This window comes from Carassius auratus, unplaced genomic scaffold (assembly GCF_003368295.1).
Source record: "Carassius auratus strain Wakin unplaced genomic scaffold, ASM336829v1 scaf_tig00011994, whole genome shotgun sequence".
In the NCBI taxonomy this organism is placed as follows: Eukaryota; Metazoa; Chordata; class Actinopteri; order Cypriniformes; family Cyprinidae; genus Carassius; species Carassius auratus.
This window is the reverse complement of record NW_020524254.1, coordinates 256,774-327,941: the sequence shown is the minus strand read 5'-3', so window position 1 is coordinate 327,941 and position 71,168 is coordinate 256,774. Positions and strand designations below refer to the sequence as shown.

General features: G+C 38.3%; 2 protein-coding genes across 4 annotated transcripts in view; one reads left to right on the top strand and one right to left on the bottom strand.

The window, feature by feature from the left end:
* Nucleotides 1-6,997, bottom strand: part of LOC113073336 (oxysterol-binding protein-related protein 2-like) — a 12,148-nt gene extending 5,151 nt beyond the window's left edge. The window contains exons 1-6 of one of the 2 annotated variants that reach the window (XM_026246251.1): nucleotides 6,893-6,997; nucleotides 2,068-2,209; nucleotides 909-1,032; nucleotides 646-721; nucleotides 122-256; nucleotides 1-3 (exon numbers count right to left, since the gene is read on the bottom strand). The exon at nucleotides 1-3 is cut by the window's left edge and continues 95 nt beyond it. In XM_026246251.1, coding sequence (XP_026102036.1) covers nucleotides 1-3; nucleotides 122-256; nucleotides 646-721; nucleotides 909-1,032; nucleotides 2,068-2,104 — 375 coding nt within the window. In that variant the 5' untranslated portion in view covers nucleotides 2,105-2,209; nucleotides 6,893-6,997. Of the gene's footprint in view, nucleotides 4-121; nucleotides 257-645; nucleotides 722-908; nucleotides 1,033-2,067; nucleotides 2,210-2,332; nucleotides 2,555-6,892 lie in introns of those variants that run through there. The other variant, XM_026246252.1, reaches the window with a different exon arrangement.
* An 8,795-nt stretch (nucleotides 6,998-15,792) lies between these two features.
* On the top strand, nucleotides 15,793-60,186 carry LOC113073334 (protein SOGA1-like). 2 transcript variants are annotated; one of them, XM_026246250.1, is made up of 14 exons: nucleotides 15,793-17,145; nucleotides 18,695-18,919; nucleotides 25,317-25,475; nucleotides 40,927-40,989; nucleotides 41,551-42,852; nucleotides 43,956-44,084; nucleotides 45,349-45,474; nucleotides 45,607-45,837; nucleotides 48,759-48,887; nucleotides 49,014-49,181; nucleotides 53,368-53,628; nucleotides 54,952-55,022; nucleotides 55,112-56,564; nucleotides 56,709-60,186. In XM_026246250.1, exons 1-14 carry the CDS (start codon nucleotides 16,291-16,293, stop codon nucleotides 56,859-56,861), a joined length of 5,325 nt encoding a protein of 1,774 aa, XP_026102035.1. In that variant the 5' UTR covers nucleotides 15,793-16,290; the 3' UTR covers nucleotides 56,862-60,186. The 2 variants fall into 2 exon arrangements, with proteins under 2 accessions (XP_026102035.1, XP_026102034.1); XM_026246249.1 differs by having other exon boundaries at nucleotides 49,011-49,181.
* The last annotated feature ends 10,982 nt before the right edge of the window (nucleotides 60,187-71,168 follow it).

Genomic DNA, 71,168 nt, shown 5'->3' with positions numbered 1-71,168 from the left:
CGTCTTAAAAAAAAAAACACAGAAAAACATGCAGCATTAAAAATTGCTTTGTAATACTAATAAACCGCAAAGCACATACTAGCCTCAAAAATCTTCCTTTAAGAGAAGTGTGTGGTCTCACCTGCATCCTCTCTATAGAGTCGGACTGGGAGCAGGCTTTCTGGATGAGGTACGTGTGCTCCATATACTCGGAGATTCTCTGTAGAAAGCTCAGGGGCTCATTGAACACAATGGGCATGGTGATCTTGGACAGCTCCTAGAGAACAGCACCAGCACCAAACATCACTACAACTTCATGAGTTTGCATTTTCAAACTACCGTGGTATTTTACTTTAGAACTTCAGAATTCTGTACGACAGACAGTGTTCAGACATGTTCTTTAAGGGGCACTGACACAGATACAAGAAAAAAAAAAAAAAAACAGCTGGATGAGGTGCAAATGAAAATAGAATGTCTTGAGTTACGGTTTTAAATGAAAATTAAACAGTAAGCTTGACATCATCTTCAGCGAGTACTTTCGAGGGTTTACGTCACCCTCTCTGAGAAGTTAATATTTTGAAAGTAAATCACTGCAATATTCCACAAAAAAAAAAAAAATAAGATGACTAAAACTTACTGCTTAAATTATTATCTTTTTATCCTTACCAGTCCAATACATTTCTTGAGAATGCTCCATACGCTAAAATCACTCCTGGAGAACATGGGGGCGGGAAGAGACGACCTAAGAGGGCAGAAGAATGACCTCCCGCTCATAAACATGCACAAACATCTCTCAAGTGTACCAACATGTAGAACTATGCAGTTGAACTATAAAGATGAGAAGAACAAAAAGGCTCTAGAGAAACAAAAGAGAGGGAGAACGATTAAAGGCAGAGACAAAGAGCAGGAGCGCTGGAATCTGGCTCTACCTGTGCTTCTTAATTCCGTTCTCCTGAGGAACCGCTCCATTGTTCTTCTGAGCGCCGACATACACTACAGCATCTTTAAAACTGGCTTCTGATGTGCCTTCACACGACTCGTCTGAATCCAAGCCTGGACACACAAGCACGTCTCATTTACAAAGACAGTTAGACGCACGTCTGCAAGCAAAGGAGTTTTGAAATAGGGCTAGGATACAGAAAAAGCATACTGCTTAAATGAATGTCCAAAATAAATAAAATCAAACATTTTTTAATATTATCGACAAAATAAATTACATCAAATTAGGGCTGCACAATTAATCAAAATAATTAACTGATTTTTTATTAACATTTTGCATATACAAACAGATGCAGAAAACCTTTTTTTTCCCCCTAAATTGAGCAACCCTTAATAAATGTAAATTGGCTAACAGCTGATGTAGTCATTGATCATAATTTTTTTTTTTTTTTTTTTTACAAATGCAGAAGACCTCATCAGTGGCGGGCACTTTTTAATAACATGGTGTAAAATCCAGCTCCTTCACATTTTGTACCATCTGATATGAGAGATAGCAGGCTTCAGGAGCCCAGCACAATGGCCTGCCAAAGTCTGTATTGCCTTGTTTACTTATTCATCATGTGATTTTCATCTAATTTCACCTCAGCAATGACAGAAGCCATCAGACCATCTGAACACAGCACCACATAATTGAAGCCATCAACAGACGGTGGTAAGCGGACACCAGAACAGCACGCTGTGTTGCATGAACACACAAGACTGAAGGCCAAAATCAACAGTGGCCAAAACACTCACAATAGGGGACAAATGAGACCGTCCTCAGAAAACACAGCTGTTTAATGCTGCTGTGTGTGAACTTGGATGGTGCTGAGAGAATGGCAATGGTTTCATGACGAGCTTGTGTCACAGAGGTGACACTATAAACAACTTCTGATCACGAATCTAGCAGTTAACCTCTTATAGGATTTAATATTTGGTACCTTTTTGACTCAAACCACTACAATAATGTGCACAATGTCTGTGATTATGATGCTAAACAGTTGCAAAAAAGCAGTGAGAATAGACAAAGATGGACACTTAATTAAATACCTAAACTACTGATTATTTTTTGGAGCAGCTCTACCATCACGTGCCATGAAAATGTCTCACCTGTGACGGCATCATAGAACTCATCTTCATTGTTCATTGTAGAGAATGGGCTGCCAACACGGGGTCTCTAAAACATGGTCTCTCTTTGCCTTTTCTTGTCTCTAGAGACCTGTTAAAACAACCACGTCCAAAACAGAGACACCTGTGGAGAGACAAGTAGTCAAAAACCAGATTCACAAACAAGAAAACAACCCAATTGTGCACCGTAGAGTCCATTTAAATGGAAAAAAAATGGACTGAAGAAGACAAAAATCCCATCATTCACCTGTTCCTCCAATGATCTTAGAGTCTGAATTTCAGCACCCATTCATCCGTCATGTTTGACTGAAACTAGCCGGCCACTCTTGGAACGAGAGGTGGAGCCAGTGTGGGTCTCCTCCCACGGGCTTGTACGCAGGAACACATTTGATTTAGAACTGAACTTTAGACTGGCTAGTACTTCCAAAGCGTGTAACCTGACAAACAGACCTTTACTGTGACACATACGGGACAGCCTTATCTCAGTCTAGACCAGACCGGAGGGAAGGCTTCAAGCATGGTTAAAGTCTATTAGCCAGCTACACAACTATGTAGATAATGCAAGTTAATTAAAGAAAGCTTGCTGAATGTCTTTCCCGGGCTGTTCTGCTATTAATGCTCAAAGAATTCCCAGAGCACAAATTACTGGAGAGCAATTAGCAGTTTTATTAAAGCCCCAGGACAACTCTGAAGTCTTTAAGTAACGTGAAAACTGAGAAGCAAAGAGAAATCAAGCAGTACTTCACTGCTACACTTCTTATGTCAACCAGCCAAGCTGCAATATTAGGAAATACTTTTGAAAGCACTAAACCAAGACAAATCAATAGGGTTTGCCAAGAACGGGCCACTATTACTGCAGCTCATAATTAGGGTTAGCGCTCCGTTACCCTGGCATTGATTGTGAATGACATCTCAAATTATGCATCTTCTGGGAAGACGTGTGCTTTATTAATCTTGCAAGCAATCTGACGGATAAAAAACTAACCACCAAAATTGTACAATATACTGGTGAATCAGACTAATTAACATAAGTTGTATGTCACTGAAGTAATTGTTCCAAAATCTACTAGCAACTGATCGGTCAATATTAAAACGTTTCAGTGAATTCTGAATAAACGGTCGCAAATAAAATGGAAATATCATGGTCATTGTTCAGCGTACGTTTTAAACGGCTATTTAAAAGCGTCTCAACCACTTTGCAAGGCCTGATTGGTTTCTGATGACCCGAATCACTAAATGCTTGTTTTCAATTGGGAATGGTTTTTCTCAGTGCAGGTCAAGATTATTTAGGAGTCTTGTGACAGATGACTTGTGAGTAAATCAGAAAGTAGGAAATGAGTAACTCCAGCGCGGAAGACAACTTTCAGCTGTCTGTCACAGTCAGACCAACTCTTAACATTAACTGCTTTTCAAAAAATATGCAGAAAGTCAGGTTTCAAAGAAGAAAAGAGATGTACTGGTGTGGGATGTTATCTTAAAGGGATAGTGCAACTAAAAAAAAAATTCTGTCTAGACTGACATTTACTCACCCTTATGTTGTTCCAAACATGTATGACTTTCTTACTTCTATTTAACACAATAGGAACCTTTTTCCATATACAACTTTATTTGGTGACAAGCATTACACAGCATAAATGAATTCTAAACACAACAATTTATTTGTATCCTATAGAGTTTTTCCAGTGGTTGATTGTTCTGGGTAAGAAGAAAAAATGTGTGCATGTATCTGCAAATATAGGAGAAATTCTGAATAATTTACTGGACTTGTGTACAATACAAGTCATATGACAGCTGTGTGTGACAAATACTGAAAAGGTTTTTCACTGATAATTATCACCTCTAGAGTTGTTAACCGTGGTGAACAGATTACAGAGTTGAGATTGTGAGATAGAGTGGAAAGGGAAATAGATAAGACTTTTGTGTTCCAATAAAGAGAGGAAGTCAGTCGTGTTTTGAATAACACAAGAATGAGTAAAACAATTACGGAAATTAGGTGAATCTCATTAAATACATATAAGAATCAACATCAAAATAACCAAAGGGTCAACAGGAGACACCATCAGTGCTCTGAAATCAGACGACGGACAAAGCGAGAGATGGTATTTCCCAACAGAATCTGATATCTCTGATGCACTTTCACCTACATGGGAAAACAAGTGTTCTGCAATCAGTTGAAATGTTAAAATAACAGGAACGTCTCAGCCGTCCTCTGAGACACAGTGTTGTGCTAGAGTAATGATCTCTGATCTGTTCCCGGGAGCAAGAGGAACGCAATCAGAGGTGCTGTGGCAACCGATAATAACGCACAATATCTGCGTGAAAAATAAAGACTCAGGTGCAGCTGCGGTAATGAGAAGCCTGGGTCTTACGAGATCCAGCGTCCAGGTCCTGTCGCATTTGAGCAGAGTCCGGTTTGGCTGAACCAGGGGATAAAAAATTAAGTTTGGGAAACGAAGGGTTGACAGAATCGATTTGATGTGATTTTTGCCCAAAATGAGGCTCGGGCAGAATCAGCAGGCACCTTTCTGGGGGTAAATCTGCCGAATTTATTTTGCATTCATTTGATTTGATGTATTTGAATAGATTGTCATGGTAAAAAAATAAAAATTTAAAAAATGAAAAAGAAAAAAGTGGCTTAAATACTTAAAGATATAGTTAACCCAAAAATCTTAATTTGCTCAATTTTCTTTCCCTCAGGGCATCTTAGATGTAGATAGAAGATACAGAAACAGATCTGGAGATATGTAATATTACAGTGGAACAACTGCAGTGAATGCTATAAACGGTTGAGAGTATAAACATCTGATAAAAACATCAATATAATCCACACTCCACCAGTCCATCAGTGAAGTACTTCTGAAGTCAAAAGCTGCGTGTTCGTAATAAAAATATGAGTCTAAAAACTAGACACGCACCAATTGACCGCAAAGTACCACAACTTTTTTTTTTTTTGCTTTGAAAAGAGGTAGATTTTTGTTTGTATATGCTGTCAATTATATTTCTCAGAAAATCTGAATCTGCAAAAATTGTTTCGGCAGTCACACTTACAAAAAAGGTTTAAAAACTGAATCGGCCAAGAAAGTTGCAATTGCTGCAACTCTACTAAAAATACAACTAAAATGCGAGTCCTCTGTCCATAATATTACTTTCTCAATTGAAAAAGTCTTCCTGTTTGAATCAGGAGAGAAATATGCACAGATCAAGTATCATTTACAAGCTAAAACAGTTTTAAACAAATATGTTGGTGGATTTTGATGTAAGAGGATAACAGAGGATGGACTTTCTCACTGGAGAATGCAATATTATAGATTATGGAGCAGTATGTTGTCCAGAAGTTAGAGTTAAAACACCTCAATGATGCATTTGTTCGTTACAAACAGAGAGCTGTTCTCTTCACAAGGCATTAGCTGATGGACTGTGGTGTGGATAACCCGTGGATTATTGTGAATGATGTTTGGACTCCATTCACTCCATTCACAAGTGACGTAATGATTCATCTCTCCGCATTTGTTCCGATAAAGAAACTAACTCATCTACATTTCGGATGGCATGAGAGGGAGTACATTTTCAACAAATTTTCATAAAGCCATAAAAACAATTAAGAGTTGGGCATTTCCAAATCTGTGACAATTTTGTGTTATTTTTCCAAGTCAATGCGGTGTTGGGAATCTCCATGTGTACATAACACAAGACAGTGACACCTTGATTTACTCTGCAGAATGTGTCCTGATACTCATCTACAGTATACCTGTCTACAGACTTGCCCCAAGCTACACACAATGCAACACCTCAAGCAATAACTGTTCAGCGGTCCACGTGGCAGACCCGGTTTACAATACTATCCCATTTAACCACCAGAAATGGACTGACATGACTTTTATAGGCTACACAGACATGACATTAGTTTTATCAGATATAAACACAGTTTCTGCAATTTAAAGCCTTGGAGCTTACATGAGTCAACATGACACAATGTAAATAAGGCAAGCACTAATACACAAGCCCCATTGAAAATAAAAATATATCCCCTGGCCAGAACCCGGTTAAGTGGATTCTGACCGTTTTGCTACAACCTTACGTTTGGATTGACTTACAGAAAATGGAAAATTCTTGCAGTAAAGAAAGTCCTAGTAACTTCTGTCTCAGTCATGTACTGAGCAAGATGTTTCAAATGCGTATCATGCCGGTGTATAAATCCCCAGGGAATAAGATGGGCTTGTTCATGTCGGTGCAGAATCACTGAATATACTTGAGAAAAAAAAACACAGATGAAAACATCTGAAAGCACAGCCTTTAAAAAAAAACGTATGTTTACTTTTAATAGGAAGCTGACAGCTGAGCAGCCCTTAAACTCAACACGACCTCTAAAACTCATACTGTACATCAAAAGACAAGATTTTCTGGATACGTTTTGTCTATTTGTTTGATTTTATTATCAAACGTGAATAGCTGCGCAGAAAAATATAAAACAAAACCAAAATATTCAGCACTCTCGCGCTCATAAATCTGAGCTTTGTCCAAAAACCTGGTGAACTGTCTAACCGGACAACTATTTTGTGAATTTCTGATTCACTCACTTGGTTTCGCCAGTGATCCCTCATTAGTGTTGTACATGTAAACAGCTCCCAGGTTAAGAGGCACAGAGCCTGTAAACAGATGCTAACGGGCTAACGCTCGGCAGCTGAACTCACACACTCACTTAGCAACGGAGCCAGAGCTTTTCGTCCGCTGGAAAGCGTTGCATTAATCCTCTAGATACTGGCAGGAATGAGTCCAAAAACCTAGTTTTAAATAAGAAAATCGTTACCTGTGATGCTGGCTGGATTTCGCTTCTCTTGGGCAGGGATGCTGCTGCTGCTGCTGCAGAAGGGCTGACACACAGCCGGAAGAGACCGAGACGGGCGTTATGATTGACTTGTGTCTTGGCCAATTATAGTGCAGGGATTTCGTCGCCTGACGGGTTACGTCATCGTAAGACCAATTTTTTTTTTTTTTTTTTTTCTTTTTCTTTTTTTAAATCAATGTTCAAACATCAATAGTGCACATATAATAATACAACCATCAACATAAAAATGGGTAAATAATAACAACAAAAAATTAAGTAGAAACAAACCACAACAACAAGAGAACAGAAAAAAATTATAAAACTTAAGACTTACATGTCATTGAAGTTAAGAAAAGAGTTATAGAAAGATAAAGTTTTCAGGCCTTTTAGTTCTTGGACAATATTATGAAATATTACAAAATTATAAAAACAATAAGACAATATTACAACATTATAAAAACACAGAAAAGAAGTAAAGAGTTTGTGTATTTGCATCTGTGGATGTGACATTTAGCAAGAAGCAAAATTGGATTCACTACATAAAACTGTTTCTTTTTAGATTGTTATACTCAATAAAACCCAATACTATGCCCTTCCAAAACAGAATACATTGATTATAAATTTTACTCCTAATGAAACTTACAACATCTTGCTAAAATGTCTTGGACAGTTTCAAAAGAGATGAAACACAGTTTCAACAGAGCAATCACAAAATGAGCAACTAGAGGAAATATCACTTTTTAATTTTTTTCATGTAATGCTTTGCAGGATAGAACTTATGATTTATTTTGTAGGAAATCTCCTTTACTTTGATAGTTAGTAAATAAGTATGAGCAACCATCATTTTTTTCCAGCAGATGTTACCCACTATATTATTCCAATAGTCACAGCTGGCAGAGTAATAATATTCTGCTGAAATAATGAGCAAACTATATTATTATTTTTGCATGATGCAGCAAAAAAGTATCAACCAAATTAAGACTAAGGAAGGATACCTCTCAGTAAAACAACAACACCTAATGGGATAGACCCCATAACTATGGAAATCTTTTTTGGAAAGACAGGAAATTGAAAGTGATCTAAAAATTCTTTATATAAAATATTAACCACTGAGAGTTTGTTAACTAACTGATCAAGCAAGACCATTTGTATTGTATAGTTGCACAATGTCTTTATGATGCAGCATTTACTTCAACTTAGTAACATTTACTTTAATATGACCAAATATGGGACACAATAAATAAATATGTTTCATATATAATAGATGCATACACAGTTTTATTATTTGATTTATTTTAATTAATTTAAAATTATTGTTACAAAATGGACCAGAGTCAGTTTCTGTTTTCCACAAAATGTGCACAAAATTTCATAGTTACCATTATTGTTTTAACTTCAACTGGGTATTACCTATTACCTGCTGTTACTAAATAAATTTAATGTAAACTATTACATTATTAATATTATTATTATTATTATTATTATTATTATTATTATTATTATTATTATTATTATTATTATTATTATTATTTTGATTAAATTAAAAATAGCAGGAGGTATAAAGAAGATTGCTTCAAGAAAAATTGTATGGAATAAATCTGACATTAATTTAATGTGACAAAGAAAACAATGTTTATACTGTAAGTTATTATTTATGACATACAGCATATTACTACCGTATGTTTGTTATAGCAGTTTTTTTTTTTTTGCTCACATAGATATGTTTATTGGAACAACAGTATATTATAATATGCAATTCTATATAATATAATTTTTATATACTTGTCATATTTTATAATTACCTGATGTAATTGATGAAAATGTCAAATAGTTCAGAGAAGCAGTAACCTCCTATGATCCACAAATACTGCAGTCTCCATGAAAGCACGAAAATGACTGAGAGTAATGAAAAGCTTGTGCATTAATAATATAAATTGGGTCTGTTTGTTTGTATCTCTTTGATGATGAAGGCAGGTGCCATTGATATACTCCACTGTTCCCAGAGCAGCTCAGTAAAGCACTGACCTCACTGTTTAATGTACTGTACATATTGAAATCTGTGCATTGGAAACCATCTCTGAGGCTGACAAAAACAAAGGTTGAAAACCGATGTCACTTTGACATATTGGCCTCGATGGTTAAATACAGTACGGTGTAACTGTTATCCGGCTATGAGTTAAATTTGTGCTGTCCAAATCCTAGAGCCACATATTCATCCATCCAGAACAGAACAGCCAGTCAGCTCTCAGCAATAAAACACCGTGGTTTAGGCAAATTATTAACTTTTCGTCAAAAACTATCCAGCCGTTTTGTACAGCATCAGGGAACAATTACTCCTGCACTGTTACTCCAACGGATCTCACAGGACTAAGAGTGGGACTTGAGCACAACTCCAGTGAAAAGGACTCTTTCATCCAGCATTACACAAACCACGTTCACCCACTGACCCTGTACAACATGGCATTGTTTCTGCTTGCACAGAAAGAACTGCTTTCTCATCACTGATGCATGAGTTTGACGACCTTTCTATCACGGTCAGGAAAACTGGAAACAAACGAGAAACAATATTGGCGTAATATATACCATACATTTTATGTTATCAGGAAAGGGTCGTTTCTTTGTCCAATTTTTATTTTTTGTCCTCTCGCTTTAACCTTGGAAGTGAGAACCGTGTTGTGCTTGCTTGATTTGACCATTAGGTGGCAGTAGTGGTTAAATTAACACTAAAAACATCTGTCAAATGATTTGTTTTGACCTCCTGTCTCTGACAGATGTGGTAATATCCTCCCAGTAAACTCACCAAGGTTTCTTCAAATTAGCATTGATGTCTGCTTTATGACATACAAATAAAAAACTTGTTATCTTTTATCCCACGAACAACACAGAAACTTGTCCTACACATCTATTATACAAATGTAAAGCTTCTGGGAGAAAACATAGTGTTAAATAGGGCCTGAAACTCTACAAAAGTTGCAACAATTATTATTTTTATGTTTTATTTAATGGAAATTTAAATCTCATAGAAATTAGATGCTTAACTCAGAAAATACTGATTAACAACCCCAGGAGGCTAAGTAAAAAATTATACGAGATGCTTTATTTTCTGTTCATTTTATGAGAGGTTTGAATTTCTGAAATCCAGTTACCAAAAAATGCCACACGTTTAAATAAAGTGTAATAATAACCTGATTTATGTCAATTGTTAGAATAAAAATAGGCACCAGTTTTGCAACCACATTTCTTTAAAACGTATAATATAAACATATTTCTCTGATCACTTTATTATTATGCTAATAATATTCATGCTAAATTAATTTTACATTAGATAGTTATATCTAAATAGTTTATCTAACATACATAACAGTTATCACAAAAAACACAGGTTTATTTTACCACTTGCTTTAATACAATTAATCAATACAAATTTTTAATGAGAAATATAAATTAAAAAATAGAAGATATATTCCATGTTTTATTTTATTTAATTGTCTATTTTATTAGTTTTATTTAATTAATCCAAAGTGCTTATTGGTGACCTTTTCCTCTGTGGTGAGCGATATATAGAAAAATAGGAGACATTGTATGATGGGCTTTTCCTTTAATTTCCCAATGTTTTCTGCTACTTGAATGCATGCTTGCTTGCTTTATTTATTTATTTATTTAAAAATAATAAATGTAATAAATCATTTTTACAAATAATCCTAAAGTCAAACAATGTACATGTTGGGTCCACAAGATGTATTTCTTATCAGACTAGACCAAAGAGGATTTATGAAGCCACTTTTGTTATTGTCATCACCACAAGCATTGCATGGAGACCCAGTCCTCAGAGACAGAGCAAGAACAGCAGAAATCCTGTTAGTTTCATTATCACAGTTATTTAGGCCAAGTATATAGGACAGGGGACTAAAATACTGTTTTACATTAATTAAGCCCACCATGAAATAGGAAATGTAATATCCAGCAACTCAGGGGATATTTTCTGTGTCTTGGGGGTTTTGCAGTCCTCAGTCTAGCGTGGCAAGGCTGCTGACAGTCATTACAGTCATAACAGTAACAAAATCCCTAAACGCTTCAACATGGCACAGATCATTGCTGTCTTACAGGAAACAAATACAGCAAATTTTCCCATTCAGAAAGTCTCAATTATCAGTACTTTTATGTTTTTAAGTAGTGTTGTAGCTTGTGTTATTTTGAATTCTGATATACAAACCCGATTCCAAATATGTTTGGACACCGTACAAATTGTGAGTAAAAAAGGAATGGAATAATTTCGAGATCTCATAAACTTATATTTTATTCACAATAGATCATATCAAAAATCAAACATATCAAATGTTGAAAGTGAAACATTTAGAAATGCCATGCCAAATATTGGCTCATTTTGGATTTCATGAGAGCTACACATTCCAAAAAAGTTGGGATAGGTAGCAATAAGAGGCCGAAAAAGTTAAAATATACATATAAGGAACAGCTGGAGGACCAATTTGCAACTTAGGTAAATTGGCAACATGATTGGGTATAAAAAGAGCCTCTCAGAGTGGAAGTGTCTCTCAGAAGTCAAGATGGGCAGAGGATCACCAATTCCCCAATGCTGCAGTGAAAAATAGTGGAGGAATATCAGAAAGGAGTTTCTCAGAGACAAATTTGCAAAGAGTTTGAAGTTATCATCATTTACAGTGCATAATATCATCCAAAGATTCAGAGAATCTGGAATCAATCTCTCTGTTTAAGGGTCAAGGCCGGAAAACCATACTGGATGCTTGTGACCTTCGGGCCCTTAGATGCCTCTGCATCACATACAAGAATGCTACTGTAATGGAGATCACAACATCAGGAATACTTCCAGAAAACATTGTTGGTGAACACAATCCGCCGTGCCATTCGCCGTTGCCGGCTAAAACTCTATAGGTCAAAAAATAAGCCATATCTAAACATCATTCATTTAAAATGGACTGTGGCAAAGAGGAAAACTGTTCTGTGGTCAGACGGATCAAAATTTGAAGTTCTTTTTGGAAAACTGGGACACTATGTCATCCAGACTAAAGAGGACAAGGACAACCCAAGTTGTTATCAGCGCTCAGTTCAGAAACCTGCATCTCTGATGGTATGAGTTTGCATGAGTGCGTGTGGCATGGGCTGCTTGCACATCTGGAAAGTTACCATCAATGCTGAAAGGTATATCCAAGTTCTAGAACAACATATGCTCTCATCCAGACGTCGTCTCTTTCAGGGAAGACCTTGCATTTTCCAACATGACAATGCCAGACCACAGACTGCATCAATTACAACATCATGGCTGCGTAGAAGAAGGATCTGGGGACTGAAATTGCCAGTCTGAAGTCCAGATCTTTCACCCATAGAAAACATTTGGTGCATCATAAAGAGGAAGACGCGACAAAGAAGACCTAAAACAGTTTAGCAACTAGAAGCCTGTATTAGACAAGTATGGGACAACATTCCTATTCCTAAACTTGAGGCAATTTGTCTCCTCAGTCCCCAGACGTTTGCAGACTGTTATAAAAAGAAGAGCTGATGCCACACAGTGGTAAACATGGCCTTGTCCCAACTTGTGAGATGTGTTAATGCCATCAAATTTAAAATCACTTGTTTGAATAAAATATTGAAATTTGAAACTTCCACATCATTGCATTCTGTTTTTATTCACAATTTGTACAGTGACCCAAATTTTTTGGAATCGGGTTTGTACAATGCCTTTCTTGCAGTATAATGTGTGCTGGATTTGATGAAAGTACAAAACCTTGCATAAAAAGGAAAACACTGCACATGAAAACACAGGAATGCATCACGTGTGGATGAATAAAAGGCTTGATCTTCTGTGTAAATCAATAACCGATTAAGTGAAGCCTCTCATTGATCGTCTCGGTCTCAAAGACTCAAAGATTGGGACAAATCCCCATTGTTCATGAGGCATTGAAAATGGCTCAGTTAGCACAGATAGCAACCAGTTTCTCTGTGCTGTTTCCAGCAGGGTGTTCTCATGGCTAAACCCATTAACTATGTGCTCATGTGAAGTCCGGGGAGCACCACCTTTGTCAGGATCCCAGAAGGGGACCTTAATGAGGCACTCGTGTTCAGCCAGAATAAATCCATCATTACAGACTAATTATGGCACAACTGACCTGTGCCCAGATTCCACTGTGGTGGGGAGTATTCCCAGAAGAATGTATTTATCATCAAATAACTAACTATAAAAGTTTCTGCCACAAATCCAGTGACACAAATGCTTGTCTTCAAATACTTAGTTCAAAGTCGTCTTAAATTAGGACTATTTGTGAATCCTTTTCATCCAAACAAAAATGACTGTCTATCATATTTTAGCACTATAAAGGTATTAGCTACATATTTTGAGCTGTGTAAACACATTAATATAATAAAACAATACTGGTATACATAATAATACTGTCAGGATCCTGCCCTGACAGCCCTGTCCATCTTGTCTCTGTTCCATGTTTCTCTGTTTGTTTTGTGTCTAAGCACATGGTTCTGTCTTTGTTTGTGTCTGCCACGTGCTCCCCTTGTCCCACCTCCTTGTTACCCCTGGTCACGCCCCCTTGTTTAGCCCTTGTCTGCTTGATTGTTTTCACCTGATCCTCATGTGTACTTTCCTATATATTGGGGTTTCTTTCCTTGTGTCTCTGCTGGTTCGTTTTTGATGTTTATCTGTCTCTTGGCCTAGAATTTATACCTTTTACCTAGTTGTTTATATCCTTTTTGGTTTTTAGCTTTGTCTAGTTTAAGAGAAAAGGAAGTCTTTTTGTGTATTCTAATCTAGTTTTGTTTCTCATTCGATTTACACTTTCATTTATTCTTGCTTAAGTGATTCCAGTTTTGGATTGAGTTTTGTTCTTACTCTTGGATTATAGCTTTGGTTTTCTTTTGCTTTGTTCTAATTTTGTGTTCAATTGTCTGTGTCATTTTGAGTCTTGTTTTTGTGTATTGTCCTGTCTTGGCCCCACTCAGATTTCCTGACCACTGTACCCCACTGCCTGGAAGCAGCTCACCTCTCTCACGTGTCAAGTCTCTGGTCTTGTGAGTCTCTACCTGGCGACTAGTCTGGTGACGTTGCAGTTTCACTTGAAGCTACGAGTTTCCTGTGTCTACCTGGCCCTTCCTCTGGAGCTGCCTACTCTGTGCTTGGGCCTGTGGTCATCTTGGACTGTTTCAGTGGTCATCCCTCCTGCCCGTATTGTTGTCTGCCCAGCCCATCTGTTTGAACTTTTTCACTGCAAATTCCCTAGCTGTTCCAGTCTTCGTCTTGTTAATAAAATACCCTTGTCTGCTCATTCTGCATTTGGGTCCCATTTCTTGCAGATCCCTGACAGATACAACATTTAACATTATTGCTAATAAACATTATATAGAGTAAGTTTTTTTTTTTTTTTAAGAGTTATTCATATTAAAGAAATTCATGTTCCTTTTTTTTTTTTTTTTGTAGCCAATAAGACTGGATACATTAACTGATTTTTAAAAGTTAACCTTTATGAGAAATATTCACTGATGTCAAAAATGTGACAGTTAACCCTGGTTCTGGATCAGCCAATATAGACAAATATCTGAATCTAAAACAAAAGACAAAGCAGACTATGGATATTTAAACAATTAAAGATGAAAAGAATCATTACTTTCTGAAGTTTTATAAAACGCAAATGAATACAAGCCTTTTTTATTTCTAGATTCATTAAATCATTAAAAACTTTAATTAAAATGAGATTCATAAAAGTCGGACTACACTGTTTGCCCTGCAAGTTTATAGTTCACAAAAGATTCAGCTCAAGAGTCATTCGCTTGGGAATCAGACAACACTTGAGGCAATGAATGTTAGCCAAACATGCTTTTGGGCATGATACCTGTATTTTTATGTGATTCACTTAAAGGATCCGACTCGTAAGAGCCATTTATTGGTGAAATTGAATAAAATTGCCTCGCTGAATGTTAAAGGGATAGTTCACCCAAATAGCAAAATTGTGTCATTAATAAATTACCCTCATGTCGTTCCAAACCAGTGAAACCGCCGTTTATCTTCGGAACAGAGTTCGTTATCTGGCTCAGCCTGGTGTTCATCTTCAGTTCTCTCTTCACAGCAGTTCAGTCAGTGTACTGTTTGAGTCAATGAATTACTCCGGGATATTGGTTTGCTTGAACTCAGAGGGAGTTTCAGCCACATTAAAAAAGTAAACAACTTAAGTCATTTGTGGATTAATGCTTATTGGAGAAGCGAACCGTTTAAAACAATTCAGTTCGATTTGGTGAACTGGTTCAAAAAGTTCTGGTTACATCAAATGATTCGTTTGCGAACCGGATATCACAAACTGCTTTGTTTTGTACTCTCTCACAACAGACACTGAAAAGAAGACAATGATGAATAAAGTCATAGTTTTTGCTATTTTTGGACCAAAATGTATTTTCGATGCTTCAAAAAATTCTAACTAACCCTCTGATGTCACATGGACTACTTTGATGATGTTTTTCTTACCTTTCTGGACATGGACAGTATACCGTACACACAGCTTCAATGGAGAGACAGAAAGCTCTCGGACTAAATCTAAAATATCTTAAACTCAGTTCCGAAGATAAACGGCGGTTTCACTGGTTTGGAACAACATGAGGGTGAGTTATTAATTACATAATTTTAATTTTTCGTTGAACTAACCCTTTAATGATTCATTAAAAAGCCACTAGTTAGGGAATCGAACTGTTGTATGGTTTGCTCTGAATGTTTTCAGAGTCGACTCATAAGTCAGTCGTTAGGGAATTCACTAGTCGAGTTGTAGGCTATCTTACAAATGTTGTATCTTGATATTTAAAATAGAGTCATTCGTTGGGGAGACGGAATAGATTGGTCGGAGTATTCGCGCTGGAGAAAATGGAATGTTCACACTATTGGAATATGCAGATGCTGGCAGACTGTTTTAGAACGGTATCGAACATTCGAATAGAACAGGTTCTGAATAAGAACCGACTGACTGTCAATTTCAAACCCTGCTTTAGGATGAAGGCTTGATGTGCCGTGTCTGGGTGGCAGTAGTGCTCTGCGCGCGAGGCTCTCACAGACTCATTCGTCACGGTCAGAGCCGCTTTCTGGGCGGAGAAAAAAAAGAAATCCAAGTAACCCTCCAGTCGACACTCAGCAGAGCAGCAGCCGCAGTTCAAAACGGAGGACTCTCACGTGGAATATCCTGCAGACGTGTTAAATAAAAGAAATTAGAAGCATCTCATCCAAAGCAATCACATTATCTTTTGGATTCCCAAAGGGTTTGATGTCGGCTGATCTGGTGTGAATCGTTTACCAGTTTAACTTCTGTGTTTGGGGAGAGGAGGTACATTTCAGCTACATTCGGGTCTTGTAAACGGAATGAATGACCAAGACAAAGGTTGACACCGGTTCCCCGACGCATTTTGTCTCGTCGAAGGAGAAGAGGCAAAAGCAGAAAATGGAGAGCAGCACTGGAGAACAAGAGCAGCCGCAGCCGTCACAACAGCAGCCCGCGCAGCCGCTACAAGTTACCGAGAAAAAGAAAATACACCGGGCACCGTCTCCAGCAAGACCCAAGGATGTGCCGGGGTGGTCCCTCACTAAAATCCGCGGCGGTATCGGCACGCCGACACTGAGTGTTAAACCAGGGGCCATATATTTAGGTGGCCGCGTGTCCAGACGGAGCCCGGTTACCGGGAAGGAGACAAAAACAGAGAAGAGTAAACCCGTGCTGTCCGCGCCCGGTGCCCAGAAGAGCTGCGTGAAGTCTAATAAAAGCGGCCGGAGAAAAGTTTCGGACACCAGCATCGGATCGGATGATTTGAGCAAGGACTCCGGCTGCGCTGCGGGGAAACTCTCCCCCACCGACAGCAGCTCCGAGCTTTCCGACTGCGCCTCCGAGGAGAATAAAGTCTCCACAGATGCGCTGAGCAGCGACACCGAGACCAGCAGCCGCGGGGGGATCGACGGAGAGAAAGCGCCTGCGGAACACGCACTGTTGGACAAGAGTGGTCAAACCAAGACCAGCGTGGAGAAAGACCGGCTCTCGCTGGGGATGGAGACCGCAGAGGGGAGCGTCTCTCCCGGCGATGAGCGCTCGCTCGCCTCGTTCGACAGCAGGATTCCCGCCAGCACGTCCTTGGCGTTCTCGGACCTGACTGAGGAATTAATGGATGGGATGCAGGAGGAATTTGTCAGGGAAATAGAGGAACTCAGGTCGGAGAATGATTATTTAAAGGTAACCTATTGATTAGCCTATATTATTATTATTATTATTATTATTATTATAGTAAAATCAAAGCAGAGCTTTTGCGCAATGGCAACCACAGTTTCTACCAAAATGTCTTAGTTGCTTCATTCAGGTTTAGGCTCAACTTGATGTTATTGTCTAGTTCTTCAGAAACCATCTATTGTGTTGGTGCTTTAAACAGCCAAGAACCTACTGATCTCAAGAACATGTGTAATGCTCCAAAATAACCAGCCAAAGAAACAAACAAAAACAAAATGGCACTTGATGAAGAGGGAGGTTCTTTGCTGAGTCTTTAAAGAACTTTTACATTTTTACAAAGTGTACAGTTAGAGTTACAACGGTAAAACCATGATGCAATATTAGTATAAGAAGCTTTCATAATCTGTTTTATGCTTATGATCATTATTAAGCCACACTATAAAATGACACCCACTCAATGAAAATGCCAGATTCTTGCATTTCAAGAATTAAAGTGGTAAATTAATTACACTTTAGCTCACCTAGAAATTAATGACTGAATCGGGAAAATTAAGTTGAGAAATTCATAACACCAAGTAGAAATGACAGAATTTGGTGTGAGATGGAAACAAGATGGTGTATAATGGTATAAATATGTTGTTTTTTCTCCATGTAATCAGTCAAAATAACTGTAGTAACTATAATTTTCTGGAGGAAACCAGTCACAATGGTACACTTTTGCAGGTTAACCAGTATAATACTGTATTTCTGCCATCTATCATTATCTAAATGAAATGTCTATGTTCCTGAAACTGGAAACAGTGCATTCAATCATGATGCAAGGCATACATTTAAGATCCTTGTTTGTTTACTATCATAAGGGTTTGTAATGTCTCCAGAATTACTATGAGTCATATGGATGAGAAAAACTGATTCTCGGTTTTCATAAACTATCAGAAAGACCATGACGAGACCAAATCTATTTCCTTTGCCATGCCTACTATAAAAGAGTTAAAGAGACTAGTGGCTAGTTGCTCTTGCCCCGCGTTGCTTGAGTGATGCAGCTGTTTGTACAGATGCTGCAGCAGTCAGTCAGTCCACTGTGTCCGCGTCCACTTCTCACTCCATTGTATTTCCGCGTGCTGAGCACGTGATGCACGCTGCAGTTGTTGACCTATATATTTACTGGAGATGTGTGGCAGCACGTGGTGGCCCACTGCATCTATTCACCTCTGAAAGCAGCATGCATTTTTTACCCATTTGAGGTATAAATAGTTTATTTGGGTTTAGTGCAAAACTGCTTTCTAAACATGGCACTATTATGTAAACTCTGTAGTAAAACGGTCTCGAGAAAAAATCATAATAATGCATAATACATTTGATGCAGATAGTGGTAACATCTCACATGATCTTTCACGCTGCTCTTGATCCCGGGTCAGGAGCATCATGTGCATTGTTTTGAGGTTGCACCAGTGGCAGCTCTGGATCGTCTACGTGTAACAAAAATGCCCAAGATGTTTTTTGAAAAAACGTTGCTAGTATTTTCTAAAAGGATGGATTGTGTGTGTTTGAATGTCAGGATGAGATGGAGGAGCTTCGCTCGGAGATGCTGGAGATGAGGGACATGTACATGGAGGAGGATGTCTATCAGCTCCAGGAGCTCAGACAGCAGCTGGATCAGGCCAACAAGACCTGCCGCATCCTGCAGTACCGCCTCAAGAAGGCAGAGAGACGCAGCATCCGCGTGGCCCAGACCGGACAAGTGGACGGGGAGCTTATCCGAACACTGGAGCAAGACGTCAAGGTTAGAGTGGGTTACTGTGTGATATAGTAATTCAGCTGGAGTGAAGGTGGTGTTACAAATGAAAGCCACCAAACATATTCCGTTAGCTGCAAATGATTGCTTGCTCAGTTGAGTTTGACTTTGTGAAAATGAAGTGTGCTTCATTGTATAAAATGTGTACTTTAAATCTTAAAATAATCTTTTTAAGAAACTGTGTTTGGGCATAATATATAGTTTTAATGAAAAAAAAAAAAAAACTTAAGGAAAGTACACTTTCATGGTTGTTTCTTAACACATTTAAATATGCACTTTGTAATAATCTAGAAGTTTTACTTTAGAGTACATTTTAAATCATTGTTTTAATCATCTTTTGTCATGCTTTAAAGATGCACACTTATTTTGATGTTATGGCTAACATAGTAAATCACATATGAAATACTTGATTGTCCTTTTAAATGTAGTGTGTTATTAGATTTTACAGTTGAAGTTAATATATTTTAAGTGCACTACATTGCAACTCCATTGCAAAATGCAAATATGCAATTACAAATATACTTTAATTCATGAAATGACATTAAAAAAAGTGAATTTTAGTTTACCCTAATTGCTTTTCAGAATATGCAGCAACACACTTTAACCATATTTCAATGATGACAGAATAATTATGAAACTACATATAGAGTGGGTCAAAAGCACTCCTAAATTCAACTAATAGCATTTACAGTAATATAAATGTAATCTATAATACATTTGAATGTAATTGTAAATAACATGCAGTTAAGTGTCTGAACACAGTACATTCAATCCGTAACCAAGTATACTCTCTAAAAAATATATTAATTACATAATAATTACTCTTTTGAAAGTATGCTAAAATGTTCAAAGGGTCCCTTTATTCTGAGGGACTCTCTGAATAAAGTGAATCTCATATAATTATAATGATATAAACATCTGTGGTAGACTGTAAGATCATGCTTTAGGCAGCATGTAATGCACCACACAGGCAACTGTCTCACATGGCTGAGGACACAATACTTCCTTTCTCTGGTCTATCAGCGAGAAGAGAAATAGCCATGATGTCATTCCCATCAGCACTGGCTCGCTGACTGTATTCCTCTTTTACATGGCTGATTTGTATAGAGTAACAGAGGGAGAAAGAGGACGGAGAGTGAATTCCTCTGCCAAGTAAACGCTGTGGCTCTTTGTGCTACTGAGACTGAATGTGTTGGTCTTTAACAAGTCACACTGTCACATGCTAAAGTTTCACCACTCAGGACACAGCTGGTAAGGATCAGAGCTGCAGCACACAATCAGTGTGGCGTGAAACACAGGAGGGGATGGTGTGTGGAGGAAAAAAACAACAACAACATCTAAGCCTCTGCTGAATTGTTTAACTGCTGACAGGAGCCTCCTAACACAGGGTCAATTGTCTCTCCACACTACCGGCACAGCCAGGTCAGATTACACTGATCTTCACTGCGCTTGTGCATTCAACTGCTTGAAATACTGCTTGCTATCGCTGCGACAGGCACACTAGGCTTTAAAGAGGAAGGACATTGTTTCTTTATATTCAGCTTAGCACAGCATCAAAGCATTGTGCAGATCGAAGTGCTAAGTCAGATTTTCTTGTAGCCTTACATATAACTAGTGCAACAATCAGTACTGAAATAGTTTATATATAATATATATATAAACTTTCTTAACATATTAATTTAAACATGCATTCAATAATATCAATAACAAGTACAAATTTTAAGAAATATAATAGTGCATATATTTTTAGCCAGATGCTCCTCTGTCTGGTTGTGTATTTAAGTATTTAAGAGAGCTATGTAATTAACATGCATTTAAAATGATACAAATTAAGGAAAATTTGAATTCATCATCTCAAAATGACAGAATATCTGCTGATCAATCAATCTGGCCATAATGTTCTATATGTTTGAAATAAAACCCTTGTTTTCTGTGAACTCTCTGGGGCTCAGATGTTAAAGCACATGACCCATGGATCAGTTATTGTTCGGTACTTTCCTTATGAATGAACCCCATTCAGAGGTTAGTGATATTCTGACCAAGAGGCTGTGCAAAACAAATATTTCCCTCCCTGGACTCGAGTTTCCCATGTTTGACTTCTTCCCATCTCTCTCGGGATGAGGGGGGAGGGGTGATGTCATGGTCAGGAGGGGGTGGGGGTGAAAAGGGTTGATGGAGGATGTGAATGTTTGTAAGATCCCTGCACCATTTCCTGCTCTGTGAAGCACTGGCCTCATTTCTCATCCAATGAGAGAAACGTCTACCAGATCTGTCAGGGTAAGGACGGAAAACAGCTTCACACCTTCTCATCAGCTGCTGTGGCTTGTGAAATTGGCTTCGGAGTTATCCATCTGAGGTTATCCAGTCATGTGCTCATGCAAAACATCAGCTGAGAAACAGAGAGAATGATTACAGATGTAGGAAGCAAAAATCAGGAAGTTCTGATACACTAGTGCGTCAAACTGAATCACTTCTATTATAATCTAGTGCTTGTATTCATTTTTTGCTTGTTGACAGATATTTAAAATGGAATGGCATGAAAATTTAAGTTTTTGTGCTCCCAGTCCAAAAGGAGGATGCAGATGTTTAAGTCTCCTGCTTCTCAAAATGTTCTTCTGAAAGAAAAAGACTAGTTATTTTTGAGTTTCATGACAGATCTCAACAATGTGTCAAACTGTTCAGATTTGCTAAGAAAAAAGTGATGGTGACGTTGACTTCATGTTTAGCTTTTGATTTTTCTAGTGATTTGTATATTTTTATAAGTTGTGCTCATTTGTGAAGATTATCATGATAAAGAAAACGTAAAAATCATAACCCTTTGAGCTAATTTTCTTCAATAATCCAATGGCAATCCTATTGGTGTGTATTGAAACCCACCAAAATACATCATTGCTGCAGCACTCGATAAGCACCAAGGAGCATATGCAAGATGTCCGTAAGGAGAACACACAGTTAAAAAAAGGGCTGCACATGCACATGCATACTGTGCTGATGATGAAATTTATGCCACATGCGCTGTATGTATAACCTAGCATATGCACAAAATTTGACATCTAAAGTATACTTCATAATGAGACCTGCGTTGAGTCTCCTGTGCTATAAAAAAGCAGAAAAAAAGAATTCTGTGGTCAGAAAGAGAATAATAAAGAGGAAGTGAGGGTGACAGATGAAAATACGGTTTGGTCATTTTGGCCTTCGCCTTTTCAGATATCAGCTTAGCAGCAGCATCCTGGAGATAAGAGGAAAGAAACAGACACATAGTAATGAATATACCTCATCACTGTGTAGCTGGCTCGGTCCACTCACGCTCGAGCGACTCGAGACTCATTATCATCTGTGTGAGGAGTGCACATGCATTATCAGCCATGTGCTGCACTCACACGTCAAACTGCTATGGAGCAAGACGAAGCACTGCTTTAAATACCAGATCCTAAGCTGAGATGAATCTAGAAGTGGCACATTTGAGATAACTAGGGTCTCTTTTCTTAAATAAAAAATTGAGAAGTAGGAGACTTAGGCTAAAGTTTCCTTTTACTTGCCCTACATTTTATCTCACTGAATATCCAGTTTCACTCAGAAATGCATCACATTATGACTCTATTACACTATTGCAGGATTTGTCCAATGCATTCAATTCACATATTGCTGGAAGCTGTATTTAAAGTGTCAGTCCATTTAAAAATGTAGTGAAACTGTGTTAATGGGTTTCTTTCAACACAACAGAATTTGGTGCCCTTGGACTGTCTTCATGTGGCTCATCTGAGCGGCATGTGTGCTTAGAGGTTAACCAAAGGGCAGCTTGTTTTTTTTCTTCTAAGCTTGGTAAGGTTGAGTTTATAGTGTGAATGTGCCCGGGCTTCTGTCCCGCAGATGCAACCAGATACAGATCTGGAGGGAAGGCATTTAAAGCGAGCGTTTGCACAGCAGAGAGGCGGAGCAATCCTGGAAAGCAGGATAAGAGAGGAATGAAGCACACACATAATCAAACCCAAAGAGTCATTTAGATGTGTGACCCAAGTTCTGCTGACAAGCAATCATGGCCACATGCAAATGAGCCATTATTGGTCTTTTTGATGGGTCATTACACTCCTTTGATTTCTCAGTTTCTCAGATATGGCAGCTTTTTCCACATCAGGCTGTGGTGAGAGGGGCAGACAACAAAGCACCTAAACACACACACACTCAAGAAAGACATTGCAGTGCTTCACTACCCCTTTCCCTGTGGATCTAGAGGTGTCTGTCTCCTTTTGCATGTAAAAATGACAAAGGGCTGTGACATTATTGTCAGACAAAGGCAGGTGGGTGTTGTCCAGACAGAAAGGAGGGAGGAGTGAATGCAAATAATCTGGGACCAACAGACACTTATGGAGCTCTGATAATTAAAGCTGTTGTGTGACAATACAGACACACACTTACCATAAAACCCTGGGCCTGTGGTTTAGAAAAACATTTTCAACTAAATCATGAATGGCTGTTTGACCATACAAAGACTCATACTATATAAAAACATTTGTTACAGTAACATGAAAAAACTTAAAGGGGGGGTGAAATGCTATTTCATGCATACTGAGTTTTTTACACTGTTAAAGAGTTGGATTCCCATGCTAAACATGGACAAAGTTTCAAAAATTCAATTGTACGTTTGAAGGAGTATTTCTGTTCCAAAAATACTCCTTCCGGTTTGTCACAAGTTTCGGAAAGTTTTTTTTCGAGTATGGCTCTGTGTGACGTTAGATGGAGCGGAATTTCCTTATATGGGTCCTGAGGCACTTCTGCCGGAAGAGCGCACGCTCCCGTATAGCAGAGCACTGAGAGCACAGACATTCATTGATCAGAGCGAGAGCGTCGCGAAATGTCACAAAAGAAGTGTATTTTTGGTTGCCAGGGCAAGAAAACCCTGCACAGATTACCAAAAGAGAAACAGCATTAAGGGACCAGTGGATGGAGTTTATTTTTACAGAGCATCAACAGAGTTGTGCAAGTGTTTGTTTGCTCCCCTGCATTTCCAAGATGCTTGTTTTACAAACAAGGCACAGTTTGACGCCAGATTTGCACATCGTTTATTTCTTAAGGATAATGCAGTCCCAACGAAAAATACAAAATTGCATAATTAATACCAAAAATAGGAAGCAAATAAATGTTATTTGCCACACATAAACTTCTGGGAATATCCTATTACTGTTGATCAGTAAATAGTCAGTATGTCAATAAATAGTTAATATTTGTACTTATAAAATGTTAATAATATTATATAGCCTACAGTATAGTACTAGTACATAGCCTTTATATTCTAAATATAATTTTCACAATTTGTACCAAATGCTGTGAACAATTTTTTTTTTTTACTGTAAACATTTTTTTAAGGTTTTTTTTTTTATGACTAATATTGCATGTCCTATATATGCCACATCAAAACAGCAATAATCATTTATAATACCATAGCACAGAATTTAGCATGTACTGAAAGCATTGTTAAGCTGATTTGCAACAGCTACTGTAACTAAATGTGGTTAAGTCGCTTTTAGTTAGCTTCTTCCGCAACACTGACAGAGAGACAAAGGTGTTTATAGCTCCTGACAAAGAGAAATTGAAGAAAAGACAGAGAGGCTGTTGGTGAAATAAAGGAAAGAATGAGAAATGGAGGGATCTGATATGAATTAGAGCGTGGTGTTGGTACAGAGGAGCATTGTGGGGACCCAGCTGCACTTTGGCTGTGGTTCAGACACGCAGAGAAGAGAAAGCCCTCCCTCACAAACAGGGTCTGTGCTTCTCCTCCTAGCCCTTCACAATCCTCATTTACCCCATTCAGTGACTGGAGATCTCTCTTTTCCTCATTCCTCTCACACAAACCTACATCCTTCCTTTATATGTGCCCTTTAGAAACATACCAACATTGTCTTGTGTTGCTAAAATGCTCTAAACACCAGTATGAGTGTCTGTGGTAGAGATGGGTCTTTGTTTGCACAAACACAGATAATTGCCTCGTTAAGAAGTTACTGCAGCTTTATGACCAACCGCTTTTAATGAGCTTTCCTCTACCTTCAGGGAGACATGAATTATAGACCCATGAACCAACCGTCTTCAATACTTTTCACTGGCAAAGCCAAGAGTGAAAAAAGAGGCAGTATTTTATGATAGGATTAATTACTACAGTGTGCAATATTTAATATTACACTGAGCACATTTTCTGTATTTACCAGCATTAAGTGAACTATGTTTATAACCATTTCTGTAATATTTAAATAAATATCAATTTTTCTCTTGCCTTGTTCACCATCTCTTATTATTTTTCACCAAGCTTGTCTTTGTAGGCTGCTCACAGGATACCTTTTTTCAAAGAATATTTTTGATGCTCCCCTCTTAAAACCAGTTGTGGTTGTTTTAGGTGGCCAAAGACGTGTCCATCCGTCTGCACAATGAGCTGGACGCTGTGGAGAAGAAGAGATCTCGTCTGGAGCAGGAGAACGAGGAGCTGAGGGTGAAACTGCAGGATCTGGAGGTGGCCAAGCAGGTCCTGCAAGCAGAGATGGAGAAGGCCAGAGAGGTAAGACGTGTTTAATATGAGCTGTAGATATGACACGTATCAAATTTGTTGGAAATCCAATGAGTGGCTGTGAATTTGACCACGGTATTGTGTTGTTATGCATTATGAAACTGAAGAAAAGATACTGTTAGGGTGATCTGGGTGCTATCAGAGAATAAATATATGGCTGTTAAAGCATTGCAATGTGCTATTGGGCAATGCTAGGTGGTTGCTAGGTGTTTATTTACTGGCCTAAGTAAAAAGATCCCACCTCCAAATCTCTATGATATTGTGGTCCCTAAATATGACTCACACATAGTTCCTTCCTTCATTGTAGATCTATGGGATTTGGGGGGATTTTCTAGATTGTTTCACTGGGCAAAAACTGTTTGGTGACAAATTGCATGCTCATAAAAATAATGTTGCTTGCCTTAGAGTTCAGCACTAATAATAATAACCTAAATAAGCCATTCTTCTGCCAAATAATATAGTGCATAAGCCTGATAAGCCTAATATAGAATTTAAGTCACATGTCTCTGATCACAGATGTCGGCCATTTGGATTTGAAATAGTCCGTTTTTGGTGATTTTAGCTGCAGTGAGGGAAATTAGTGTGAGTTCTGTAAGAAGTTACTAATTGGGGGAAAATGTGATCATTAATTAGTTTCAGATTCTGTGAAAAGGCTTCATTAGGAGCTCCAGGGAAGGTTTCTGAAGGGAAAAGTGTTTATATTGTAGTTAATTTGGCTTGGGGAGGAACTCTTGATGTGGATGCTTTAGTTGAACTTGAGGTGCAGAGCTTCGCTGTGTGTGTGACGGCAGGAGCTCGGACTGATCTGTTGACTCTCTCTGTGTAAATGTCAGCTCGGGGGGACGGGGAGCACATGAATTTAGCATTAGATTTTCTCAACTGACAGTTTAACGATGAGGAACATAAAGCATGCTCCTTGTGTTTTGGCTAATTCTCTATTTTGGCCTGCATTCTTTGGGTAATAAGTGTTTCTTTGTGTTCTGAGTAATGGATCATTGGCAGGATGGTCTATGTTGGCCTGCAATGTCTGCTGCACATTGAAAGTGATGAATGCATTATTGTATGACACAATGGTTATTATTGGTTGGTTCACTCTTTTCTTTGAGAATCATTTTCGGGGTGTTGTATACCGCTGTGCTAGTCAATGCCAGTGCTCAGATTCGCTCGGCTGCTCTTCTTTGGCTCGGCTCACAGGTTTGCTCTGCGTTCTTATTGGCTGAAAGCCCAGTGCAGGATGCGTGCCACTCTCTGTTGTTGAGTGAATTGTCGGCATAACGGGCACTTATGGTGTACGCCGAAAGTTCATACTCAACTGAACTTCCAGAAAAGACAAGATATGACTCAAAGAATGGGACGAAACGATAGATCATTACATGAAAAGTAAGATGATCTGAAGATCTGGCTGAACACGATACCTCTCTCTGACATACATACACATACACTTAACAAAGTACAGGATGAAAGAGATGTATCAACATTTATTTGACCAAAACCTCGATTCTGATGGTTTAAACATGGCATTCTACAGTGAAATATTTTTGTGTAATGACAGCTGAAGTGTGTTTGTACAGAAAGAATTTTTTTTTTCACGTATTTTCCAGATTAGTATTCAATTTTTCTGCAACAATGGCACACTGTATAAAATGTTTTGTAATAAAAAAAGAAAAAAAGGTTGAAGTTAAAACTTACCTACCTGGTAAACTGTTATAATACAGTGAAAAATCATAAGTGGTTTAATATCGCATAATATGTAATTTCACTGTAAAATACTGTCAAATTTGTATTTTTTACCAATAAGAATTGTGGTGAAAAACAATACATATTTTATACAAATTTTTTTACAGTTATTTTGCTAGGGTGTTTTGTGTTACAGAAAAATAAACACTCAAAATAAAAGCATGCTGCCGATGTCTCTTTTTTCCAGTCCTACAAATGCTTTTCAATCTTATACTCCATCCCTCTTTCTCAAACTCTCTCTCAATACTTCGTAACCAGTATCGATCGGTACTACAGCTGGCGTGAAGTCTCAGGGGTGATTAGGGTCACATGTCTGCTGCTGCTGGGAGTGTAAGAGGGTGTGTTTGTGTGTTTATAGCCTTCTGATGGTGGAGCGGCTGGTTTACAGCTGTTTAATAGGCTTCGGTACAGTAAAATGTTAGGATAAAAGCGCAACCTTATCATTCAGAGCCCGATGTGCCTCCTAAACAGCATGTATTAATGCAATTATCCATATACAGCTTATTTGTTGATCCAGAGCCGTTCTAGACTATGCTAGAGGAAACAGTCCTATGAGGCTGACGGAATCTTTATTTATGTTTTTCAGGAAGCTGCCATCTTTGTTTTGTTCTGAAGGGGAAACCCTGAGAAAGAAAGGAAGTACAGGGTCACTGAAGCAGGGTTCATTAACTAGATGTGGATTCCAGAATATTCAGAGATCTCTAAAAAGTCTCGGAAAGCTGGAGGGATGGTGTGGGATTCAGCAGGTGGTCATGTAACTCAGTTTTTTTTTTTCAGAACTAGAGTAATGAAACGATGACCCGCTGACTCAAAGACTATTTGATGATTACAGTCATAGGTCAGTAAGCACAGTGCTATGAGCTTTAATAAGAAACCATTTTCAGATATAAGCACCTTGTCATTTCAAGGCAAATTGATTTACTTTTCTCTTACAGAGGCTTTACTTTGGTGTTGGAAAGTACTGAATGATCACTGTATTCATGTACAATGGTCTTAACATGGTACATTGAAGATACTATTGGTACATAAATGGTCCAGTAACCCTGGAAGAATGCCACCATACAATGATACTTTGTAGTTCTTGTTTGTGTGGTAATAGTGATGTATTTCAACTTGCCCTTTTCTGTCTATTATTATACTATTCAGTGAATCTGATTCATGAACGCACAATGCACGCAGTCATAATAAAGCGAGTGTTCTCAGCCTCTGAGATATTTTTGAGATCAGCGAAGATAAAGAAATATTTACAATATCCAGTTTTCATTGTGTCCGATATTTACACTGCTGTAAATAACACAAAGAAGGAGAGTTAAAGGCAGGCAGAGTAGCTGTGGGTTTGTGAGGTCTTGAGGCTGGGAAGGCTTGGCAGCTGTGTTTGCCGTGTTTCTCTGTATTGTGCGGTCTGACCTGTACAGCAGCATCAAAGCACATGGCATTCGAGGTTTGGAAGACGATGGGAAAAACAGAAAATAAAAGCAATTGAGAAACGCACACATACACACACATGACCTGGTCCCAAGTCCCTTGTGAAAAAGTAAATTGTAGCATACTTTTAAAAGAGTAACTTATTACATAAATAATAAATGTTAAAAGAATATACTTAAGTGTAAACTGACTGTAATGTTTTTTGGACACATAATTGCATGTTAATTGCTATAAAATTTATTATTTAAATGCAGTAAGTTGAACTTTAGAGTAAAGCTTCAAATCTGCAAGTACAGTTTAAATACACTTTTAAGATTTGATTTACACTAAAATTAAGCTTAATTGATACAACTAAATGTGCTTCTTTTTCAAGGGGTATCATTTATGTTCTTAGCACAGAGTTTACTACTTGGAGTTAGGGTTTTGGCCAAATATCTACTGAATGATTATGAGCATGAGTAGTAATATTGAGGATGGCCTTAGCAAACACCAACGTTAATATAGTAGCTGTGTTCCTGTATTACAGGAAGCACAACCAACCCTTGGTTTAATCCACATACAAATATATATTCTTTCCTCAGGGAGTGAGAGATGATTTCATGCTCTAGTAATGTTTGCATGAAAAAATGAACATACTACACAAGACAAGCAAGGCTGAAGCATGCAAAGCTCATGAACAAACACATTCAGGCCTGGATGGCACTATATAGGTTAGAATACAGCCATATACAGCCTGACAGCAAATCAGCATATTAGAATGATTGCTGAATTTTGCATTATATATAAATGTAATAATAATACAAAAATGAAATTTGAAAATATGGAAAACAGCTATTTAAAATTTGTACTGTATTTATATTTAAATAAATGCATTACAAAATCTTACCAACCCCAAACATTTGAGCAGTATTTTAATTTCTAAACAAATGAGCTAAACCAAGTTTTAAATTTTTTTTGGCTGGTCATACACACTTCTACAGCCTTTATGCAAACTAAAGGCGAGAGCAGATGCCTGTGTGCATGACATCTTCTCATGTTCACGTACAGGACTAGACTGATTGACTCGTGTTGTAGTTTGTCATTCATCATGTCTTCCACTTTTTCTTTTTGAGCCGTTAATGCGTAAGAGCTATTTTCGAATGTCAGATCACCAGATCCTGCGGACGTGTTGGTCAGGTTGGTAAAAAAAAAGGGTCTGTGATGTCAGTCCTTACATGATCTGGCATCAAAGTCATTGTAGTAGGATTTAGATTTGCACATTTAAATGAAAGCCATCATCTGACTTTTACCAGGGCTCTGATGTTATATGATGAACACTTCTGTATGTCTGTGTATGTTTGTACACATCAGACAGAGAGCTTGTTGTCTGCAACTGCTTCCTCTTGAGAATTACAGGACTGAACAAATGGCACAGGCAAAACTAACAATAAGAGGATGCTGGGAGGGAGGGAGTTAGCGGCAAGCTCTTTTTAATGGAGCTCAGCACTACGCAGAAATGACAGACAAAGAAAGCACAGAAAGGGAAATGTGTGTGATTTATGTCTGGACCCTTAAGTCTGATACACACACATACAGAGACACATATAATGCAGCGAGAGGTTATTAGATTTGATAGTGACGGTGCTGCAGTGCTTGTAGGTCATTATATAGCATCTCATGTATTAAGATTGTGGCTGTGAAAACCATCTGAGATCAGCTGTTTGAAAGAAGTTTAGCATGTCGGACAAGATTAGATCTGTCAGGTTCCCTGCTGTGACAATCTTTGAAATACTGTCCAGACAAGTACATACTAACTAACCTGTTTGAATAGTTGACTTTAATAAAGAAAAAAAAATCTATATTGTTTAATGGTAGTGGTATAATTTTGGAAAGTATGGGATCAATAATATATGTATATATATTTATGGTGGGCATAGATTAATTTTTTTAATCTAGATTAATCTCACTGTAATCTTGGACTTAATCTAGATTAAAGTGGCTCATTTGAATTCTGCCGAAGGCATTCAGAATATGTGTGTTACCCAAATAAAATAATGACTAAAAGTAACGTTAAGTCTTTGAGAAAGGGTTTCTCAAAACAGGTGGTGCATTATACCAGGGGCTCATCTCCTGTTTCCAAAATGCATCACAAACTGCTTGAGAAAGCTGTAAACTAGTTCCACATTGCACAAGGTGCAAACAACCGTACGCCTGTTTCACACATACTCTGTCTGCAGTGCGTATGCTTTGCATATTTTTTTACGCACCCATGTTAACGGATTCTAGCGTTCACACGGTTGTGGTCCGTCAGTGCGTTCCAGGAGCGGTGCGTTTGCATTTTCTAATTTTCTAATAAAAATTACACTTACACACTTTGTTTTCTGTCACGAAAACAAATTCCTTGAATGTGTAAACATACCTGCCAATAAAGTTCATTCTGATTCTGATTCTAAGGATTAGGCCTATATTAACCAAAAAAGTAACTGTTTGTGCGTCCTCTACCTGGGTCCTTCTCTTAAATAAGCAAAATTGAAAACAATAAGCATATAATACAGACTGTTACTCAATATTTAATAACAGCCTCAGATGCATTATATTTTCATTTGCTTCAGGCAGGATACACAAGAAGCATGTTCAACGTGGACATGCAGATGGATAATAGTAATGGTAATAAATATCGTGAAGAGCAACCAAATCTTGTATATGAAAAGCATTTTGGGGGCCCCTGGCTTTTGGGACCCCAAGGCGGTCACCAGATTTTGCCAAAAGTCCACCCCTGAGCTGTTGCTTTGACTTTGAGTATGATACTTTTCTTACATAAAACATGTCTCCTCACATCCAGGCTCTCGGGAACTCCACATCCTGTGAACCTCATCTGGGTCAATCAACAATCTTCCACTTTCATGAAACACACACACACACACACACACACACACACACACTGAGTGCTATAGAAAAGCATGCACATGCATTTTGCTGAATTGATTTATATAGAGCATGGATAACAGTCTTCGCTTCATTGCCTTTGCATAAGATTAACTATCAATAATCATCTGCATCTGTACACCTCACTGATCTATTAAAGGGTTATTCATTATGGCTTGTTGGAATCCGCAGACTCTTATTATTTTAGCCTTTCAAAAATGGGAATCCTGTGGTTTAAATAAAGATTTATGAGTCATCGTAAAATCTGCTGGGTTCATTACAGACAAAGCTCTTAAAATGCTTTTGAAAAAGCCCTGTGGGTGTGAAGTGTGATTGTAGTTAGGATCTTCTGTTTTAGACATAATGGCTTGAGAAGTGAGAAGAGAGTGAGATTGATTACTTAATCCCACTTTCAGTGATTCTCTTCAGCAAATTGGTTTTATTACTGCAGGCCAGTGACCTGCTCACCTTATCAATGTAATCTGCTTAGACCAATAACCTGAGGTGACATGGCCAGCAGAATCTACAGCTCTATTAGAATGGAGTATTACTGTAGTCCTTACTACATACTGCACAGTATATATCAGATTCGGAAAAAAAGCTGAAAGTGACCCTGGAATTAAACATTTTTGGGATTTAAATTTTTTATATTTTAATATCCGATGTATTAGCCTTTTTTTTATGCAGGCCTAGGTATAGATACGGATAACATAAAATATGCATTGATCCAGATTTTTGATCCAGTGCAGTTCAGTGGAATTTACATTTAGTCATTTTGCAGATGCTTTTATCCAAAGTGACTTATAACTGCTTAAAATTATGATTTAACAACAGATCCATTCAATACTAATTGAGGTGCAATGAATTTGTTGTTTTATGTACTATAGACCAGTATCTTCATTAATACAGAAAGACCATTGATTAACAAGTCATTAAATGGTTCACAATCTAATTACATAGCTCCGGGATAAATCGTTCTGGTTTATATGACTGTGGTCTATTGAAACAGATTAGTCAATGTTGCTCCATAATGACTAAATGCTTGACCATTATAATAATCGAACAATTATTTTCCAATAGCTTGCTGCGACAGTATCTAAAACATTTGCTTCTGAGCTTTAACGGTAATCACAAATCTAATGTAAATGTAATTAGTAATGTAGTAATGTCTTCTTTACCCATCACCAACTCTGTAGCTGTCTCAATGACTTCTCTGCATCAGTGATCTAATTTTGTGCTTGAGATAAGTTAGTGAACCATAGAAAAAACGAAATATATAAAGTGTCTCATCAAGGGGTTTGTTAGCATTGTTAGTATGCCATAACCACACCACCTCACCCCTTGTAACATCCATTGACCTTGTCAGTGTATTTTGACCAAGCAATTTTTGGAAAGCATATCAATCAATAATACTTCAGTCAGCAGTCAGCCTTGTCATTTACAGTATGGTTCAAATCAGCCTGGCTGCAGAATTGAGTGCGATTTCAAATTGCCTGCTTTCATTGACATCCTTCTCCAGCCAAACAATTGCCATTGAGATGAATGGGAATGCTTATGGATGGCTTTCTCCAGGACCTCCCTACCATATCCTATGATATAGTGCTGTTGTGTTTTACTTGTCCATCATATTTTCTCCTGCTCAGACTTTCAGATTTTGCATATAGCCTCAGAACTGAGTCTGAGATGGGTTCTAGTTCAGGACTAGTACAGTCTGCTAATGCAAAAGTGAAGAATAGACCATTCAGATGTCTGCAAACCTACAAACTTCACCCATATATTTTCATCCTTTGTTATGCCTGTAAACTGAGGAATCTGACCTATTTCTGTCTTTTCCCCAGATTCCAAAATCCTCCTCCAAATCCAACCTCCCTTTCTGAACGCCAAATGTCAATCTCAATACAAATGAGAGAACAAAGTGAGCAATGAGTGGAATGCTTGGAGAGTTTTCATCCATCAAGAGGGCATGGGTTCACAAGCTGACACACTAATGAGCGTCAAGTGCTTGCTATTCTCTCTAACAAGCGCATGGGCTCCATGATTGAATTCCTCTGATACGGGAGGGCGAGATAAAAAGACAAAGAGCAGTTTATGTGGCTGTGGGGAGCTAGATGTTCCTCTCCCCGCTTTCATGCAGGAAATGAGGACAGATACTCGATCCAGAGCTTTGGTGTTATCTAGGACAGGTCATAGATGAAGGGGGCAGTTCCTTCAGGCTGTCATATCTTCGGAAAGAAGTTTTATCTTTGTTTCAATTTTCTCTCAGGTTATGGCGGGCATACACTGTGCAATTTCTGTGCGATTTCGGCAAGGTACCAACTGTATGGTCCGATCGTCGAGTTGCGATTTGACTGCTCACACTATACGTGGGGAATCAACCGAATCGACACGTGGGATCCCTCAGAACCCGTATGTTTGTGGCTGTTGCAGAATAAACATGCTTTCCCGGGATAAACGCACTGCTTTGGTGATATGCGCAATTCTGTGTGTTGAAACGTCCAAAAAAGAAAAAAAGGCATCGGTGTATTGAGACACGCAGGTGGCTGGGAAGACGTGGCCTATATGGTTTATCCATTTTGCAACGCGAACTGGAGGTAAGCAGGTGTTTTCTTCCCTTTTTTTTATTATTCTTTGCCATAACTCCACAAGTTTTCCCTCCATCACTTCAGTTCAGGCTACACTCCTTGTCACCATGGTTTCGTTTATGGTTTCGCGCATGCGCAGTGAGGGAAACGCGGAAAATCGGTCCGTAGCCCTGCTTCAATAGTGCGATACCTCACGAGAGGCGACCAAAATTTCTGACATGTCAGAAATTCTTCCGACCAACCAATTGCCGGTCGGGAGAGGTTAATCGACTCTTGTTTCCCCTTGTACACTGCACGACAAACGACGCACGAAAATGCTGAAAATCTGCCCGACCTGAAAAAGTGTCGCACGAGACAGAATTCGGCTCAAAATCAGATGAAAATCGCAGTGTATGCCCAGCCTTACATATAAAGATATCCGACAGTGTTTTCTGGATGTAAAACAAACTATGACTGCTTGTGATTGCTGTGTCAGTGGTGTTAATGAGAAACAGGCTGCTGTAGTTAGATTTGATTGGCCCACACCTGGGAGCAATTACTTCATGCTCAGTACAGGTGTGATTCACCACCTCTTTCTTCTCCGTTTCTCGGTCATTAATCTTTTGAACTTCACCAAATGGCACAGAATGCAGCGTTTTAAGTGATGGCCAACTGTCAACCAGAAATTCACAGGTCTGCATCCTGTTATATTCATGAGATGGTTGAGCAGGTCTGCAGTGTTTTAATTAATGGTAAAATATTTCAGTTGAAATAGTTGGTATATGGAAACAGTGGCACTGCAGTGCCGTTGTGGAAGGATGTAAAAATGAAAGGATAATAGAAAAAAAGGGAGATGTTGTAGTGGCGTTATTTTATTTTTTTAGTGTGCATACAATAAGAAGCTTAGAGTTTGAACTCTCACAAGCCAAAGAGAAAGAAAGAAAGAGGCAGAATGGACCTTTTCATATACAACCCCATTAATAATGTATCCATGTAGAGGTGTAACAAAATGAGATGGAAGTACACAGTGTTCCTCAGCCCATGTGAACAACATACGTTCCTTTTATTAAAACATTTGGGCACAGTTAATATTTTTCTTTGGAAAAAATCCATAGTTTTATTCAGCAAGTACGCATTAAGTTGATCAAAAGTAACCGTATTCTATTTCAAATACATGTAAATGCTATTCTACTGAACTTTATTCATCAAAGACAATCTAATCAAAACATTAGAATGATTTCTGAAGGATCACATGAAATTATTTCCATCTATCACTTCTCTTTTTTTCCCCACACACTCATATCTATGTTTCTCTCAAGGGCATCAGGGCGTCTTGTGTGATTTATAAAAGTGTTTCCCAGCTCTAATTAACACTCCGCCTGATATGCATGTAAAAGAAGCGTCCCGCTCATGGCTGGACAGAAGCATATGTCACTCTTCTTGAGTGCGAGAAAGCTGGAGGCAAATGCTGCTATATGCCAAAACTTTATCTCGAATAAGTAATCCAGGAACAGGATGAGCCCAATATGTGACACATTGTGTTTGCATTGGTAAAATGGCAACAGTGATTTGCTGACAGATGCAAGCAGCAAAACCTGGCAGAAAGAGAAGCTGCATGCACCTGTGTGTGTGTGTGTGCATGAAGAAATAAGTGCATGCGCAAAATAAAGATTCAATTGAAGTAAATGTATCTGCAAACTAGGATTTTCCTTACTCTAAAAAAAATGTATAGCATTTGAAGCACATTGTATGTTTACTCTAATGTTCTGCATGCTCTAACAGTGTTCATAGATATTAGCCAATCAGAGGTCAGTTGCATGTAGAGATCTTAAAGGTACAGTACCTAAAACAGCCGGTTTAATTTGAAGAATACCACAGAGAGGTAAATCATGATGAAAGCTCATAGTTTTGTTCCAATACACCTTGGCTTACATTAAACAGGGTAAAAAATAACATGCTAGAAAACTGTGTCCATCTCACTCAAATGTCAGCATGTGGTTATAAGGATGAACAGAAGTAGAATAAAGTGGATTCTGGTCTTGAGTTGCCTCAGGTTAATGTAGACAGAAAACCTGTGGACATGTGGCTATATGGGGACAGCTTTAGACATTTTCACAGCGATTTGTGTAAGGCATAGTGTTTATAATTTCCATCCTGCTGTTGTGAACTAATAAACATTCTGTTGCTGTGGATCAAAGCGACAGAATATCTCATTTCCTAATCATGTGCAGAGGGACAGAATATGTGTGGGAAACACACAGCACCTGCAGGCTTTCGGTTGCTTTATGAAAAACGCTATGCTAATGATCTGGCTTTTAGCACCCTTGTGTTTTAGGGCAGTTAGTAAGAGAGAAAGCTGGAGAAGCGTGGTCATTTTCTGCCGTTGTTTTGCCTGTTTGTGCTGGAGGAGAGGGGCCTCGTCATGTCAAATAGATTTGAAAGGTTGTGATTTCCTGTTTTCCCTCTCCCAACTTTCTCCCCCCATTTATTCATCAATTTGTTCCATTAAACTCTACAGTGGAACTGCTCACAAAAGCCGTTGTCATGGGACCCATTATGGTCGGGAACGATCGGGGACTCGTGTCTCTGTGGTCTGGGAATTGAGACAAAACATACAAAGTGAAAATGGATTTACCACGGCCTCTCTTTCTGGTTATATCCAGCTTTTGGAGTGGTGGGAGTGTGCACTCCATCCATCCTACTGGACAGAACCAGCCAAATTTTTATGTGAAGCAGGATGCATTTGCAATGATATGTTGTGGTGGCGTTCAGTTATTTTACATTTTCAGAGTTTCTGCGGGTCCTTAAAATCTTTAATTGAATTGCATCAAATTGAAGGCCATAAAAAGTCCTAAATGGTACAAGAAGGTCTTAATTATGATTCATGAGGTCTTAAATTTGGGGACGGAAAGACCAGCTTAATGTGATGAGTAAACTTCAGAAGTCTATGATTTCATGTAATAAATGTGAGCACTGCATGTTTCAAAGTCTGGTGCTGTGCTGCCATTACCGGGGAAACACTTTATTTCTGCCATTCCAAAAGCGCCACCTGCTGGCAGAATGTACATTTCTAAGCCCTTCTCTGTTTTTTTTTTAGACCAATGTGAAAATCAACCTATGCTTTTACACTGCAAACACAACGAGTTGTAGATGTGAGCTGGTGGATAGACGAAGATTTTGAATGCATTTATAAAAATCTAAACAATTAAGTAAAATATATTTGTTATTTAATTAACATAAGAATTGATTGATAATTGTTGTTGATACTTTTGACTGATCCATTTCGTTAAAAATGGTTTAAAGGCTGAAATGTGAAGTTTATAATTTTATTTTTATTAAACTGTTTTTGTGAAAACCTGTATCTGAACTGTAAATCATGCTTTTTACAGTTATTTTACAGTTTAATATGTAACCATAGACATTCCCCTACTAAGACGGTATCAGTTTTATTTGTGCAGGTCATAAAAAGTCTTACATTTGAGCTGATACCCTGATTTTTAATCCAGTTTTGCATAAAAATGCCTAAATTTGACTCTCCAATAAATTAAGTCAACACAAAGAGAAAAACTGTTGCTGATATTACTTCCAAATTTTGGGATATTCTGTGTAAGCAATATAAGCAATCGAAGAAAACAAATAAAATCTGAAAAAATCTAGTCATTTCGATTTATAATGCACTTTTTGCTTGATTGTGTGGATGCACAGTTTGGCCCAAAATTTAGGTTATAAATCAATATGGCTATAAAATAATAATAATTATTATTAGTCATAAGTTTGTGTAGAGCAATATTTACTGTGAAAGAGTGACTGATATCTGAAACGCCAGCTCACGTGCAAATGAACACAACACAGTGATGTGTTTCACTCTAAAACATGCAGCATTTATATTTAACATAATCACAGCTTTCACTAAAAAGCCATGATTTGGAGTCATATTGTGATATTGGTTTTGATTATTTGTGCAGCCCTACCAACATCACCTGAACACACTGCTCAGCCATTTTATTCATTTCGCCTTTTCTGTTTGTCATGGAATTATTTTCATTCCCAAAATAGATAATCCATCAACAACTTACCAATGTGTCTCTCCTCCCAGCTTTCTCTGTCACCTCTATTCTCATGAAAGGAAATGAAGTATGATTATATATGTATGTGACTGTAACATGACATCAACTTATTCCTTACATCCTGTGTTGGAGGATAAGTGTTTCATAAGAATAAATCAAGCATGCACAACATTAGGCCATGGCTGAATAGGCCTGTGTGTGTGTGTGTGTGTGCTTGTTCTCAGATTTCCATACCTGCATTAGGTTACATGTTGTTGAAATTCAGGTAGCAATTCAGTGATCAGATGACAGACTACATTATGCAGTGATGAACATGATTAAACATTTACCATAATGTTTCTTATTAAGGTTGGCATGAAATTAAAATGCACTTTTTCTAAAATTATGTTATGGATTGCTAACAATTCATTTATGTTTCTATTTTAATTAAAAATTTGTATAACTTGTGATTTGTGATTGCAACACCCACAGTTTCAACATCTTATAAACAATCGATGCACATAGCCAAGTCTCTGCCAAACATTTTATTTTGCAATAATGTTACACTCAGATGTATGTCACAATGTGAAAGAAAAAATCTCTTGATACTTAGTTTTCATCTTGACTTGTAGTTGCAGAATTTCAACCAGAAGTGATCAGTTTTTGAACAGGTTTTTGTTTTGTTGTTATTCCCAACATATGAAAAAAACAAACCAAAAAAAGTTTAGTCCATAACCTGTCCAAAATTTTTTTACCATGCCTGCCAGTGACACTTGAGTAGAGAAAATGTACAGACCATTAATATCTCTTACCAAGAATAACACTGTGTTTTAGTGTCCTAAACACAGGACAGGAATTATTGATCCGTTCAATGGTGAAATTGTCTCCACAAGCTGAGTCAGACTCTTTAGTAAAACTGCTTGTACTGTGATTTTGTTCCCCATATATTCATGTTGGTTGCTTAATGTGAGGAATATTCCACATTCATGTTGCCACATGACTTCTGGCGGGAAAAAGGTTTTTGCACACCCTTGATAAACTATGGTGGTAAATCTTACAGTTAGAAGACACATGAGTCACAGTTTGGGCTGTATTTGATTTGAATTGTGCATGTTACTTACATCAGTGAGGGTCAGACTATTGTAAATAAAGTCCAATTTAAACCATGTATTATGTAAGTTGTTGGCCAACTGGCAAATAAAAATTTTCTTGCAAATGCCAATTTTTATTTTATGTACATTTATATAAATGAAATGGTGAAAGAAAGAGACTGTTTGGGAAGCACACTTCTATTGCATTAGAAAGGCAAAATTGCATCAGCCTTGTGAGTGGTTGGAATTTTATCATAACTGCGTGGAACGCCAGAGTAGGAAACACTCAGTCACTAGAGTCACTGTGAGAGGGTTTGTGCTGGAGGAGTCATAAACAGAAGAAAATCCCACAGAGTGTATAGAAAAGAACCACCCCTCTTTAAAATAATCACATTTCGTGCTTTACAGCCTGAAATGAAGACGGAAACCGTTTTATCCAGCTGTATTTACTCATAAAAGATAAAACACCAACATGTCAGAAAATACAAAAACAGAATCCCAGAGTTGGAAAAAGGATCACCCGCTTGTGTCTGTATTTTGTTGAACCATTTTTTTTTTATATTTGCCCACTCTTCCTTGTAGAACTGCTCAAGTTCTGTTCAATTTGATGGACTGAAGCTTTCAAATTATTCCACAGTTTTTCAGTGGGGTTTAAGTTTGGGCTCTGACTAGTCTATGCAAGGACATTCACTTTTTTCTTCTTCAATCAATGTCTGTTCAGTTTTGCTGTGTGCTTTGGGTCAACTTTCGGGCAGAGGGCAGCAGATTTTCCTCAAGATTTTGATGGTATTTTGCCCCATCCATTTTTCCTTCTGTCCTGACAAATGCTCCAGTCTCTGCTGCAGAGAAACACCCCCATAACAATATATCACCACCTCCATGCTTTACCGCAGCAATGCCAATGTCCACCAGACATATTGTTTGGTGTTGAGGTCTCATCTGCCTCAGAATCTTCAAGGTGCATTTTGGCAAAGCTCAGTCATGTCTTCATGTAGCCTTTCTGGAGGAGTGGCTTTTTTCTTACAACCCTCATGTACAAGCCTCACATACACACTGTACAGCCTTTACATGTTCAGGCCTTGTGTATGAGGCCAGGGGGATAAATAGCGGTGCTATAATCTCATTATGTTCAGATTTCTTTACCACAGACTCAACAAACCACATTAAATGAAAATAAACAGTGGCAAAAAAATGGTCGATACACTGTTATGTCAATGCTTTCATTTCAGCACAAATTTATTGGTTTTAATGAAGTTTAGTTCCATTAAAAAGTGCGTTGCCATTAACCAAAGTTATCCTGTTTGATTTTTGCAAAACACAGAAGAGGCTGTGCTCAAGAGTATTGTGTACTTTCTCGCAGCTGGAACCCTGTACTAACTTATCAACATCCAGGACTCCCAACTTTACAATTTACAATTATTTTCTGATAGTTCTCTCTCTCTCTCATCATCCTATCTCCATTTCCTGCAGTGAATAATTTTTTCATTTCATGGAAACAATGGAATACCTCACGCTGTGATGTGTATCAGTTTAATTCCATGCTGGTTTGCTGCCAAATTATGATTTATGAGTGAAAATATCACAAAGAGAGAGACAGAAGTGGGGAGGGGAAGATAACAAGAGTTATTCATTCATGTCTTTACACATTTTAAATTAATTTATCATCTTTTCCCTCTAGAACTCTTTGAAGAAGAGAAGTGCCAGACCAAACAACAAACCTGATAAAAAAGCATCGCCTCAGGTAATACACTCTTAATACTATGATACATTTGATGACTTAGTTTGCTTCAGTTGTGATATTATTATGATTTGAAAGAGGACTGGTAAGGACTGTAGTTTTAGAAGTGGGTGTTATCAATTTAAAACTTTCATTGTTATTGTAATCCTATATGGGATCCTATAAGGTATCCATAAAACTCCTTCATAATCTCTCCTACCAGAATGTAAGAACTGAACCACAACATATCTGTCAATACATAACCTACAAAAACATGAGGCATCAAAGCCATTGACGTCAACTTTTTTGAGAACTACTTTGACTGGAGTAGTTGTGTAGCATGACAAACATGTGTAAGATTGGGCAATTTTTGGTGAGTCAGTCAAACAAGTGTTTTGAAAACGTTGAAACCTAGTTCAAGCTCAGCAAGTTTAACAAGCTTATGCAGAGCCAGATTTTCCATTCAAGTACTGTGTGGAGCAAGACCACTAGCTCCAAAAACAGCACTGTGGTGGTAGAAAAGGGGTATTGTTTAATGTTGCAGTGGCTAATAGATGTCTGGTCTCTGCAAATGTTCATCTCCAGCCTCAAGAGGACAGTTCAGACCTAAAGTGCCAGCTTCACTTCGCCAAGGAGGAGTCAGCTCTAATGTGCAAGAAGCTCACAAAGATGGTGAAAGACAACGAGGCCATGAGGGAGGAACTGGCAAAGTATTGCTCTCTGTATGGAGAGGTTGATGCTTCACTTACTGTAGAAGAGGTTGCCGATTCTCCTCACACCCGGGAGGCTGAGGTCAAAGTTCACCTGAAACTCGTTGAAGAGGAGGCAAACCTTCTAAGCCGACGGATCGTAGAGTTGGAGGTGGAGAATCGCGGCCTTCGCGCCGAAATGGACGACATGAAGATCCAAGATTCCCCGGGTGGAGTTAGCATCATGGGTGGAGTCGGAAGTCACCTTTTGCTTTCCACATCTGAGAATGTGATGGAGCTACAGCGGCACCTACAGTTTGTGGAAGAAGAGGCAGATCTGCTGCGGCGCTCCCTGATAGAAATGGAAGAGCAGAACAAGCTCTTGATGAACGAGCTCACCCACTTCAAGTCTGAGCTTCCCACTGTCACCGAGATAGAGCTGTCATCATCCACAGCCATCACTTCACCCACGATCATTCCTGGTGCTTCTGAAGAAGAAGGATCTGGTCTAAATGAAGCCAGCCATAAAGAACTACTTGCTGCCAGGCTTCAGATCACAGAGCTGAACGGCAAAGTAAAAAAGCTCCAGTACGAGAACCGTGTGCTACTGTCCAACCTTCAACGATGCGACTTGGCCTCCAACCAGGGCTCCGCACGTCCAGCGCTGGAGACCGATGCTGAAGCAGGGGACTCGGCTGAGTGCGTCCCCATGCAGGCGCACCGCGAAGGTCCAGTTGGTGATGAGCAGAATGATATTCTGGTGGAGAAGAATCTGAACGTTTCAGGAACAAGTCACATTCATACTGCTCAGTGCCTCAGCATAAAAGACCTTCTCGCCATCCGTGACCAGGCACAACTTGTTACCTCAGCCATTCAGCTTCTGACGTCACCCGACCCCTCCTGTATCTCACCAGACACCGTCTATCATAAGATTACGACAAATGAGTCTGCGGAACCAGTTCTACTGGAGAAGAGCCAGACCCAAAGCTCCATGCTGCCCCTGGTGGAGGTTCTTCATGGCAGACTGAAGTCCCTCCAGGCTCAGCTACAAGCACTCAGTGAGAGGGTCGATGTCCTGGGTCAGCCCTCAGAGAGGGAGCATGTGGAAGGGCTGTCCCTGATGCCCCCGCTGTCTGAGGCAGAAAACCCTGCAGCAAATTGCTCATGCCCTGCAGATGCTTATTTCAACCAACAGAAGGTATGCACACAATCTCTTAGTCAAATATTCCCTTGCATCTTTGTTCTCCCTTTTTTTTGCATGGAGTTTTGTCTGTTTTTACCAGCAAATTTTCTTTTTGTTGCTTTGCTAGATCATTGAGTTGTATTTACACTAACCTTTCCTTTAGAAAGGTTTGCTGACCACTAAAACAATGCATGCTTGTACCGTGTTATAAGGCCTCATAGTGGATAGCATTTAGGCCTCTAATGGAGTAGATATCACAGTATATTTCCAATACATATTGGGCCTGACTATTAAAGCAAGCCGATCCATGCATGTTAGCAAATAAGTGTAAAATCATTATTTTATATTCATAGATATTTCAAAATAAGATAAGTTTAGAACAGGTCACCTAAAAAAATTGAATTTAGTCATCATTCACTTACCTTCATGTCATGCAAAACTTGTTTGAGAAGATACTGTTTCAACTGTTTTTGTTCGTCTAATTAAAGTCATGTCTAATGAAAGTCAGTAGGGTCCAATGCAACACTATTGTGGTTTTTTATTTTTCTGACACAATTTAAGTTTGAACAGGCATTCATTTAGGCTCCATTAGAGGCCCAACTCTTGAGATCCAATCCAGACTCTTCCCTTCCTCCTCCTCTCTCTCTTTTTCCTCACTGCATGGGCACCATGATCTGTGGTTTCTGCTACATTTCTTCCTTTGTTTTTCTTCTTCTCCCTCTCTTTATGATTCCTTCATTTCCCTCTCCCCCATTTCTTGTTTCCTCCTCCTCAAACCAAAGATGATGCTTTCACTCCTTGTCATTTTGTTTCTTTTAGCCATTTTGTCTTCTACCACAATGACCAAACTGTTTTTCCTTTGCATACTTTTCATTGTCTTGTGATGTTTTATTTTCTGGTGATGTTTTATGGGTATCATTATGACTTTTTTTCCCGTGTTTCATTTGTCATTTTGTTTAAATATGTAAATAAATTAAAAAAAAAAATGTTTTACCCACATTACACATCACATTTTTTATTCCATCATCGTAATTCTCTTGATCTTGTCTGTCTTCTATCATGCTCATCTTTTATTGTTTTTGTTCCTTCATTAAATTGCCCATACATGCATGCAACAGCCTGACTCTAGAGACCTGCCAGACTGTGAGGTCAAAGTTCACCCATGCAAGGCAGAGGAGGAGAGCAACAGCCACAAAGACAGCAACAAAGTTGATGAATATGTCTTAAAGGAAACAAACTCAGATCTGGTAAGGCACTAAAACATGTAGACACAAAACCATTTCACTTTTGCTTGTGTCTTACAATTGAATGCATAATGGCTCTGATCCAAAACCCAGTGAACTGCTTGCCTAGACTGTTTTTGGACAAAATCTGAGGCGGCATGTTGTGGATCCTTCATGCATAAGGCATACCTAGAATGCACAACAAGAAGTTCAAAAATCTCTTTGATAGAATCAGTGGTGCTCTTAGTTCTGTCAGTTGACGATTGGTACATTTCAAAATCTCAGAAGTTACAATGAAGGCTACGGTCAATACAAGGTTCAAAGAGAATTGGGAAATTATGGTTTAAGTAATGACTGCAAAGTCTATTAAATGGGACATTCATAGACTCTGAAGAATAATTATGTGGTAAAAATATAAAAATACCCATGGTGTTCATAAATAAAACAAGACCTGTTCACCCATGCAGAGATATGAGCAATATAGTTATCCCTGCCAGGTTGGTTTAGTTTTGCCCTAATTCCACTATGTTCTTTCATTGCACTATATTTACTTCAGTACAGAAACTGATGTGTTTGTACAGACTGCTTTATGACCTGAGGGCTACTTCTTTATTTTTTTCTGGTAAATTTGGTGCAGTTTGGATCCGTTATGTTTGTACAAGACTTCATAAAAAGCAGTTGTTTAATTAAAGACAGTTTAAAGGATTGACATCATGATTAAAAGTAGTCCATTATGCCGAGCTTTAAATCATGAAAGAAGGCATTATGTAATTTGGTGTCCCACACGCTGTGCCAAACGCCCTTGAAGCATTCCAGCAAAACCTCCAGCCATCAACAGTTTCCGACCAAACAATTTATCACCCACCGTATCCACTTACTAGCAAATGTGATTTTCACAAAGAAACTGTGTTCTTGTGATCAAGCTCAGGGTCTCATGTTTAGAAATTTGGGAAGGTCTCATTCAATGATGGACTGATGTTGCTAGAGTAGAAACGGACTAAGCATGCAAAAAAAAAAAAAAAAAAAAAACTAGGACTGTGGGTTGTGTTCTAATCCATGGTCTTACAGATAGATAAATAATACAGACTGTGTTCTCTGCAAACTTGATGTCTTGATCATCAGATAGATTAATTTGGCATTATAGCACAGAAACATTTTGACATTTACAAAGCAGCAAGTTTTACTATTTCTTCCAGTTTACTTCTATTACAAATACTGTGCAGCTAAAGCATTTACCAATTACTTACATTCTCTCTCTCCTTCTCTCTGTTTTCATGCTGTTCTCTAGCTGACAGAGCAGGTCGGTGAGCTGCACGCTCTGTTGTCTGAGGCGAGAGAGAAGGCTCAGGGAGCACAGGAAGAGCTGTCACAGGAGAGAGAGGAGCGCCACAATGACACACATAAACTCTCTCAGGTGCAAACATGTTAATAGATGCTGTACTAATTTAGATCAAACTCTGAACATTCGAATAAAGCAAAACCCTAACCCTAAAATCTGATCCAGATATCATTCTCCTAAAGTCTCTCTATCGTTCTCTCTCTCTAGCTTCAGGAAGCGAATCAGAAGGCTCTCCTCCGTCGAGACTTTCAGCTGCAGAGTCTGAGTCTACAGACACGTCTGCAGCAGAAGCTATGGAGTCAGGAGAGAAACCTGCTGGTGCAGGAGTCACAGCAGCTTAAAGAGAGCCTCCTCCTCATCAGCCTCAAGCTGCGCTGGCTCCTCAAACAGTGGAGACTCGGCAAGAAACTAGACACCGAGAGCAAGGATATCTTAGAGGTATGGAGCCTTTTTTATTTAACAGCTGAGGGTGAATTCGGTAGGAATGAATTGTTTGTGCTGAACGCAGGTTTATTTGCACAGACTGTTTGCATTGTTTTATCACCTGATTCACTGAAGGAACTATGCAAATTAGGAAACAGTGCAAAACATGCTCACAAGGTCTGAATGCAATCAGCATAGCACAATTAATTTACATTTGGAGCCTGATTAAACTGGATTGTTGGTGGTTAGTGAATAAAATTTATCAAAAATGACAGTAAAGATATAATGTTACAGGAGATTTCTGTTTCAGCGTTCAATTAAATGCTATTCTTCGAAACGTACTATTCAAAAAATATCTGTCATGCTTTTCACAGAAACACTTAATACAGGGGCATCTCAATAAATTAGAATGGGTTGGAAAAGTTAATTTATTTCAGTAATTCAACTCAAATTGTGAAACCAGTGTATTAAATAAATTCAGTGAACACAGCCTGAAGTAGTTTAAGTCTTTGGTTCTTTTAATTGTGATGATTTTGGCTCACATTTAACAAAAACCCACCAATTCATTATCTCAACAAATTAGAATATGGTGACATGCCAATCAGCTAATCAACTCAAAACACCTGCAAAGGTTTCCTGAGCCTTCAAAATGGTCTCTCTGTTTGGTCCACCAGTTTGGAGCCCCTTTAACACTGCACGTCGGACCTGTGATATTGCCGGAACATTGCTGGGTCGCCTTCTGTGTGAAAGCAACCACGTCCCGGGATTGATTCCCGCATTGAACCCGGGTCGGGGACCTAGTAACATTGCCAGATTCAACCCGGGGCGAGCGCTGTGTGAACAAAAGCCAGATCGAATTCCGTGTCGAAGTGATGATGCGTGTTATTGCGCAACTCTTTTACCGGCTGTTTTGAAGGAAGATCAACGTTCGTGATGAAAAAATATGTAATGAAGCAGAAATCAGTTAGTTCCTCACTTTCCGCGCTGACGCCGAGATCGTTCGCTTGCTTCAGTGAAAGTATAACGTGCCTAATGTTTTCGACTCGTACATTACATGTCACGCCCTGATGTCACGTGTCGTTACGGGATCTTTATGGGTTGTGTGTGAAAGCATGCACATATCCCGGGTCATCACTGGCAGTGTGAAAGTGCAAAATCTAGCGACCCGGGAACAGTTGCCGGAACAATTTACCCCTGTATTTGCCGGAATGGCAGTGTGAAAGGGGCAATGGCTACACAATCATGGGGAAGACTGCTGATCTGACAGGTGTCCAGAAGACAATCATTGACACCCTTCACAAGGAGGGTAAGCCACAAACATTCGTTGCCAAAGAAGCTGGCTGTTCACAGAGTGCTGTATCCAAGCATGTTAACAGAAAGTTGATTGGAAGGGAAAAGTGTGGAAGAAAAAGATGCACAAGCAACCAAGAGAACTGCAGCCTTATGAGGATTGTCAAGCAAAATAAATTCAAGAATTTAAGAGAACTTCACAAGAAATGGACTGAGGCTGGGTTCAAGAGCCACCACACACAGACGTGTCGAGGAATTTGCTGAACCACAGACAACGTCAGAGGCGTCTTACCTGGGCTAAGGAGAAGAAGAACTGGACTGTTGCCCATTGGTCCAAAGTCCTCTTTTCAGATGAGAGCAAGTTTTGTATTTCATTTGGAAACCAAGCTCCTAGAGTCTGGAGGAAGGATGGAGAAGCTCATAGCCAAAGTTGCTTGAAGTCCAGTGTTAAATTTCCACAGTCTGTGATGTTTTTTTTAAAAACCAAAATCACTGTACCCATTTACCAAGAATTTTCGGAGCACTTCATGCTTCCTTCTGCTGACCAGCTTTTTGAAGATGCTGATTTGATTCTCCAGCAGGATTTGGCACCTGCCCACACTGCCAAAAGCACCAAAAGTTGGTTAAATGACCATGGTGTTGGTGTGCTTGACTGGCCAGCAAACTCACCAGACCTGAACCCCGTAGAGAATCTATGGGCTATTGTCAAGAGGAAAATGAGAAACAAGAGATCAAAAAATGCAGATGAGCTGAAGGCCACTGTCAAAGAAACCTGGGCTTCCAGATCACCTCAGCAGTGCCACAAACTGATCTCCTCCATGCCACGCCGAATTGAGGCAGTAATTAAAGCAAAAGGAGCCTCTACCAAGTATTGAGTAGACGAACAGTAAATGAACATACTTTCCAGAAGGCCAACAATACACTAAAAATGTTTGGTAACACTTTAGAATAGGTAACACCTATTAGTTGCTTATTAGCATGCATATTACTAGAATATTAGCCATGTATTAGTGCTAATTAAGAACATATTAATGTTATTCTACTTGACCTTATTCTACGTACATCCCTAATCTTACCCAATACCTAAACCTTACAACTACCTTTCTAACTATTAATAAACAGAAAATTAAGAATTTATTGAGAGAAATGTCATAGTTAATAGTTAACAAGTGTTATTTTTATTGGTCTTATGAAGTATTCCAATTTGATGAGATCGTGAATTAATGGGTTTTTGTTAAATATGAGCCAAAATAATCACAATTAAAAGAACCGAAGACTTAAACTACTTCAGTCTGCGTGCAATGAATTCATTTAATCTACAAGTTTCACAATTTGAGTTGAATTACTTTTCCACGACATTCTAATTGACTGAGAAGCACCTGTATTACAACTGTTTTCAACATTAATAATATAAGAAATGTCTCTTTGGCGCAAAATCAGCATATAATGGATGATTTCTGAAAGACTCAAGTAGTGATGCTGAAAATTCAACTTTGCATAACAGGAATAAATTACATTTAAAAAAACAAATTAAACAGGAAACAGTTATTTGAAATAGTAATAATATTGAAGTTTTTATTTTAATCAAATAAATGCAGCCTTGGTGTGCTTTGTAAATACCATTTAAGTCTGATATGTTTTTCCAGGTTAACAGTGTCAAAGATCTCTGTATCCTGCTTGAGGAAGATGGCCTGTCTTCCCACTATGGCGACAACAAGATGTCAGCCGCCGAGGAGCAGCCACTCAATGCTACACCTAAAGAACACAGCCTACAGGTGGGTTACAACAGAGATTGGCAGAACACCTAACTTCTGCAGGACACTAACATGCTTTACATTTGGATTTCCTTATAGTCAAGTCTTCAAATATAACCTATTTCCATCTCTTGTTGCCCTCAGCAGCCTAGCGCTTTCGGAAGTACTGTCTCGGACCTGAAGGTGGCGCTGCAGGACCTGAGCGCTGAGCTGCGCGAGGAGCGTCAGAGTTCACAGGAGTTAACGCAGCAGTTTGCCCGTGCTAAAGCATCATGGGAAGTCGAACGGTTGGAACTCAAGAGCATTATCACTCAGGTGAGTCGCAGGACAGTCCAGATGAGAAGCAATTTATGGTAGTCAGACAATTTAAACTATTAGGGCAGGAAGTTAATGTTGGACCTCAGCTTCGCCTGGCTGAATTTATAACTTGTCATTTCCATGTCTTCCTTTTACCTGAAAATACAGTTTGTTCCCTGCTTTGATTTGAAACCCTAATCAGATTGGACGGAAAACATATGGTATGAGCAGAGAGACCAAAACTGATATAGCCAGTTGTAATCAATACAACTAAAGTGTTAGGCCTTAGTAATGTCTTTTAGATATGCGCCTATTAAAGATTTACAGCAGTGGAAGGAATAATTAGTCATACGGTAGTTTTCTGTTACTTATTTATTTTTAAATAACTTAACAAAATGTTTGATTCAGAGAGTGTTCTGTGGATACATTACAGAGTACTTTGTCGAGTGGGGAAATTCTCTGTTAAGTAGATTGTGGCTTGTAACACAATAAAATCTGAAAGAGTCCATAGAGGTGAATCGTTTTATATGTACTTTGCAATGTAGGTGTAAAGTAACTACTTTAACATTGATCTCACTGGGTGTTTTAACTCCATTGTCATTGATTTAACATAAACAGATTACAGTAATTCCTCTTGGGAGACTCATTCTGGAAACCAGAAGAGCTTTTGAACACTGAAGCCAGATACATTTCTTGTGCTCCGTTTGCTGTCACACAGGCTGAAGAGATGCTGGATGTGGCCTGTAGTTTTGTTATTTGATCTGGTGTTGGATAGGACATGCACAAGTAGTCTGGGAAGAGAGCTGTGCAAGCCATCTGCAGTGGATCAGCAGCAATGTGGCATTTCACAGGGGGCCGAGAGGGAGTGTGTGTGTTCACAGGCTTGTTTCTGAGCATGATGGTGAAAGATGAGTTTAATATATTTACTCTGAGAGGCATTCATGACTAGAGTTTTCTTAATGGCTTAATTAATGAGCTGTGAGAGGAAGAGGACTTAGGCACAGTTTGTGGATCTGTCTGATAAACACAGAAGGCTACAGATGAGAAACAAATATGGAATAAATTAACGATGCGATGAATTTGGCCGAATATGCAAAATGGCATGTTTTGACTGTCAGTATTGGTGGATGAGCTAAAACGGGTAACTGAGCAAAATGGCCTTATATGCAATTTAAATGCATCTTTTTTTTTGAGAGAGAGAGAGAGATGCCTATACATAAAGTTGATTAATTAATTATCAAATAAACTTTTTTGTTGTGCCATCTTTCAGTGTTAAAATACATATACCAGTTTAATGTGCAGAGACAATAAAAAGTAAGCCAATCATAATATGATTTTACAATAAACACTGGGGCACTTGACAAATAGTTATTGGTCAAGTTATGGGTTTCAATGGCTGACACAATAAAAATATATCTAAAAAGCAGGTAATATAGCAATATAAGTAAATATATCATAATACAGTGGTGCATGCATTTTAGAATATTCTAAAAAATAAAAAATAATTAAATGCAGTAGAACACGAGGAATGTTTAAGAAAACTATTTGGATAGTCAATATTTTTGCTAATCTGTTTGTTGCTGCTAACGGAGCAGAAATTGCACTGCAGCTTTAAGTCAAGTATGTTTACTTTGTAGATGCCTTAATCAGTGCGTAGAGAGCCAGGGCATGCAATCAGTTGTGTTTAGATTAGTTAAAATACTCGCTCCTTTCCCTTTGTTGTTGAAAAGGTTACAACAGAAAAAATAAGCACACATACCATAGATTGCACCAAAAGCAATAGCCCTATGCTCTCCAGAGAACCTAATGATACTAGACTGCCGCTTTCACCATTACTGCTCTGATAGGTCGATATTACAGGGCTCCCTTCCTCCCTGCCACTCCTCCATTTTATCTGCACTTCCTTTGTTTTTCTAAGACTGTTATTCAGAGAATAAGTCATGCAATAATATAAGGAATGGGAGAGGTGGGATTTTACGCTTTAGTATTAGCTGTGACCTCCATGGCACTAATAACAACCTGTCACAGAAAATGATTTATCACTGCATTAACAAGACAGGTTTATTGACCCCAGTAATGTTGTTAGAATAATCCTATAAAGTCTTCTGTTGGTGCTGCACATTGTCACCTTTTAATAATTCATGATGCAAGTCAAAAATGATTAAAATAAATCACAATCCACAAAGCCACGTCAGCAGTCTAATAGAAATAAAAACATTTCTGGATCATTCTTCTTTCCTTTAATTATTACGGTTTATGAGGAGGTATCTGGAACAAATCTATTTCACCCTCTTTACTAAACCTCATCAACCCATTAACCTCTTATTGCCATCCAAAGCAAAACTCATTAGGCATTATCACTGTGAGAAGCTAGTCACTGATTGTCTGAAGAGTTCCCAGCAGGCTGCATGTTTTAATAACCTGACTCACGTACGCTCACAAAATATGAGTTCTGAAGATCTGTGGCTTCAATTGAAAGAGCAGAAGGAATTTAAATGAGAATGGGGGATAAAGAGTAGGCTGGCTTCATAATTACTATTTCTTGGAAACATAATACAAAATACAACCAAATATCACAACAATCTAATTGGCTGAGCTGTGATTGAAGCAGTTGTAAAACTGCCAATATGATGTATAGAGCCTGCAGACAACATGCAATCTATTCATTATACTACTTGTAACAATAATCTTCTATTTACCAAAAATGTTACGGTTAACGTTCTTCTAAAACCATATGACTTTCTTCTGTGGAGAACAAAAAAGAAATTCTGCTACTTTGAGAAAAATAGGTTCCAAGACTTGGAAAAATTTACTGAATTGTGTTTGAGTGTCCCCTGAAACTTGAAAGCGAAAAGCAGAGTCAGAATTTGTATTTTTGTGTTCCACAGAACACAGTAGGGGCCTATAATACACCCGGCACAATGCGATGCAAGATTCAGCGCAAAGTGTGTTTGCTAGTTTCAGTCCAGCACTGTTTGCATTTTCTCGTCCAGCGCCACATCGTTTAATTAGCAAATGTATTTGCGCTCATTTGTGCGCCCATGGGCGTGCTGGTCTAAAAAAGAGGTATATTGAATAGACTGCAAATAAATGTAATTATTGCTTTTATTAATTTAAGCACATTTAAAAGAATAGCTCACCCTAAAATCACTAAGGTGATGAGGAGTTTTAGATGAGTTTGTTCATCACAATGGGTGCCATCAGAATAAGAGTTCAAACAGCAGATAAAAGCACGTTTTAACTTAAAATGTTTGCTTCTGGCTAAAATACCTTTATTTACAAGTTCTCCATCTATATTATTGCTATTATTGCTTTCTCCAGTGAAAACAGGTTATAGGTGAAAACAGTTCTAAACTGGCCAGCAGGAAATGGACATTTTTAAATGGAGGAAGTGTTATTAAAAAAAAAGTTACATGACATACAGCCAAGTATGGTGACCAATACTTTGCATTTAACCCATCAAAAAGTGCACACACACAGCAGTGAACACACACACACACACACCCAGAGCAGTGGGCAGCCATTTATGCTGCGGCACCCGGGGAGCAGTTGGGGGTTCAGTGCCTTGCTCAGGGACACCTCAGTCATGGTATTGAAGGTGAAGAGAGCACTGAGACTCAAACTCGCAACCTTTGGGTTAGGAGTCCAAATTTCTAACCATTAGGCCACGAGTTCCCTCATGGATTAAGGACTCATAATTTGGCCAAGAGTGAATATTAAAATGCCTTAATGATGGATTTGTTTCTTACAAACACATCTTTTCACTTCACAAAACAATAATTGATAGACTGGAGTCATGTGAATTATGGATTATTGTGATGTTTTTATCAGCTGTTTGGACTCTCATTCTGCCTGCAGAGGATCCAATAGTGAACAATTGCTGTAATGCTAAATTCCTTAGAATCTGTTCCAATGTAGAAACTAACTCATCCACATGCTAGGTAGCCTGAGGGTGAGTAAATTTACATTTTGAACAAAGTCTTTAATTGCACTTCTATCTGCTTATTTAATGGTGTGGGGGAAATAAATATCTATATATATATAAATATCTATAAAGTGGTCTGGATGGAGCAGCTGTCAGCATCTAACTGCAAATGCTTACTGTGTATCATGGGGCTGTTTCTGTGGTTACTTTTCCAATTTTGAAAACATTGAGTGTTCTTTTTTCTCACCCTCTCATTTTGTACTTTATTTTTATTATCAGCTGGAGGGTAAAATGGGAAAGGCATCTGTGGCTGGGGGTGAAAAGGATTCTCCAGACCTCAAGGGGGCGCTAAAAAAGGAGAGGGAGGAGCATCAACACCTGTTGGCGGACTCTTACGCTGCTGTGATGGACCTCACCAAACAGTTGCAGATCAGTGAGAAGAACTGGAGTCGAGAGAGGCTAGAGCTTCTGGAGCACTTCAACCAGGAAAGAAGTCAATGGGAACAGCGTTTACGAGATGTCCAAAACAAAGGCACTCAGGTCAGATGTCATAAGGGATTTAAAGGATTTGTTCACTCAAAATTGTAAATGTTATTGTTTATTTACCGTCATGTCATTCCAAACCTGTATGACCTAGGGCCCTATTTTAACGATCCAAACACAAAGTGTTAAGCGCACGGCGCAGGTGCACTCAGGACGTGTCCAAAACCACTTTTGCTATTTTAACGACGGAAAAACGGTTGACGCAGATTTGAGTTGGTCTATGGCGCAGTCTATTTTCAGCTCCTTAAAATAGCAATGCACCTGAACACTCCTCTTTTTTAGACCAGCACGCCCATGGGCGCACAAATGAGCGCAAATGCATTTGCTAATTAAACAACGTGGCGCTAGACAGGAAAATGCAAATGGTACCGGACTGAAACTAGCAAACACACTTTGCGCTGAACCTTGCATCGCATTGCGCCGGGTGTATTATAGGCCCCTTCTGCGTTCTGTGGAACACAAAAATACAAATTCTGACTCTGATTTTCGCTTTCAAGTTTCAGGGGACACTCAAACACAATTCTGTACATTTTTCCAAGTCTTCTAACATATTTTTCTCAAACTAGCAGAATTTCTTTTATGTTCTTCACAGAAGAAAGTCATATGGTTTTAGAAGAACATGAACAGTAAAATATGGTAAAGTTTCAAGTGCATTAAAAGGCCTTGGAAGCTTTGTTTTGTATTACCAAATCTTTGTCCTTTTAATCTTGTTTTATTTGGGTCTGTGAGGATGTCATCATGACACACTTCCTTCACTGACTTAGGGTTGCCCTCACATAATGGGTGGATATGACAGTATCTCTAAACATTTCCGCAGAGCTCCTGCAGACAGGCTCTCTGCATGTTGCATCACTTATCTGGAATTGCTGGTTTTGCATATCCATGTGGCTGTGCACAGTTTGTGTAATCCAATTGGAAAGAAGCCTGAGACAGTGTGGTTAGTGTGTCTGTACTATCCACACTGTTAGTAATGAAACTGGAAAAAAAACAGATGAGACTATATAGTTTTTCCCTTTCTTGCTCTCATTCCCTGCATCTTTCCTATTGTGACAATCAAGCTCTGTGATCTAATTTCTTTGTTTTAAATGACATCCTGGATACCATGTCTCACTGAGAGAATTTAGGTCATTTTCATAGACGTGGTGAACCATACCACCAGCATTACCCCACAGAGGAAACTAGCTGTTTTGAATGACCTCATTTCTTTAAGAGAATACTGACTCAGTAATACCACATGAATGAATGGGAGTACTGTGCGAAGGGATGACTACAGCATGCCACTTTTTAAAACTTCTCTAAAATAGATAATTTCTTTTTCAGTCTCTTCATGATAAAACTTCTGAAAAAGAAATCTCAGCAGATGCAGCCACCAGTGGTTCAGGACTGCAAAGGTAAACTGACTTGACTGATTAGAGTCTCGGTTGTGCCTTGTTTTGTCAGACGTGATTGTTTTATGATAATCCCCACTCTCTCGTTACAGGACCAAATCAGTTTCTTCCCTCTCTGAATTTAAGAGTCTGCTGGACACCAGTCTGTTCCTTCCTGGTCACAAGGTCAGTGGGGTACCAGAGTGCAATGTTGCACAGCATCAATCTACTGTCCCTGCATCCATTCTGGCTTGCACTGACTTAAGTGATCTAAATAAGAAGAATTGGAAGTACCTGACCAATGATTCTGCAATGCTGGAGAAGGGTGACCAGTTTAAGACATGGGACTGCCCAAGCACCAACTCTAACAGCAGCTTCCCAGGACTGGAGTTGAGCAAGGAGTACATCCAGAGAAGCTACACCGCACCAGATAAGACGGGTATTCGCATCTATTACAGCCCTCCGACTGTGAGGAGAATGGAAAGGAGGCCAGTCAAAGAAAAGTCCCAGCAGGATCCTCAGCAAGGACCATCATCTTGGGACGGACCCATGATAGATCCATCAGGTCAGACTGCTGCATCTGCACCTTTGTCGAGCACTTCCTCTTCCTCTTATGAGCAGTGGTTGAGTTCACTTTCACAGCAGCATAGAGACCTACTTGAAGGACGGACAGGAGGTTCTACACCATTCCACGGACTGGAAATGTCAGGCAACCTTAGTGATGACATGAAGGAGATGACCAACTGTGTGCGACAGGCCATTCGTTCTAGTTCCCTGGAGAGGAAGTGCAGCAAAGATACTGGGAGCCAGACAGTTGGTGTTTCAAATACAGGAACACAGACAGCACAGTTTGTCAGCATTGGCCTACAAACTGATGGCCCCATTTCAACAACTAGAAGCCTTCAAGGGAAAGCATGGTCTCCTCGTCCATCCACCTCACTTTCTTCTGCACGCACCCGACAGATCTCTTCATCTCTAGAGAAAGTCCACAGTCGCATTGATAGACCATGTTGCTCACCGAAATATGGCTCACCTAAGCTTACCCGCAGGGTCTCCACCTCTTCCTCCAAACTCGAGACCTCGTCAACATCCTCAAGGGATCGCAGTGTATGGAATCTTCATAACCGTAGTGGATCTCAGAACGGATCTGCTTGGGCACGTTCCACCACCACCCGAGAAAGCCCAGTGCTTAGTGGCCTCAATGATGGTTTGACCAGTCTCTTCAGTGTGGTGGAACACCCTGGAAGTGTTGAATCTTTATGGAAAGCAAGTACATGCCCGGGGAGACAAGCTGCTGGGAAACCCTCTTGTCCCAGCATAGGAATTGGTCTGGGGGAAGCGGGAGCTCAGAAGTACAGCTTGGTCCAGGAGTTTCTGCGCAATGTTTGTGGCAGGACTGCACCAGCAGGGACCATTGACGAACCAAAGCCTGAATGCCTACCTGGAGCCTTAATCAGCACAGACAACATCACAAAGATCGTCAATAAGAGGTTTATGAAAACACAAAGAGAGGAGTTTGTAGCCAGCGGAAAGGATGCAGTGAGCTCAAGCTCTAGTAACCTGGAGGTGAGACAGTCTTAAACAAGTTTTAGTTTCTCCACTGTTGAGCTGGTTGATTGCATTTAATCATGAACATCCCCTCTCCCTCCAAAGCATACACCCTGAATAAAGTAAATATCTTAAGATCTTTTAAATCTTTTTTCTTTGCAGGATTCACCTTGTGACTGCAGCTCACAAACTGTCACTTCCTGTTTTGCCCGCCACTCCCGCTCCACCACACGACATACCCATGGCCAGTGCAAACATCCAGTGCAAGAGTCACCCTTGGGAACTGAAGAACAATTCGATACCAGTAATGAATGAGAATGAAGGTGGCCTCTTCTGACACCCAGAAAGTATACAAAGAAAACAACTGTCAACACGTACTCCACACAGACTGCCACACACCAGTACACACAGAGACGCACCCTTAAACAAACAAATACATGCTTCATAACTTCGGTAAAAGTCTTCAGGGTTACGAGGGGAAAGGGAAAGAGTTGACCTCCCTTTTAGGTCCACTGTCAACCAGCTAGATTTCACATTACAAGTCAATCATTCCAGAGTAAACCAGCCAGAACTGCCTTTAAAGTACATCATTCTACCATTCCACAGTCATCCAGTCAGAACTCTTCTTATATTCTGCCATTCCTCTGTTTTCTTCATCCAGCCAACAGGACAGCTTAGCCAGCCATTTCAATCCCCAGGGAAGAACTTGACACCATGTCTTAATGAAGTCATGTAGATATAAAGGGAACATACAGCATGCAATTGACTACTCAAACCAAGAACCTCAACATGTCCTTCAGTAAGATTATTTATCTCTCAGTTGCCCAGTGGCCCTTACATTTTGCCACAAACAGCAATGCATGGAGCAGCTGTAAAATTGTCCCATAACCAGCCCTTTATGGATTCTACAAGTTCTTGTTCAACTCACCGTTTTTGAGTCTACACTGAACCACTTTTGCCTTCATTGGTAAAAAAAAAATGTTGTCAACCAAATCCAACATGGTATCAATTTGGTTTATGTTCTCTTTAGACAATCATCAAACAAACAAGCTTGTTTTAACTACTGTATAGACTCTGCAAATACTTGGGATCATCTTCAATTTTCAAACCAGCTAAAATATTGAACTCTGAATCTACCCTTGGATTTCTCTTTACAAAACAAAAAGAAAAAAAGGACTGGATGACATGATATATCATTGCATTATGAGTGTGTTCTTTTTAAAACTAAATATTCTCATTATGCTGTCTGAAGATGTTTATGAAGAGCACGTTGGTAGCTGTAGAGTAGGAGGAAAGCAGTTGTTTTGTTGGCATTGTTACTTTGTACTGCGTTTAAAGTGTTTGAACATTATAGCACTAACGTAAATCTTCGTTCCCAGTCAAGGATGTCCTGACGAATTTTAAAGTGTAATTATAATTTTTATTCAACCCTGTAGTTCTACAGAAGACGTGTTGCTGGGTGCATCTTCTGCAATCCTCCTCTTTAATTTCTCTGTCTACCTCTTCATACGCCATCATTATACTGAAATAACCCTAGTGGACTTTAGTCGGGGTAGGCACCAATTTTCATCTGATGGGAATAAAAAATAAAATAAAAAACTGTATGGGATAGAAGTATAGTCAGTTTAGTAGGTGTTTGCTACTATTGTGTGTTGGGAAAAACTTTACACAACATGAGTTGGGAAAATTTGTCGTGACTCTAGAAAACCTACTGAACTGAGACCTTGTTCTAAATATCATTCTAAGCGCTTGTGGTTGTCCTATATGTCAAAACATTGGTCAGTTTATGTTGCATAGACTGTCAGGTAGTAACTGTGGAGTCTGCATCAGTGCAGGCTCAGCAAAAGTGCATATAAAAGCTGTTTATCGGCCTAAAGAGGGTGCTTGTTAGCACCCTTTTGAAACCTAAAATGGCAAATGGGACATCCTCTATAAACTATTGCCGCACTTGGGAAAGTACGTCAGTCTCACAGCCTCATTAATGCCAAATTGAATGTCATCTACCCTGATAAACCCCCATAATCCTATTTTCCAGACCACATTTGAAAGCCTCACAAAATATTAATTATGCAGATATCACATAAATTAACAGAATTATGCTTAAGACTGAAACACTGAATGCTTCAGTGAGATTTTGAGATTAGTAAAATCTTATCAGATGATCCCAAAATATAATCCATAATCTGACCATTCATGTACGTAGATATGCAGTTACCGTAATATGAGTGTGTGCCTCCCTGCATCAGAGTCAAGTACGTTTGTAATGTGTTTTTTTCAATCTCCAGTTGGAGTGGTGCTGCAGAAACTGAAGTTTAGTCCTTTATGCTGGTGCTTTTCTTAGATTTAATGACGGTAAATTAGAGGAAACATTTTTGTATGCATTTCCCGAGCCATAAGGATTTGTTGATTCAGCTATTTTATAAATCGGGCATTAGTAAAGTATCAGAATATGACATCTCAATTGTTCAGTGCCTGGCCAAAAAAACAAAGTCAGATATTATAAACCCAGCCTATTATATCCCAATGTGTCCTCTTTATCTCTCACAACCTTGCCATGTCCCACAGCTACCTCTTAACTCAAAACTGTATCTTACATTAATTTTTAAATTTTAACCCATTCATGTTTTATTTTGAAGGTCACTAGAGTGCCTTTAAAAAAAAAAAAATATGTGCGAAGTAGGTTTATGAGGAACCATCTATTGATGGCAACGATACAACAGATCAGAAGACTGAGACAAAGTCTGTATTCAATCTATAGTGTATATTGTAATTTATAGCAGAAGCCAAAATACATTTTGAAGACATTCATGAGTGAAATCTGCTATTGTAATCAATCCAACCTTTCTTTATAAGCCATTTAAACTTGTTTGAATGTTTCCTGAGTTGAGTCTGATGATGTTGCTTTGCCTACTAGTAAACATTTTAGACAAATGGTGTACCGTCCCTTCAAGTGCCCCTTAACCATTTAGTCTTAGAATTCATTCTTCTAATTTTGGTCACATGATCTCTGAAAAAGCAGGGGGAATGATCTTAGTTCAGGAGCTTTTCGTTTGAGCGCTTCCATAGTCAATTTATCAAATGCTGAAGTCCTACATCAAACCCCACTGTTGGTTTCACAGAAGGCTGTAAATGACAGCAATTACAGACAGTTTTATAGCAATTCTTAAACCAGTGACAGAAGTTTAAAAGGTCATGTGGTTGCTGGTTTTATATTTAAAGATGTTGTTTTCATGGGAGCAGCTCACTGATTGGCCTTCCCATTCACGATGTTGGTCTCCATCACGTCAACACCCTGTTTTAATGCCTAGCAATATATACAACACTTTGTCGGTCATTGTTGTCAATATCGTCTGGTAAATTATTATAAAGAAAATGCGTGTATATTTCTTTTTTGTTTCCATTTGAAATCTCTTTTGAATCAGAAATGTTGATGACAGATGGACATGGAGAAAACTTTCTAAATGTTTTAACTTGAAGTCAGATATACTGTAAATAAATACTCAATTTGTACTCTTTCTATCCTTGCGTCGGATATATTGAATGTCTCTGCCAACCTGACCTTTTCTCACCTGAAATAAAAACATAAGAAGATTTTGTGTAAATAGAAACATTTTAAAAATAAAAGTGCTGAAAAATTCTTCATAGACTTTTTGTTTATTTTTTAACATCTGGTTAGGGACTACAGTAGTGTTGTTGCAAACACAATTTTATACTTTTCACAATTTACTAAAAAAAAACATTAGCTTACTATAGGCTAACTGTTCATATGTTATCTGAAATGAGAAAAAAAAAAAGTTATTACAATTGATTGCTTGTTTTGCACAACAAAGTGCACCAGCTGTCCTTTATTTATTATTTATAATTATTTACGTTCTACTTTAAGTGTTTTTTTTTAAATTAATTTTTATATTTTTTTGTGTGATTCATTTTTAACTTTTCGATCTACAGTCGTCAAGCCATTTTAATGATCTTTAAACTGAGCACATTCTTTTAATTTAAGCGTAAATGTGTTTAAGTACATGCATTTGTTGTGGAGAAAATTACTCATCTCTTTATTCCCCTTTGGAATTAAGATGGTGGAAAAAAAAAATGAAGCATGTAGAAAGAGTGGTGTGTTTGGTGTGTTAAATGTAGCTCTAGGATATAACGGTTTATGTCCAGCTGTGGACTGTAAGTTTCAGTCCAGCTGGATTCCTCCTCCCATCACACACACACACACACACACAACATAGCTGATAACTGGAACCACGGAAAGGAAACTCTCGATCATTTGTGTATCATTGCTTGTGTATGTGGTGTTGGGTTCACTTGGGAAGAACATCTGTGATTTTCTTCAGGATAATTTGCCTGCCCACCAAGATTTTTTTTGAAAATAAACAAGTTTACATTTGAATCTGAGTGCAGGGAGAGAGAGAGAGATACAGGATGTTACCAAACCGTTGCATCATTCAAAAAAAGAGATTTCCTGTCGCAATGTGATGACACGGGCATTAATATTCATATTGTGATTCAATGTGAGAGGCAGAGAAGAAAAGGGAAAAAGAAACCGTAAGGGAAAAACTATGACTACGAATGTGATATGAGGGTTTTTGCTTTCAAGCTGTGATGCACAGCAATAATACATTGCATTTCATTCTCCAATGAGCATAAACAATGCAACCGGTGCTGTCTTGTCCATACAAATGTACAACTATCTACTAACTATAAATAAGTAATTGTTTGTGTTCATTTCTATATATTTTCTGAGTTTTATATTTAAATGCTATTTCTATTTATGAAATACCATCCATTTTTCCCCATTCAGCACCATTACTTAAAGTAATGGAGGTCATTGTAAAGACCTTTTACTCTTTTCGGTCTGGTCACTGAAAAGGGGTTGGAGCTCTTAATTTTGCCTCCTAAGTGCCCAGATTGATTCATTTAACTTTAAAATGTTTAACAATTCGGTAAAATACTAAATTCATCCTTTGTTTCCTTTCCTATCCCTCAAATGGTTGGGAAAGTGGTTGGAATGAATTGACTTAGCTTCTATAGAGCTGTCAGTGCTTTGACCAGATAGGCAGAGATCCCACAAGACTGAAGCCTCCCAACCAAATCAATCATACTCCGCACCCATGCTGAGGTCATTCTGGAGGAGGAGAGCTGGGAAACGAGAGTGTCCCTGTTGACTGCAGCAGACTTACTGAACAGAGCCAGCAGAAGCATGTAAAGGCCTGCAGCCTGAGTCTTGAACGTTTCTTCTGCAGTCTGCTTTGCATCTGACGTCTACATATGTTGGCAAGCAAATGATTAAAAAAGTAACAAGGTGAATAAATTAGCAAATAAATAACGGCAGGCATCAAATGAAGCCAGCTTGTTTTGTTTTGTGTAATTACTCTCAGTCAGCCGTCACACTGATGGAAGGCGGATAAAATACAAACACAGGATGCAGGCAAACAGTCGCTGCAGATTAAGAGCCAACCTGAGCTGGAAATATCGCTCTAAATATCTCAGTGCATTGAGATGGTCGTGAGGTGTGTTTTGGCCACAGTGCTCTATGTGAAGGAAGGGTGTGTGTTTCCTAAGGGTGAAATTAGGGAAAAACAAGCAGGTTGAATAGACATACAAAAAAAAAAAAAATAGTATGAGAGCGCTACATCAAATCTGCTCTCAGTAAACACACGCATTATACCAACACAACAACACACTGACTAAAAACTGTTTTGTTAGGTGAAAGTGTAACAGAAAACGTCCATAGTGTGATTTATTCAGATGATTTAATGGTCACACAGCAATTCTTAACTATTTTATGTTTTGGTGAACTGAGGGGTAAATCATATGAATCTCATTTGTAATTTTTTCTTTTAAATTTTTTGTAATTTTGTTTGATATACTTACGCCCCACTGACAGTTGTTCTATTTCTAAAAGTCATGTTTTCATATGAATCACATGATACAAATTTAAATCACCACCTCACACATAATTAAAATGTTTTTTTACTAAAATAAAATGCAATTTGAAAATATTAAAAAGTATATATTCAAAGATAAAAGCGTTTAATCCTAGAAATAACACTGATATTTGGCCATATACTACATGCTCTTACTTGTTCTTCTGAATCTCTAGAGGACACTAATCTGAAAGCTTTCATTTGCCCTCCATTTAATGTTATTACTGTCTAGGAGAAGAAACTATTTAGATATTAAAAAGATCTAATTTGTGATTAGTCTTTCCTGTGGGTCTCCGTCCTGTCACTAGTTAGGACTTAATTTATAACAAAGTGTGATAAAACACAAATTGAAAATCAGGTCAGATAAATTAAAAGATTAGACAGAGTAAAGACAAAAAAGCATAAAACAGATAAGGAGAGTTAAAAGAAATCCGGAAAGTCTCAGACAGGAAGACTATTCTTTTTACACCACAAGAGCAAACAGAATGATGGTAATTAAGTTCATCCCATAATTAGAGTTTATATTGTGTGATTACAGTTTAGCAGCTACATGACCAATCCCTGCGCAGACTACACAAGTGTACTGCAGAGGTTTGGGTACAACCATAAACCATATGTTAACAACATCAGTTTTAGGGATTAAACTAGTTTGAACTTCACTTAACCTCAAGCCTCTCTCTCCTTCTCTCTCTCTCTCTTTCTCTCTCGCCAAAATACAATCATGCTTTGCCAGGAAATCTGGGTCAATGGCAGAAGTGGTAGAAGGAAAAAAACAAGTACCAGAGAAAGACAGATCCTTGTCTCTCTCTAGAGGGACTTTGAGGGTCTTAGGATAGTAGAAGAAATCTAAATTTTTCATGCAATTATCACATGAAGCAACACATTGTTATATCTCTGTTATGTCTCACTCTCACACTGATTGCAAGAAACAGCATCTGATTGCATTTGTTTGGTGTAATGCCGGGGTACTCAATAGGCGGACTCCGGTCCGCATCCGGACCCAGGCGCAGTTAAATCTGGACCGATGCCAAACACAACATACTAATTTAATCATAATCCATAATTTTCAAAGGGGTGAGCAATTGTGATTCCGCGCTATTTATCTTTGAGGCGTCTACTCGGTTTGGCTGCTTCATCTTTGTCCAATCACAGTAGCTGTAACAGCGTCGCTATAGCAACGTCGTCACTACGTCACTCGTTCGCTCACTCAAGGCAGCCAGATGTATCTCCCGATCACATCATCTGGGCCAGGCGGGCAGGCATTCTCACCATTTGCGAGCAGTGCAAATATCGATAACTGACCCTTTTTTTTTTTTTTTGCTAACTGAAAGTGAAAATGGCGTGCTCAAAGTTGGCCGTTGATAAGAAAAGAAAAGTGGATTTTGAAAACCGCGAGTTTAAGAGTGAGTGGACAGAAAAATATGCATTCGTGCTCCCCGCGGGAAGCAGAAAGCCAATGTGTTTAATCTGCACCGAGACGGTAGCAATCATCAAAAGCGGTAACGTAAAACGCCATTATGACACCAAGCATGCACATTTTGAACAAAATTACCCTCAGAACACAGAGGTAAGGACCATAAAAATAAACCAGCTGAAATCATCCTATGAAGCTACAAGCAGTGTATTAGTTAGATCAGCCACACAACAGGAGCGGGCAACGGAAGCCTCACTAAGAGTAGCATGGGTCCTGGGAAAACACAAGAAATCCTTCTCTGATGCTGAAATAGTCAAGGAGTGTATGAGTGAAGTGGTGACTGCTCTGTTTGAAGGCACTCAAAAGGATGAAATAATCCAGAAAATAAGCCAAATACCCTGTTCTGATTCCACTGCTGCAAGACGAACTGAAATACTTGCTGATGATTTGCTTGAACAACTTCGCTTTGCTATTAAAAAAGCCAAATTCATTTCATTGGCTGTGGATGAATCCACAGACAACACAGACAATGCACAACTCATGGTCTTTGTCAGATTTTTTGATGAAGAAAAGGGAGAATTTCATGAAGATGTTTTGGGTCTCAAAAACCTCCAAGGACACACAAGGGGGGATGACATTTATGAAGCAGTGACACAGATGCTTAGAGATAGAGAGATAGACCTGAAGCATGTTGTTTCCATTGCTACTGATGGTGCACCATGTATGATTGGGAGAGAGAGGGGATTGGTGTCACGCTTGAGAGCTCACCACCCTGACCTCATGGCATACCACTGCATAATTCACCAGATGGTTTTGTGTGCCAGCCTTGGAGAAAAGTATTCAGAAGTAATGACAACTGTTATGAAACTTGTCAACTATCTAAGAGCATCCTCTGCTCTTCAACATCGTTTGTTGCGCTCATTTTTAATAGAGGTGAATGCAACATTTGATGATTTGCTCCTTCACAACAATGTCCGGTGGCTTAGTAAAGGCAAGGTACTGGAGCGATTTTGGGCACTGCGGAAAGAGCTGGAGACATTTCTATTGAATCAGAAGAGTGCAAAAGCCAAACCGTTTGTGGATTTCATGAAGAATGAAGAAGACATGGAAGTTGTTGCTTTTCTAACTGACATTACTTCCCATCTCAATGACCTTAATATAAAGCTCCAGGGCAAAAACACCACAGTGTGTGACCTCATGTCAGCTGTCCGTGCTTTCCAGAGGAAGCTGGAGGTCTTCAAATGTGACTTACAGCAGGACCTGCTTCACTTTCCAAGACTTTTGGATCAGACTGCAGGAAAACATCACCATCACAAATATGCTGAATTCCTGGAAAAGCTGATTAAAAATTTCCAAACTCGCTTTGAAGATTTCCCTCTGGCAAAACACGTCTTGCTGTGCATTGAAAATCCATTTCTTGTCAAAAATGTTGCAGAATTCTCAACTGAAGTCACAAAAGTCTTCCCATGGGCCAATGCTGCTTCTCTCCAAACAGAGCTAATTGAGCTCCAAGAAAACATAGCACTGCAGGAATCTCACTGTGACCCTGTCACCTTTTGGACGAAGATGGTTACCGCAGCAGGTGTTCCTCAGCTGCAGAAGATGGCCCTTCAGATTCTCACAATGTTTCCCTCAACATACTGCTGTGAATCTGCCTTTTCAACCATGAACATGGTGAAAAATGCTTACCGCAGCACACTCACCAATGAACTCTTACATCAGTGCCTCCGCCTGGCCCTAACACCTTTTATGCCCAAGTTTAAGCAACTGGTGGCACAAAGAAGGTGTCACCTTTCACATTAAAAGTTCTACCATGTCATTTTTTTGTGAATAGTTCAAAAGTTTTGGGGAATGCCTTTTTTGTTGTTGGAGTTCTGTATTTGGAATTTGACGGTCACTTTTGTGGACCTCAGACTGAATGGAAAATTGGTAAGTGGACCTTTCAAATTTATATTTGAGTACCCCTGGTGTAATGCATTAAACACTGTGCAGTCAAGTCAAGTGCACTGGATTGTCTGATTCTAGTTTTGCCTTTATAGTAAATATTTACTATAAATATAAATATTTAATGCAATATATTTTTATATAGCCTACTGTAAAAAATAGTATGCATGCTATGTTATTATGTGATGTTAGTATCCTTGGACATTCTGGATCATGTTGAGCTGTATACATTAGACCCTCATGAATAATATATTTAGCTGACACCACTTGTGTTCCATACGGTCACTGAAAGGACGGTATATAATAGTGCAACATTTGATGAGCTGTATTAGAATGAAAGAACTATATAAATTACATAAATGTATGAATTATGTGCATCTCTCATTCCTCATTCCAACGTCATCTTCAGGAATCCCTCTCCTTCTTATTTCACTAAAATGATTATTATTTCTTGCAACATCTCATAGTAAACACTCTTTCTTCTCTCACACAGTATTCACTTAGGTTGTATTTAGTTGTTTAAACATATAGTAAAACAATAAAACTGTGAAATATTATTAAAATGTAAAATAATGGTTTAATATTTTAATATATTTTGAAAAAGTATTATTCCTGTGATGGTAAAGCTGGATTTTCAGCATCATTACTTCAGTCTTCAGTGTTACATGATCCTTCAGTTTTTTTTTTTTTTTTACTATCTGTTGAAAACAGTTATTTTGTTCTTTTGTAAGTTATTTTGTAACATTATAAAAATGTATTTACAATCACCTTTGATCATTTGAATGCATCCTTGCTGAAAAGAGCATGATTTTAAATAACAACAATAATTTAGCTGACCCTAAACTTTAGAGAAAGTGTATTAATCCTGCGGCTTCTATACGTGATGGGGTGGGTTCCTCTGACTCTGACTACAGTCTAGAGAGCTTCCAGGTGTTCCTTATTATTAATTCATCACAGGTTTGTTGTGGACATATTTAGAGTGAAACTCAATAGAGAGACACAAAATGGGATGTTCATGATGATAATAATGACAGCGTTTTAATGACTTCTAATGTGTTTTCAGATGCTCCTTGCTCTCTTTCTCTCTGAGAGAAAGAGCTGACACCATATATTATTGATAAATACATAATTCAAGTAATGCAGTCATTTAAAGATCAAAGCTGTGCTTAGGAATTCCTTGTTCCAGTTACTCACATACTAATACAGACACACAAAGCTGCAAAATGCAAATGCAGAGTTAGTTATAGCCTCCCTACCATTTGTGCATAAAATTAAACTAAAGGCAAGAGGAAGTGCTATATTTCTTTTGACTATTTTAGTTGCTTTGAATTGCAGTGCTATTCTGAGCACACATAGACACTATCTCTATCTTTATAATACACACTCAACTGTTATTATACACAATCCACACTGTCCTTTCATTCAAGTAAGGGTCATTTGCAGTATGAGCTACAAAAAGGCCACTTTTAACAATCAAAAGAGTTAAATATGACACATACAAGTGGAAGGAAAAGAAAAATTGTGAGAAAAGAGTGTTGAATGCTTCCGTAGTGAACAGTAGCATGTCATTGTTTGTGATGCTGTAGCTAAGAGCTTTTCCTTTTCTTAGTTTGAGTGTGAAGAGCTTTATGAGTGCAAAGTCATTATTAAACCAGACAGGCATGAAAGACATCTGCTGTATTTTCATATTACATTATAACATGTACCTAACAAACAAATATTTACTTCATCGGATGACACCAAAGACATTTAAAAGAGTTGAAATGAAGCCAAAAAACATTGCAATCCTGCTTTTGAACATTTAAATAGCAGTTCTGGCCTTGAGCTTTGTATTTAGATGTTGAATATCCTTGTCTTACAAGATGAGATAAAGGGGAGGGGGAGGTGATGGTGGGGGCTACATCTCATCAAAAAGATAAAGGAAATATTTAATCTCCCCTCCTCTATAGCCTCATGATCACTTCACCCAACCGTGACGAAAAGAGTCATGTCTCTTTTTGTCAACACAATGTCACAAAACCACTTGGCCTGAAGCTGCTTGTCTGCTAAATCCATCTCTCGGTCAACTCCACGCAAATAAATAAATCATAACCATAAACAGCCTTACACATTCAAATTAGGTACACAACCTGGATTTCTGTTAAATTATTATTATTATCATTAATAATAATAATAATATCTTCTATAAGTAAGACTTAATATAACAAACATAAAATTTGCATTAATAATAAACAAACAATTCACAAACTAATAAATATTAAATGTATAAAATAATTTACAGGAATAATAATTACAATATACATATTAATAAAATATGCCTAACTTTTATTTATAATGTAGAGTTTGTGTTTGAGTTAGAGTTGAGTATAGCTATGGAAACTGAAAACATGATGTGATTATTTATCTAAATTGAAGATTGTAAATTAAAAATGGAGGGGGCCGAGAACTGAGCCCTGGGGGACACCCTATAAACACAGTAACCCTGTTAAAAGTGTCACAGGTTAAGAACACTCACCTCTTGCTGAGTATTACATTTGTTATGACAAAGAATGAAAAACAATTTTGTTCTTGAGGCTTTCCCTTTTTTTCTTTTTTGTACATGGTTTTAGTATTTTTTAGCATTGCTAATTGAATATAAATCTTGAAAACAGTAAATGCTTTTATTGACATTTAGCATCTAGTTCAAAAGCAGTCTACACTGACATCAAAAGTGTTTATTATTTCATCATCTGAATCTGTTTTTTTATTTCATCATTCAGGCTTGCTGAGTTTAAGGTTGCCATAAATACTATGGATATGCAAGGTGTTTGTGGGCCAACAAAGTTTTATTTTTATTTATTTTTTTAAATCACATTACTAAAGACATAAGCGAACAAAAACAAAACATTGTTTAATATTGTTTAATCTTGATCTCAAAACTTTTATTGGCTTTACAATCAAAATTTAAAAAGAAGAATCAAATAGATTGAAACATGCACTATGGAAAAATATTATGATATATGTATGTGTACATGTGGGTATTTATAAATAAATATATATAAATATATATATATAAGAGTTTGGAGAATTTACACTGGATGTAATTAAAAGATAATTTGACATTTACATTTACATTTAGAAATTGCATTTTTTTTAACAAGAAAAAACAACCAGATATTGACATTTATCTAGCCTGTAGTCATCTTCTATGATTAATCACTTCTCTTCATTACATAAATCTCATTTGTCAATGTCACATCAATGCAGCATTTGTCTCTCAACAGGACAAAACACAACAGAACAATGCTAAAGTCTGGTGTTGATAACAGAAAGAAAAATAAAAGAACAAAATTTAGCAGGAGCTACTACTAATGTAGGACAATCTCTGCCCCTACAAAGGAGACAGCAGAATCTCCCATCCATCACACACACTGTTCACAGCTCATTAGGAATACCCACTAACTAAAGCAGCGTGTGTTTCCTGTAGCACTGGGTTTAAGTTAAAATGGAATTCAAGGAGAAAAGAGGAAGTAAAAGTCTCTTCTGACACAAATATCAGCCATAAGAAAAAATGCTTTGAAGAAATCTATAGAGAATGAACTAAGCTTAATTAGTGCTAAGGGTTAGTGATATAAGCAAACTCTTAAACCTAAACTGAGCTTAAACTCTTTGTTTCAATCTCTTAAACCTCAGTTTAGGTTCAGGAGTTTGCTTTTATCACTAACCCTTATCACTTTAACCTTATTAACCTTTTTCTGACTTTATGGATAATATGATGATTGTTTAGCATTGCACAGACTTTGATTCTACAGTAATTAATTTTTAATGCCCTTTAAGTTTATTGTTATGTTTGCACACATGAGAAAAGGTTAAGGAGAGGGTGTCAGCAGATATTTCAGCTGTCCGTGCTAAAGCGGAAATCACAGTGTCAACACTTTTGGATCACAAGCTTCTCACTTACAGCAGGAATCCAGTCTGTGTTTGTGTGTGTGTGTGTGTGTGTGGAAACCAAGCGGGAGCTGCTTTCATCTGCAGCGGTTTCATTCACACGGTGTTAATTAGTATGTGAAAAGATCCATGTGGAAATGTTTCTATAAGATACTAATATTAGAGCAAAGAGCGTGCTCTCACACGCTGATGCACACAAAAACAAGTCGTCTTAGAAAAATGTAAAGCATTTTCTCACATACATTTTTAACCAGGAAATATTTCGGGATAATAATAAACCATAATTGGAAAATAAGTGAAGCATCTTATCCTAAGCCCTTCAACTAAAAAATAAATTCTCATTATTATCACTATTATTTTCATGATAAATTACTGACATGCCTCAGACACTATTCTTTCTCATTATTACATCTATTGTTCAAGAAAAGCCAACAGTAGCCATTTCACAGTTCTGCCCCCTGCTTTCTCTGAAACTGAACCTAAGCCCTACTCTCTCTCTCTTTGTGCACCCCTCATATATTTCCCTCCTGTGCCTTGTCCTTGTTTCCATGGAAACTGTTGTCAACGTGGAGGGAACAACGTGGCAGGATACAGCAGCAGATTATTTCCCAGCATGCCCTGGCCCTAATGGAGGAGAATCCCATGAGGGGATTCGTGGGTGCGAGGGCGTTCATTGGTGGCGGTAACGATATGATAAATAGCAGCATCACCTTAACAAATGCTGTGAGTGAGTCAGGTCACCTTCCATACCACTGTGAGGTCCCGACGTCCTTAAAATCACCTACACATCAAATCTGCTACACCTACACTGCTTTTAATGGTATAATAAAAAAAGAATTGACATTTCCAAAGGCATTTCGGAAATGCACAATATTAGCTAAACTTTGTCCATAAATGCAAAATGCATTTGTACAGCACTTGCAATTTAAAATGCATTATTTTATTCCATTATCTGTTGTTACTCAAACATTCATCTCAGTAATTAATGGAATCTGCAGAGCAGTAAACAGAAAATAACACAACTGAATAATGCATTGCAGAACTGAGACGCAAATTTATTCTGCAGATTTTTTCTCAGACTATCCTATCACAATTATGCATTTGCATTTTTTTTTTTTTTTCAAAATAACATTATAAGAGATTCACATTAAGATTAAAATTAAAATGTAAAAGCATTAGTGCTTTGGCTTTTCATTGTGTGACTTTTGAATACAATAAAATAAAAATAAAAACACTTAAAGGGGTGGTTTATCAATTTGCTTATCCATTTGAGCTTGATTAAAACAGAGAATATTAATGAAGTGGATTGCGCAGAACCTGTGCGAGCATTGGTATGTTTGATTGTAATTGTCTCATACTTTTAGATACACTGTTGTTTGTAAATGCTATTGCTTTTGTTAACTTTTA

Bases quoted from the DNA above. Each gene is read 5' to 3' on its own strand.
- LOC113073334 (XM_026246249.1), top strand. From the start codon at position 16,291: ATGACCAAGACAAAGGTTGACACCGGTTCCCCGACGCATTTTGTCTCG. The intron at 45,475-45,606 runs GTGCAAACATGT...CTCTCTCTCTAG, and splicing joins ACACACATAAACTCTCTCAG to CTTCAGGAAGCGAATCAGAA. The intron at 45,838-48,758 runs GTATGGAGCCTT...ATGTTTTTCCAG, and splicing joins AGAGCAAGGATATCTTAGAG to GTTAACAGTGTCAAAGATCT.